General features: G+C 35.0%; 4 protein-coding genes and 1 long non-coding RNA gene across 6 annotated transcripts; 3 read left to right on the plus strand and 2 right to left on the minus strand.

Moving 5' to 3' along the window:
• Positions 1-21,169: 21,169 nt before the first annotated feature.
• LOC113286595 lies at positions 21,170-22,059 on the plus strand. Its single transcript, XR_003329368.1, has 3 exons — positions 21,170-21,192; positions 21,478-21,664; positions 21,832-22,059. It is a non-coding gene; the product is annotated as an uncharacterized LOC113286595 (long non-coding RNA).
• An 18,954-nt stretch (positions 22,060-41,013) lies between these two features.
• Positions 41,014-41,518, plus strand: LOC113290479 (photosynthetic NDH subunit of lumenal location 4, chloroplastic-like). The gene is made up of 2 exons (XM_026540079.1): positions 41,014-41,376; positions 41,429-41,518. The coding sequence occupies exons 1-2, from the start codon at positions 41,014-41,016 to the stop codon at positions 41,516-41,518; spliced, it is 453 nt and encodes a 150-aa protein (XP_026395864.1).
• A 6,114-nt stretch (positions 41,519-47,632) lies between these two features.
• On the plus strand, positions 47,633-49,908 carry LOC113286920 (photosynthetic NDH subunit of lumenal location 4, chloroplastic-like). Of its 2 annotated transcripts, none has more exons than XM_026535565.1 (6): positions 47,633-48,060; positions 48,402-48,494; positions 48,688-48,748; positions 48,863-48,931; positions 49,061-49,146; positions 49,569-49,908. In XM_026535565.1, the coding sequence occupies exons 1-5, from the start codon at positions 47,698-47,700 to the stop codon at positions 49,126-49,128; spliced, it is 654 nt and encodes a 217-aa protein (XP_026391350.1). In that variant the 5' UTR covers positions 47,633-47,697; the 3' UTR covers positions 49,129-49,146; positions 49,569-49,908. The 2 variants fall into 2 exon arrangements, 1 of the variants encoding a protein (XP_026391350.1); XR_003329575.1 differs by having other exon boundaries at positions 47,634-48,060; positions 49,061-49,202.
• Positions 49,909-50,865: 957 nt separating this feature from the next.
• Positions 50,866-51,824, minus strand: LOC113285432 (heavy metal-associated isoprenylated plant protein 23-like). Its single transcript, XM_026534315.1, has 2 exons — positions 51,539-51,824; positions 50,866-51,434 (listed from the first exon to the last, which is right to left on the minus strand). Exons 1-2 carry the CDS (start codon positions 51,687-51,689, stop codon positions 51,136-51,138), a joined length of 450 nt encoding a protein of 149 aa, XP_026390100.1. The 5' UTR covers positions 51,690-51,824; the 3' UTR covers positions 50,866-51,135.
• A 3,256-nt stretch (positions 51,825-55,080) lies between these two features.
• LOC113286921 (MICOS complex subunit MIC60-like) lies at positions 55,081-59,864 on the minus strand. Its single transcript, XM_026535566.1, has 12 exons — positions 59,705-59,864; positions 59,461-59,521; positions 58,689-59,369; positions 57,841-57,978; positions 57,565-57,717; positions 57,378-57,455; positions 56,985-57,077; positions 56,743-56,862; positions 56,548-56,625; positions 56,220-56,399; positions 55,699-55,800; positions 55,081-55,574 (listed from the first exon to the last, which is right to left on the minus strand). Exons 1-12 carry the CDS (start codon positions 59,713-59,715, stop codon positions 55,341-55,343), a joined length of 1,929 nt encoding a protein of 642 aa, XP_026391351.1. The 5' UTR covers positions 59,716-59,864; the 3' UTR covers positions 55,081-55,340.
• Between the last annotated feature and the right edge of the window lie 12,225 nt (positions 59,865-72,089).

Genomic DNA, 72,089 nt, shown 5'->3' on the forward strand with positions numbered 1-72,089 from the left:
TAAGAAGATTTGAAGACAAAGAAGAGATTGAAGATTTTTAACTTGGGTTTATAATCTTTGGTGTGCACAATACTTGTTTCGGTATAAGAGGATCCAACTATAATCGGTTTATCCTTGTGGTAGATTGGATTGATTAGTTGTGTAGATTGGCATCAATACAATTCTTTGTGATTAAAAGTACCGATTAGAAAATATTAACGATTACCTTTGGTAATTGAACATAAGATAGATTTAAGAACCTGGCGAAGGAGTTTATGTTAAGATAAACAGAAGAGCCTTTGTGCGACTCATATCACTTGGTTGAATAGAGTTGATACCAAACAGATTTGTTATTCCTTTACTGTTTGGAATACGAACCAAAGGAATTGTTCCAAGTACGTGATTTATTTATAAGTTGGAGGCGTGGGAATACAGACGGAACTAGGTGAACTATAGGTTTAGTTGCTTGGTCTCAACTATACGAAGTTGGTGTAATTTTGTGTAGCGGATTAATCCTGAGAGTATTCAATTATGGACAAGGTCTCAGGGTTTTTCTGCATTTGCGGTTTCCTCATTAACAAAATCTTGCTGTATTACTTACTTTATATTTCCGCATTATAATTGTTTTATTATAATTAAAGTAAATTACAAAAACGTCAATTCCTATTTACTTGATAAGCAATCCTATTGTGTTTGGTTAAGTCCGAACCTTTGTATCAAATAAACATACTTCGTTGTTGTATTGTCTCGATCTCGTATCCATAGACAATCACACGAAGTGTGAACCGATTAGTTGTATTTTTTCGAATCAGTCCATAGACAATCACTTTCGGAGAAATGACTTATAGGTAGGAAAAGTTTTAGCTTGAGGTATATTTGGGTACCCTCGCCTTTTCAATTACTACTTTCCAGGGTAGCTGTGTATGAGATGAGAAAATCATCTGCATATATTAAATGTAGGATAGGAGGTGCCTTCTTTGATGTTATAATACATAACATGATATATTCCACAAATATTGATGGAAAACCTAGTTTTGTAAAAGTTTTTTTGATGAATCCCTATCAAGGCTATCATAAGATTTTTGGATGTCAAGTTTGAGAGCTATTTGGGGGTTTTTAGTGGTAGACGATGTTTTGATGTGATGAAATATCTCACAGGAAATTGTGATGTTATCATGTATGGATATCTTAGGGACGAAGACACTTTGATATGGACTTATTAAGAATGGGAGAAGAGGGCGTAATCGGTTGACTGGGATTTTGAGATGATTTTGTAGCTAACATTGCAGAGGCTTATAGGTCTTAATTGGGATGGTTTTGTTGGGTTGTCTACTTTCGGAATTAGCGTAATTTTTGTATGATTCATGAGAGGATGGATGTTTAAATTCTCGAAAAAACTTTGAACCATCGCAACTAATTGAAGATGAGTGGTGTCTTAGAAAACTCTAAAAAACTTATTGGTGTATCTATCTGGACCAGGAGCACTTTCAGAGTTGATGGAGAACAGTGCTTGCTTGATTTCCTTCACTGTTACGTCCGCCAAGAGCTGGTCACATTGTGATGGTGTCAAGCACGGAGTTATTTCATCAAAGAGTTATTCGTCTTCTGTTGTGTTTTGGGTTGTATATTGAGTAGTGAAATGATCAAGGATGATTTGGATCACTGACCCAGTTGTTTTGATGATCCTGTAGTTGCTTTATGTTGTTGCGGCTTCGGTGGATGGTTGCCTTGGTATGGAATAAGGTTGTATAATTGTATCCTAATTGGAGCCATTGAATTCTGGACCTTTGCTGCCAGTATGTTGCATGAAATTGAAGTAATTTTAAGTGATAATTGTGCACCTTCTTCTCACAATTTATCCAAAAATTTAGTTCTTTTCCGTCGTGAATAGAACATTGATGTTGAGCCCTATTAATTTGAGTTGTTGATTTGCGAATTAACTTTGGAAGATGTACAAAAGTGACCTTGTTCCAGTCTATCATTGTTTGTCCCGTTGTGACTAACCTGAGCTGAAGTTCCAGTGCAGAATCTGAGTCACTTTATTGTGTCCATGCGGATTCAATAATTTGCTTGAGTTGTGGATGTGTCAGCCATAGATGTTCAAAATTGTAATTTTTTTGCCCTTGCCAGTCAATTTCTTTGGTGTGCAGCAGGATGTGGGAATGGTCCGATGCAATCCTTGGAAGGTGTGTGACTCCGGTATTGTTAGAGCATTGCTCGATAGAACTCGCATGCGGTGCTATCTCAAGCATGTTTGTCAATGTTAGTTATCAAAACTATAAGTCTTGATTTCTAGCCTATTTATAGATGTCTCGGACTAGGACATAGATTGTGTAGTTGAGATTAGACTTCACGACGTTCATCATTTGAAAGCGAAGAACTACTAAGGGAAGCTTGTGGAACTTCATCGACAAAAGTTATGTGGAGACTGAAAACTCATCTATCACTTGGAAAGTCTATTTATCTCCTATATTGAGACATAAGTCGTATTACAATATAGTTTTCTATATACACATTTGAGATTTCGAACTGAGGTTATCTCGCTTACATATGTCTCGAAATATATGTTGGCAAGCTTTCGATTTGACCAAGTTCATCTTATATAAAGAGAAAATTTCCGAGTAACATCTTACATGGTTTGTGTGATACAATCATTTGATGTAGGCTTGGAATGTTTCGATAATGATTATTTCAATGTCTTGAAAATTGCTTTGATGGTAATAGTGTGTGAAAACGACTATTGTCATTATAGAAGAATGTTTCAATGATTGAAATAAAGAGTTGATGATGTAACCATCTTTGGATATAAGCATATATAGTGTGTTCGCACATTAGTGTGTAAATCCATAAACCGGAAGCCAAGAGTATGCATATGTGTGTATAAGAAATTGGTGAAGGAGACAGGTTAAGTATGCGTACCCGTACGCATACTGGCTGAAGTTCTCGAACCGAGAATTTCTGCTGAGTTTGGTTTTTAACAAACTCTTAACTAGTCACCTTAAGTATGCGTACCCGTACACATACTGGCGGAAGTTTTCGAACCGAAAATTTCTGCTGAGTTTGGAAACTTTACAAACTCAAAAAACCGGTTACTTAAGTACGCATAGACGCACGCATACTTAAGCTGGTTACTTTGTTAAATCGGTCAGTTCATGGACTTAAACATTTAAATCATAAGGAATGAAATCTTTGCAAACCGTGGCTATAAGGTCCATAATTGATTCAAATGAATCAAACCGATTTGGTTTCAATTGTGTTTTCTAAGCAATTGAACAACTCTTTAACTAGTTTCATTTGAGTTATTTGAACTAGTTATGGTTAAGACGAATAAGGTTGATATGAGAGTAATCATATGGCTAACCTCGGTTAACTATTTTTGAACCAACCTGGTGTACACGTTTTGGTACGGTTACATAAACCTAAATGAGGGTACATTTCATTTGTGTGTAACAAGCTAAGTTTGATCTAACGGTTGAAAGATATTATCTTGGTTGAATCAGGTTTTTCATCTAATGGTGATTATTGAATACTTTGTTACCAAGGTAACTTGGATTGCAAACCCTGATTCGAAAACTATATAAAGGAGAACTCTAGAAACTGGGAAAACTAATCCCCACACCTCCTGTATGTACTAGTTGCATAACTAGAGTCGATTCTCCTTTAACCTTAGGTTTCTTCTCGAGACCCTGTAGGTTAACGACTTGAAGACTTCATTGGGATTGTGAAGCTAGACACAACTATTATCTTTGTAGTTGCGTGATCTGATCTTGTTCTTTCTATCGTGTTGAGTGCAATTGAAATAATTGGCTCGAGATTTTATAGCTTCTATAGGCAAGATAGAAAAGTAATCACATATAAACTTCGTCTCATCGTTTGTGATTCCACAATAACTTGTTTCTCTAGTCGATTAAGTTTATTGTGAGGTGATTTATAATACTAGGCTGTTTTTCGGAAATATAAGTCCCGGTTTATCAATTGGTTCCTGTTTACCTTGGTTTATCAAAAGACGGAACAAAAACTCTTGGGTATTTCTGTGGGAGACAGATTTATTCAATCCTATAGACTTTTCTGTATGAGACAGATTTATCTATCAAGTATTCAACTTTGGGTCGTAGTAATTCTTAGTTGTGGGTGAGATCAGCTAAGGGAATCAAGTGTGTAGTATCCTGCTGGGATCAGAGACGTAAGGAGCGTAACTGTACCTTGAATCAGTGTGATATTGATTAGGGTTCAACTACAGTCTAGTCCGAAGTTAATTGGTAGTAGGCTAGTGTCTGTAGCGGCTTAATACAGTGTGGTGTTCAATCTGGACTAGGTCCCGAGGTTTCCTCTTTAATAAAATTCTGGTGTCTATCTTATTTCTTTTCTGCATTATATTTTTTATATAATTGAAATATCACAAGTTGTGCGTTAAGATCGATCAATTAGAATATCCAACCTTGGGTTGTTGATTTACATTGATTGACACTTTAACATTGGTCTTTGGTACCGTTCAGATACTTCCTCTTATATTCAATCGGGCTCGCAGATTTCTACTTGCTGAATACGGATTGAATTAAGAGTTAGAGATATTAAACTCTTTGATACACTTTATTCTATATTGAGTCTGACTGTCTAGTTGATTCTCTAGAAAGTATTGGAGTAAGTCCTCTCAGATTTCCAAACGAATTGTTGTGTGGTTGTTAGACCCCCCACATTTTCAATTGGTATCAGAGCAGGCAAACACATTAAAGACCTCATAAGTCTGTGTTTTTAGAGATCTTATATGGACAAAGGTGCCATCTCTTTAAACATACCACCAGTCTTCGATGGCTCTAATTACTTGTGGTGGAAAATTGCTATGCGTGCCTTTCTTCAAGCGCGTGATTTTCAATCATGGTTTTATGTAGTTAATGGCTATGATGCTCCCGTTGTGGAAGTAGGGAATGCAACCGTTCCAAAGAACATTAGTGAATACAATGCTGCCGAGATACTTTCTGTTAAGCAAAACTCCGATGGTTTGAATGTCATTACCTCAGATCTTGAGCACCATGTGACTACGTGCACTCCATATTCGAAGGAAATACCAGTGAGAAGGAAGCTAGGCTTCAAAACCTTAATTCTGATTGGGAAAACCTTCGTATGGAAGATGAAGATTCATTTGATGAGTTTAATCACAAAGTGTCTGAAATTGTTAATGCATCTTTTGCATTGGGTAAGACTAATCCTGAAAAGGACATTGTGATGAAAATTCTCAAATCGCTGCCATCTAGATATGATTCTAAGAAGCATGCCATCGTTGAGGGAAATAACCTTAATACACTTTCCAAAAGACTTTTGTTGGAAAGCTTAAATTTTTCGATCTTGAACTTAAACAAAGAGATAAACATCATTTGTTAAGAAATCATGTTGTTTCAACTGATAGATAGATTGATAAAAAAGAGATGATAATTGCTTTAACTCTACTTTGTCACTGTTTATACAACAACTTAAGAAAACTCTTGGACGGAGTAAAAGAAAGTCTCAGAAGAGAGTCAAGTCAATCTATAAGAAGGATAAGAAATTTCAGAAAAACTTTGTTTGCGAAACTAGTTGAAAGTGTTATAAAAGTATCCACGATACTTCTATAGATCCTGATACGGAGTTGAGTACGTTAACTCAAGCATGGATAGCTACTCTTGACTGTTGTCATGAGAACGAAATCTATGAATGTTCGCTTAACCTCTTTTCTGATAATCACACTTGTCCTCCTAATAGTCCTGATTATTCCATGATGAACAATCTTACTTCTCCAGAAGTGTTTCAACTGGAAAATGAAGCTTTGATTAAAAAGATTGAAGATATGGAATTTCAATCGTTTAATTTAAGACTGGAGGTTGTCAATTACAATTGTGATTGAAATAATACTTTTCGAACCTCTTCGGACGAGTCCTTTAAACAGTAGCATTAAACTCCTCCTGACTCTATATCATACTCAAGTCACCCTGACAAAAAGGATGATAGGGATAATCACAAGATCTTACCAAATACTTTGGCCACTCTGTGTGAACATCAGGATCTTCTTAAAGATATTAGCACTGAATATGAAGAGCAGTTCTCCTCTGCTAAACGATGTGTGCAGAAGAAGAAAAAGAAATCTCCTATGAAACCCTTCTTTTCAAAAGAGATTTCCAAATTGCTCCACAGGTTGCGAAAAACAACAATCAAGGTATTCAAAATTGTGTGTACAGAAGAAAAGAATGATATGCATAACTCTTCTTTCTTAAAGAAAATACAGAAAAAAAAAATAAAAAATACTTCATCCCCTCGTTAGAAATCTCCCAGTCCGGTAGTGGATTGGAACAATTACATTCTGTAATTTTGTGTTGATGACTTTTTGTCTATCCCTCATAGACAAGAAGCATAATCTTCAAGAGGGTTGTGATGAAATATTTATATTATCTTTCTGGGGATTGTTCTGTTTCTGTCTGTTTTAAGCTTAGAACCGCGTATGTTCACGAGTGGCTTTTTCTTTTATGACCTTTTATGAGGATAACCATTTTCTGTTAGGGTTTTGGTCAAAGGTCTTTTTGGAAATTTATCCTCTATCTTCTTTCCTTTTTAATTTAAAGACTTCCTCCATTGCATGAACATTTCTTTTATCTCTTCTATCAGGTTCTCTTCAAGTCTTTCAAGCAAAGAAAGTGATGTTTGGACCGTTCTCTTTCCCTATAAAAAGATTCGTTTTGATTCTTCCGATAATAAAATGTACTCTGACAAACATGGTTCCTCTTTTGATGGTAACCCTTCTGTCTCTCATTTTGATAAGCTCTCTTTAACAATGAATCTCGTCTTGGAACAAGTTCGTGCCCTGAAAAGTGAACTTGAAGCTTCTTCCAAGAGACTTGAAGAAAAGATGGATAATTTTGAATCTAGGATTGATCTGATCGAAGATGAGCTAGATGAATATAGGCAATATAAGAAGAGTATTCAAAGTAAGTGAAATGCTTCATAGGAGTTGTTTTTTTATGTCGAGTAAATATTCTTTGTTATGTTTTTGGAAGAATAACTAGGGTTTGGAATAGCCATTATTGTGAGTACACATAGTTATGTCCAACGATTTTTCATCTTCATTTTTTTAGATTTATTTATTTAAATTCTAAGTTTTTTGGAAGATGATTTTTTGCAATTATTAATCTTTATGATTTTATATATTGCAAATTGTTATGGGATATGTTGTTTACGCCCGTGAACCCGTGACTGTCCCGTACTTGTTCAAAAGTTATCTCTATTATATCGGTATGAATGTATTGATAGAAGATAGAATGAACTTTTGGCATTACAAAAGTTAAAGCCTTTTATGTCATATTTTGATGGAAGAAAGGATAAAACTTTTGTTTAGAAGGATGAAGCCTATTGTATGTCATTGTGCAAATAGTGATGGAAAATAGGATGAATCCTTGTCTATTCCTCAGTATTTGGTCGATCTCCGATCCACATTTTTGTGCATATACTATGTTGTTCCATAAGGTTTCTTATGTTGAGCACAACCGACTGAGTTGATCATTTTCTTATGATTAACTTAGTTGTTTCTCCGTAAGGTTCCCTATGTCGAGCATAACCAACTAAATTAATCATTCTCTTTTGGTTATTTTAGTTGTTGCTCCGTAAGTTCTCTTATGTCGAGCATGACCAATTAAATTGATCACTTTGTGGTTAATTTGGTTGTGTATTTCAATTAAATTAATCATGGAATTTCTTGTGATTAATTTGGTTGTATTTTTCGATTGAACTAACCATGGGTTCTCTTGTGGTTATTTCAATTGAATAATTTTGGATTCAAATTCATGTTTTTCATGTGATTTGTTTGTCCAAACGAAATCCTTATTTGCTTTTGAAAGTAAGGTAGTCTTTGTTGTTCCTTGGGGGATGACATTTTATGGGGGAGAGTTCATTTTGAACTTGTGCTTAATTGCAAAATCTTTGTGGGGAGTGCGGCTGTGGAATTTTTAGGGGTTATCTTGTATCTTTATTAACTCCTTGATGAATGCATTTAGCTTCAGCTTTATGATTGCACCTAAATTTGTTGGTATGTTAATACACCTTTTGGTCATGAAGTATCTCCATGGAAATTTCATTAGGATCCACTAATTTTCGTACATTTGTCAATTTTTTTGACAAAAAGGGGGAGAATTAATGCGTAGTTCACACTACAAATACATATGGTTTACGGATCATTATGTAAGAGGGACTGGTTTTCATGTTGAGATATGTATTGACTAAGGAGGAGTGGTACATATCACCATAGTATTGTTTTCAAAGTTGTGATACAATTGAACTTGATGTTGTGTAATAATACTATGACACTGTATAACAATGATTGAGAGCATTTTGTTTTCTCATTGTTATAGCTACGGATCTTCAACAACTGTGATGCTGAACTTACAACCTTTAAGATCATGGAGTACTTGGAAGTGGCGAAGATTTCGAGTCGCGTTGAAGATGCCAAGGAGATCAAGCATGTGGATGAGAAGCTACATTTTTTTATCTTTTTTGTAATCCATATGTATTGATAGTTTTGTCAATAAAATTGACAAAGGGGGAGATTTTTAGAGCATTGCTCGGTCGAACTGGCATGCGTTGCTATCTCAAGCATGTTTTTCAATGTTAGTGATCAAAACTATAAGTCTTGATTTCTAGCCTATTTATAGATGTCTCAGACTAGGACATAGATAGTGTAGTTGAGCTTAGATATCTCGACGTTCATCTCTTGAAGACGAAGAACTACTAAGGGGAGCTTGTGGAACTTCTTCGACAAAAGGTATGTGGAGGCTTGAAATCATCTATCACTTGGAAAGTATATTTCTACTATCTCATATATTGAGACATAAGTCATGTTACGATATAGTTTTCTCTATACACATTTGAGATTTCGAGCTGAGTATATCTCGCTTACTGATCGAATTTTATATAGTGGTAAGAAGGTTGTCGTGCTCTCGGACTTGTGAAGATTGATTTTAAGATTTTGAGATTATGGAAAGAACTGAGACTATGGATTCCACCATTGACCAATTTTTAAGTGATTCAGTTAACAACAATATTTATGCAATTCACACGTTCAATTTAATTCTAAGATATTGCCAATATTAGATTTCCAAAATATTAATTGTTAATTGCAAGTATGGAACATAAAGAGCTCTAAGCTAAGCATGCACCATCAAGAGAGAACATAACTAATTAATCAAAATCTTATAATCAATTATAGTTCAGTGCAAATAATCATAAAGAAATTGCAATAATAAATTAATAAGAAAATACCACTTTATTATTGGAACAACGCTTCCTCCATAATCCAGCATGTGATTCTAGTTCCTCATTAATACAAAGAAAACTAAATAGAAAAAATAAAAGAAAATTGTGAAACTGGCTACCGGCTCACCGGCTCTCCTCCCATCCCAAATGTGCTTTCTAGCTCTCTATTAATACACACAAATACACATCACTCAAATATATTCTTCCATAACTCCAAAATCTTCTTTTTTTTAATTAAAAATATCTTCAAGAATTTTTCTTTCTCTTTATTCTATATATGTCTTTACTAAACCCATATCTTCTTTGATTCGCAGAATAAAATCCAAGATAAAATCTTCTAAGGATATCTTTCTTGTTTAATACAAGATAACTTCCTTTTTCTTCAAAACTTCATGTTTGTAAGGCAAAAAGATATTCTTATCTTAAAGATAATAAATCCTTTACCGTTAAAACCAAATTTCCCGCCAATTTTTCTTTTCAAATCAAGGAAGAAGATAGAGCCCCCTTAACCAGTAATGGGGTGCGATTAGCAGTTGGCTCCCTGGGGTGCCCCTTATCAGTTAGGTGCCCCTTATCCAAAACTGAGATTCCGAATAACATGTGTCCTCTGGGTGCCTATACCAACTTTTTGAGCCGAATTTTCCAAAAATGTTTATTTCCCAAAAATACCTACAAACACATAAAACACCATAATAAGTACGAAATCGAGTACCAACAATACAGAACATTGAGGACAAATTAGACACAAAAATGTGTCTATCAAATACCCCCAAACTTATCATTTTCTAGTCCTTGAGCAAAACTAATCTAGAAAAATAAAATCATAACTCGCTAGGTGGCCCTAGCGACTGAGATATAGTATCGGGAGGGTTTACCAGTGGCGTACCCACAAAACCATTACTTCAGACCCTAGCTATCTACGCAGAACCTTGGAAGGCACTAAAGAATCTCCTTGGTTGGAATACAAACATTGACTATAGGAGGAAGTACCCTGATGTGAAATTCCAATTGTTGTACACAAGTTTGCACTCAGCATACTATAATTCATATATAAGTGACAGAGCTCTACCCAAATAGTTTCTAGACATCATAACCGGAGTCAACCAATCACATGGAAAGATTAAGAAGATGGATAAAGAGAAAAATAGATGGTTTAAAGTGAACGGTGTTTCCCATATCTGTCTGAAGGCCTCTTCCAAGATGAACCTATCCTAATGGATACAACTGGCAAATACAAGGGAACCAGTGGTCGATAAACCTAACTCTAGGTCAACACAACTGGCATATTCAAGGGCACCATTGGTCGACTTTATTGAATTTATTCCGGTTAGTCTGATGGTCTGGTCTCAATTTTTTTTTTATATATACCTCAATCACTCTATTTCACCTAGCAATGGTAACAACTTGAATCGTGTGCCCTACCAAATCACTTAAGAAATAAAAACAGAAGGGATTAGGATTTAACGAGATATGGCGAAACTACCATGTTTTTGTTAATTCTAACACCTGAGCTCTGTGCTTTTATGAATAGACTCTTTAGATGTTTCCATCTAATCAGATTGGTTCCTCAACTCCTACAACCAAGATGTTCCCATCCACTTAGATTGGTTAGTGCCAACCTTAATAAGCATAAATTTCTAGGCTCTGGAGTTTATTCATTGCAACTAAAAGTTTCTCCCATACCCCTAAACTTAAATCTAACATTGTCCTCAATGTTCTAGAGATAAAATTAAAAGCATGAAGAAGGAGAAACTGTTACCACTTGAACCAAAATAGTTAAGGAAAGATATTACCTTGTTGCAAGAGCATGGGTTACCTCCCAAGAAGTGCTAAATTTAAAGTCTTCAGCCAGACTAAGAAAGGATTAGTCACCTTATAGAATCATAAAGTAATAGCCGGAATAACTACGGATCACCAAAACCAAATAGAGCTATCACAAGTAAAAGGAATCTGCACCATGCCAAGAAAGTTAACAAATAAAGCACACCCTTGTCTAGTTTCCTGTTTAAGAAAACCACATCTAGCTGTGGTTCAGGTTCAGGTTCTATAACTGGGTCTAGATAACATATTTTCCTGGGTTGCATTTCCTCCAAAGTTAGATCCGAATGTTCGGGTTCTAGAGTCTGGAAAAACTCAAATAAAAACTTAGAAGCACATAATAATAATCTAAATAATTACGGATCCTTAAAGTCAAACAAATTTTACTTACACAACTGACCACAAAGAGAGTGGTGGTCTTCCATATATAAATATGTCGACCCTAATCTTCTAAAGTAATTAGGTTTAGTCTCGAAACTTAATATCTGACACATTTGAATTTCATAATTTCCCACAATTGGAAAAAAAGTTTTTGGTGGGAAAAAAAAGTCAATCGAGGTATCGTAGCCTGGGTTAACCACATCAACCAGAGGATGGGTTTCTAACAACTGAACTTCTTTCTAGACATCATTAGTTTCAGGTAAACGTGTATGAATATAATCTTGTAAAACGGTTGAGGCATATATGTTAAGTTCCAAGTGAGGGACCTTTGTAAGAGTTAAAGCACATGGAGAATAAATATCACCCCCAAACTTAGAGTTTTCAGTGTCTCTATAAAGACTAGTCACAAGTTCCCTAGTTTCAAGGTCATCAGATTCCTGAAAATGGTCTTCTAAGTCAGATACATCCTCACTCATCTCTACGATTTCATTTTGTTTTTCTAAGACTAATGTTTCTAAATCGCTAGACTCGAAAACAATATTCTCAGGATAAACCCGCTCCTCTAAACTATCATCACCTTCGTAATCAAAAGGAAATACTACATCATCTAAGGAAGTCTTATCTTTAGTCAAATCCTCGTCCTTTTGAATAGGTGAATAGTTATTAAAATTATTTGGATTTGAACTAGAAATAATATTATCATTATAAAGCTTAGTTAGAGTAACAAATTCCTGATCACTATGACTAAATATTTCAGATTCTTCATCAACACTATCCTCATCATAATCATAATAACATGAAAATGGTTGAACCTCATCTAAAGTATTGCTTCAAATTCTATCCTTGTCATCTTGATTATGTAAATAAAAATTTTCCTCACTTTCAAGGTTGATTTTTGAAGCAATGTATTGGAAATTTAGTGTAATTCGAGCAATTCTTTCTTCCGTCTCTAACTCAAGCCTACGTGTTGACTCGGCAAACTCACGCGTTGACTCAGTTAACTTACATGTTGACTCATCTAACTTCCTGAGGTTATCTTCTAAAGAAGGTTCACTCATTGTTACAGTTCTTTCGTCTATAACTAAGTCGTCTGTGTTCGCTGACTTATGTGTCGACTCATGTAACTTACGCGTTGACTCAAGTATCTTACGTGCCTCATCTAAAGAAGAGGAATTATATGAATTTTGCTCGTATGACCGGTATTCATGTGAATAGTAATTGGGCTCACCATGGTATGAGCCATAACCTTCAAAAGTTTGGTGTTCCCAACCACTATTCACACTATGGTCATAAAAAGAATAATGTTCATGTTGCTCAGTCGAATAATCATTGTATTGGCTATACCAGTTCGACATCGTAACTGCAAGGGAATTCTAAAAAAACACAAAGAAGGATGACTCGGCCACAACAAGCCTATTTTATCTAGCAAACAAAAAGCATGATGGCTCCCTTAGATTGTTTCTAGACCATCTTTTATTCTTTTGAAAAGGAATTCGTTACAATCTGAGCAAACCTCTCTGGAATCAATCCGAGTTAAAGTAAGTTGAATAGAGACAAGGGAAGCTCAGTAAAGCTCTGATACCCAAGGCCTCACCGGCGTTACAAGGCGGCATATTCAACTCACAGAAACCATCATGAACTTCAAAGTATGCTCAAAAGAGTAACCAATATTTTCCGAACGACTTTCCTAATAAGCTCGTTACCCTATCGGTCTCGTTCTAGTCCAAATTTTAAGGCTTAGGTTCGCGTAGGTTACGTGTTCCTAAGGCGGGCAAGAAGGAAACGGTGATGAAATTCGAGTCCTTATCTTGATTTGGCCAGGCCTTGCCCTTTACTAGAAAATTAAATCCGATTTCAGGTCCTCAACATATATGCATACGAAATCATCAAGTAAACCGGATGACAAGGATTCGCGGGTGTTTAGAATTCTTACCTCCTGTTCAAACGGGGGATGAACCGTTGAAGTCGACTCGGGCCACGACTCCTATGTCATGTACGAACCCGAGGGGCCGAGGCGATATCGTAATCGTCGTCCTTCTATGCAAACAGTTTATTTAAAACTACCCTTCCGTAGGGTTTTAAAAATAAAGTCTAATGTTGAATGTCCAAAAGAAAAGAAGGAAAAAAATGTCCAAAAATAAAATATTACAAAATAAAAACCTTAATTACAGTTTCTAAAAAAAATAAAAATAAAATTATTTACAAAATCTTCTTCTTCACTCCTTTTGGATTTCTCTTTTCTTTCCTTTTTGGGCTTTTCCTTTCTTTTCAACACTTTCTCTTTTCCTTTAGCTTAGCTCCAAATCTGAAAGCAAACAAAAATGCCAAAACGCGTAAAAAGAACAAATAAAATAAAACCTGAAAACAAACCTATAAACAAATCCGCGTCGGCGGCGCCAAAAATTGATCGAATTTTATATAGTGGTAAGAAGGTTGTCGTTCTCTCGGACTTGTGAAGATTGATTTAAGATTTAAGATTATGGAAAGAACTGAGACTATGGATTCCACCGTTGACCAATCTTTAAGCGATTCAGTTAACAACAATATTTATGCAACACATGTTCAATTTGATTCTAAGATATTGCCAATATTAGATTCCAAAATATTAATTGTTAATTGCAAGTATGGAACATCAAGAGCTCTAAGCTAAGCATGCACCATCAAGAGAGAACACAACTAATTAATCAAAATCTTATAATCAAAATCTTTATTATTGCAATAATCATAAAGAAATTGCAATAATAAATTAATAAGAAAATACCACTTTATTATTGGAACAACGCTTCCTCCATAACCCAGCATGTGATTCTAGTTCCTCATTATTATAAAGAAAACTAAATAGAAGAAATAAAAGAAAATTGTGAAATTGGCTACCGGCTCTCCTCCCCTCCCAAATGTGCTCTCTAGCTCTCTATGTATACACACAAACACACATAACTCAAGTATATTCTTCCGTAACTCCAAAATCTTCTGTTTATTCTATATATGTCTTTACTAAACCCATATCTTCTTTAATTCGCAGAATAAATCCAAGATAATATCTTCTAAGGATATCTTTCTTGTTTAATACAAGATAACTTCCTTTTTCTTCAAAACTTTATGTTTGTAAGGCAAGAAGATATTCTTATCTTAAAGATAATAAATTCTTTACCGTTGAAATCAAATTTCCCGCCAATTTTTCTTTTCAAATCAAGGAAGAAGATGGAACCCCCTTAACCAGTAATGGGGTGCGATTAGCAGTTGGCTCCATGGGGTGCCCCTTATCTGTTAGGTGCCCCTTATCCAAAACTGAGATTCCGAATAACATGTGTCCTCCGGGTTGCTATACCAACTTTTCGAGCAGAATTTTCCAAAAATGTTTATTTCCCAAAAATACCTACAAACACATAAAATACCATAATAAGTACGAAATCGAGTACCAACAATATAGAACATTGAGGACAAATTAGACACAAAAATGTGTCTATCACTTACATATTTCTCGAAATATGTGTTGGTAAGCTTTCGCTTCGACCAAGTTCATCTTATATCATGAGAAAATTACCGAGTAACATCTTACATGGTTTGTGTGGTACAATCATTTGATGTTGGCTTGGAATGTTTCGATAATGATTATTCAATATCTTGAAAATTGCTTTGATGCTAATAGTGTGTGAAAACGACTATTGTCATTATAGAAGAATGTTTTAATGATTGAAATAAAGAGTTAATTATGCAACCATCTTTGGATATAAGCATATATAGTGTGTTCGCATATTGGTGTATAAATCCATAAACCGGAAGCCAAGAATATGCATATTTGTGTATACAAAATTGGTGAAGGAGACAGGTTAAGTATGCGTACCCGTACGCATACTGGAGGAAGTTCTCGAACCGAGAATTTCTGCTGAGTTTGGTTTTTGAAAAAATCTTAACTAGTCACCTTAAGTATGCGTACCCGTACGCATACTAACAATAGCCAAAAAGTTGCCAACACATACTTCGAACCGAAAATTTCTGCTGAGTTTGGAAACTTTACAAACTCAAAAAACCGGTTGCTTAAGTACGCATACCCGTACGCATACTTAAACTGGTTACTTTGTTAAATCGTTCAGTTCATGGACTTAAACATTTAAATCATAAGGAATGCAATCTTTGCAAACCGTGTCTATAATGTCCATGATTGATTCAAGTGAATCAAACCGATTTGGGTTCAATTGTGTTTTCTAAATAATTGAACAACTCTTTAACTAGTTTCATTTGAGTCATTTGAACTAGTTATGGTTAGAATGAATAAGGTTGATATGAGAGTAATCATATGGCTAACCTCGGTTAACTATTTGTGAACCAACCTGGTGTACACGTTTAGGTAAGATTACATAAACCTAAATGAGGGTACATTTCATTTGTGTATAACAAGCTAAGTTCGATCAAACGGTTGAAAGATATTAGCTTGGTTGAATCAGGTCTTTTGTCTAACGGTGATTATTGAATACTTTGTTACCAAGGTAACTTGGATTACAAACCCTGATTTGAAAACTATATAAAGGAGAACTCTAGCAACTGGGAAAACTAATCCCCACACCTCCTGTATGTTACTAGTTGCATAACTAGAGTCGATTCTCCTTTAACCTTAGGTTTCTTCTCGAGACCCTGTAGGTTAATGACTTGAAGACTTCATTGGGATTTTGAAGCCAGACCCAACTATTATCTTTGTAGTTGCGTGATCTGATCTTGCTGTTTCTTCGTGTTGAGTGAAATTGAAATAATTGGCTCGAGATTTTATATCTCCGACAGGCAGGATAGAAAAGTAATCACAAACAAACTTCGTCTCATCGTTTTTGATTCCACAATAACTTGTTTCACTAGTCGATTAAGTTTATTGTGAGGTGATTGATAATACTAGGATGTTCTTCGGGAATATAAGTCGGGTTTATCAATTGGTTCCTGTTCACCTTGATTTATCAAAAGACGTAACAAAAACTCTTGGGTATTTCTGTGGAAGAAAGATTTATTCAATCCTATAGACTTTTCTGTGTGAGACAGATTTGTCTATCAAGTCTTCGACTTTAGGTCGTAGAAACTCTTACTTGTGGGTGAGATTAGCTAAGGAAATCAAGTGCTTAGTATCCTGCTAGGATCAGTGACGTAAGGAGCGCAACTGTACCTTGAATTAGTGTGAGTTCAACTACAGTCCAGTCCGAAATTAATTGGTAGTAGGCTAGTGTATGTAGCGGCTTAATACAATGTGGTGTTCAATCTGGACTAGGTCCCGGGGTTTTTTTGCATTTGCGGTTTCCTCGTTAACAAAATTCTGGTGTCTGTGTTATTTCTTTTCCGCATTTTTTTTTGTTATATAATCGAAATATCATAGGTTGTGCGTTAAGATCAATCAATTAGAATATCCAACCTTGGGTTGTTGATTTATATTGATTGACACTTGAACATTGGTCTTTGGTACCGTTCAAGTACTTCCTCTTATATTCAATCGGGATAGCAGATTTCTATTTACTGATTACGAATTGAATTCAGAGTTAGAGATATTAAACTTTTTGATATACTTTATTCTAGATTGAGTCTGACTGTCTAGTTGATTCTCTAGAAAGTATTGGAGTAAGTCCTCTCAGATTTCCAAACGAATTGTTGGGTGTGGTTGTTAGACCCCCACATTTTCAGGTATGAGGGTTTGTTATTCGCCAATGTTGGGTTGCAATTTCTTTGTCTAGTCTTTCCACGATATTGTTTTGGACCTGTTGGTTGTTTTTCCAAGTGAATGGATCTCCTCGAAATCCTAGGTCGATGAAACCCATTTGATCTATCATTAGTAGGAACGGTTGAGTCTGACTATATGTGACTTGTCTGCCTCATTTTTTCTCCTATTGGTCCATTATTTCATTAAAATCCCCTATCAGAAGCTAGGAAGATGAGTTGTTGGTATTTGGGAAGATTGTTGGGAAATCTTGCCAAAAGTATGTTCTTGAATCTGGTTGAGGAGGACCATAGATGCATGTGCACAACCATGGTTGTGCCGGAGATGGGGAGTAATAAGGACGTGAATGTAACTTTGGGAATGGATAAGGACCCGAATATTTAGGTTGTTCCACATAAGACATGGTCCACCTCACGGTATGCATACCCAGTATGCGACTGTGTTGTGATAATTCAGGTACGGACTCTTGTTTGCGTACCTAGTATGCGAATGGATTTACCTGAGAAGGTCCGGAACTCTTGTTTGGGTACCTAGTATGCAAACGGGTTTACCTGAGTTGGGTCTGGAACGGTTGTTTGTGAACCAGGTTTGCGAACGGCTTGACTAGGCCAAGGTCCAGAGCTGTTGTTGGCGTACCCATTTTGCGAACATAGTGGTTAAGTTATAAAGCCGGCAATGTATGATTCTCATACCTTATGAACTAAAATTTTTATGATTTAAGGAATACAAATTAACTTTGCAAACCTTGGCTTAATGTTCATGAATTGATTCTTCTATAAGTACTTTGTACAATCACGAATCAAAACGATTTCATTTCAATTTGTTCATAAATATTTCTATGAGATAGAGAACAATTGAACAAATCTATTGAAGCACAATTAGATTCATTTAATTATCTATCATGATTGATTGATCATCATATTTGATCTAGAAGTGTTAAATGAATATGGATAACTTCCGTTAACTGTTATTAAGCCAACCCAATATACATGTTTAGGTGCGGGTACCCATATCTAAATATAAGTATATTTCATTTGTGTGTAACAAGCTAAGACCATCTAACGGTGGAGATTAATTGCTTAATTTCTCAGCAGACTTATCTTGAATCTTAAATCAGGAGTTCATCTAACGGTGAATATCAATTGCTTTATTACTAAGATATCTTAGCTTTGATTGTAAGAAACCTGATTTGAAAGACTATATAAGGGAGAACTCTAGTATCTGGGAAACCTGATCCCGACACTGTTGTGTGTCCTAGTTGCAAATTAGAGTTGATTCTCCTTTAACCTAGGTTTTCCAAAACCATTATTAGGTTAATAACTTGAAGACTTCATTTGGTATTCGTGAATCCAGATCCAACTATTTTATCTGTAGTTGCGTATTCTGATTTTACTTGTCCTATCGTATTGAGTTTTATCTTCTCTAATAATTACTCGAGATTTATCTCCGATAGGTAAGATATAAAAAGTAATCAAAACAGTTCTTCGTCTCAGACTCTTGTGATTCCGCAAGAACTTCTTCTATTAATTAAGTAGGTTATTGTAAGGTGACTAATATTTCTAAGATGCTCTTCGGGAGTATAAGACGGGATTATTAGTTGGTTCCTGTTCACCTTGATCATTGTATCAAAAGAAAGAACAAAAAGAATAAAGGATAGACATATTTATGGGAGACAGATTTGTTTATAACTTTTGGTCGTAGAAACTCTTAGTCGTGGGTGAGATCAACTAAGGGAATCAAGTGCACAGAATGCAGCGTGGTTCTAGAGGCGTAAGGAACGCGGCTGTACCTTAATCGGTGTGAGACTTGGTTATGGCTCAACTACATTCCAGTCCGAAGTTAACTTGTAGTAGGCTAGAGTCTATAGCGGCATAATACAGTGTGGTATTCAAATATGGACTAGGTTCTGAGGTTTTTCTGCATTTCCGATTTCCTCGTCAACAAAATTTCTGGTGTCTGTGTTATTTCTTTTCCGCATTATTTGCTTATATAATTGAAATATCACAGGATGTGGGCAGTTCAATCAGTTGATAAACCCAACCTTGATTGTTGGATAAAACTTGATTGACACTTGGATATTGGTCTTTGGTACCGTCCAAGTTATTCTCATATCAATCAGTCTCACGGATTTCTATCTAGTTGATTTACTATTGTATTGAGAAAGAGATAAAACTCTTTGATATCTTTCCTGATTGAGTCTCACTTTTAAGTTGGTGCTCTCAGGATTATATTGGAGTTTAGTCCATACAGATTTCCAAACTCATGGTTATTCATGTTGTTGTTTTTCTGTTTTTCCAAAAATTTACTTATTGCTTTTTACCAGCATCGAAATAATTTTTTTAAATCCCCTAATCCTGATACCAATAAACCATTTGAAATATAACGATTTATTTTCAAATTCATAATATTAATTACTGATTGTACCATATATATCGTAATAAAAGAAAAGATCGCAAGTATTGTTTAGAAGAGTGCGTTTCAGATTAAGAAATATGAGTCTGTTTAAGAAAAGAGTGGGACTCACTGACACACGCCGAAAAATAATAACCAAACGGTTTAGTCTGAACATCAAGTTGTCCAACATTATTTTTGGAATTTTGTTTTCGTCGACTTCGATGATAACTATAACTCATGGCTTGTACTTTTGTTTCTTTTTTCCATCCTATTTATTATGAGACTACGCGTACAATGCTATTTTGTCGTATGGTTTACTTAAATACCATTTGAGTATCTAAGGGTGAAGATTCTTTAATTTCATATATTCTTATGAAGTTTTATGGAATAATTAATTAAAATTTTTTTAACCCCTATAGAATTTGATAACCACCGGTAACAAGGCTAGTCTTTGACCTTTTGTTAACATCCATTTTTCAAGTGTTATTTTTAGTATAATTATCATGAGAGGTGTTGTTTTAATCTCATAAGTATTTTGCTAATTTGTCTCAAATGGAATCCAACTTACAAGTTAACCGAATAACTGAGATTTTAGTAACGCACTGATATATATAAATACAATGTGTTGAGAATTGAGAGAAACCATTTATAATCTCAACTGCGGGAGCAATACATTAGTTGTATACCCATACTTATCACTAGTTACTGGTATTTTTTCTTTCATTCCTCACTAATAAAGTTATTTCTAAAATTAGTAAATTACAATAAACGAGGCATTGAATATTTGTAATCATTCTATTCTGACTAACAAAAAAAGTTTGTTTAAGGTTTCATTTTCAAAGGTGGTTTTCTAGATTCTAACGAATCCAGTCAAACTATCTTCGTTTTTGTATTTAATTATCTTTAGGAAAGTAAGTAATTAGACTATTTAAATTGTACTAAAAAAGACTAGGGGTTCTAGGAGGTTAGGAACACGCTGCACATAAACGTAATAAAATATAGAAATAGAAAAATGGTAAAAACACACCATTTTTTAAACTAGCAACGTGGTGCATTTTCAACATTTTTTTTATGTTTTTTAAATTAATTACTTGGTAAATATTTTGTATAAGCATAAACCTAATTTTTTAAATTTTAAACCTAGTTCATTTTCTGAGAAAATTAGGTAGTTTGGTCTGCATATATCTCGTATTATTATAATTTTAACACCAAATTATTTTGAGTTTCCACTCCATACATGGGTAAATTAAGTTACATGGCTATTCGTTTTAAAAGCGCATCATTTAAATTCTTTTTATTATATTGGTTTTCAAATATTTCGATAAGATCTAGTTAGCTTTGTCATTAAATGACCCATTATGTTTTTCCTTCTATAAACAGAGTTGCTTCTCTATAAATACTTAGCAAGTATACCCTAAATCTCCAAGGAAAATCAGAAAAAGAGAAAGAAAAAAAAAAGAACTGTTGCAGGAAGAAAATTATATTCTAGTTGTGTTCGCCATCATCTTAAAGAAATAATGTCTAGTTATGAGTCAAATACAAATATAGTAACGAAGAATCAGTGTCCTCCTAGAGGAACAAAGTCCAGTTATCCAACAAACTCGGTCATTCAGAATCGCTCATGCATCTTCGGTCAAGGAAGAAACGAAAAGACAATTCTGGTATATTATTTTTCTTCATTTTTCTATTTCTAGTTTTCGACAAACAAAGATGAGTTTTCCACTGAGAAAACATCCTATGAACTAATATATTAGGTTATTTTGATATTAGTTCATGTGATAGGTCTAACTACAAACTTAGATTTTTAGCATAGACATTTATGACCTTTATATAAAAATCAGCATTATTCTCAATATCAGTTCCAATTTTTTGGCAGTTCAAAAGATACTAATAATAACCCAATATATTGCACATTATATTTTGTCATTGTACAATTTTTTTAACAGAAGAATGTCGAGCGCAAACAAGTTTTACCATATGGGGAAAAACTTTGTGGACAAAGATAAATGAAGCAACAACATGGCAACAAAAGTTGCTCCTAATGCCACATTATGATGATGTCGATTGGTCGATGTCTGCTCCGCTTCATCCAAAAAAGGACACTCCCCTTTCACCTGGATTACCATTTCCTAGGTATTTTTTCTTTCTCTGTTGGTACATTTTACTTTTTTGAATGACTACCTTGATCAGCATTTAATCATTATCCTTAATTTGTATTTGTGGTGCACATGATCATATTAATATTTGATAACTTCGCATATGGGCTTCATCCAATCTGGCTTTATTTTTATTTTGAATAGGATACCTTCGATAAAAGAAAACAATGGAGTTATGGATCCGAACTTGTTGGAAATGTTGAAGTCTTTTTAAGTGGCGTATAACACTACTACCGAGGAGCAAAGAAATGTTCCCACCTAAGAATGACTTGAATTTGCTTAAAGACATGAGATTTTCGATACAAATAATATTATAATAGGTGGAAAACTTCCAAATTTTATTTTTTTGGTTCTATAATTCAATTGATGGTCATGCTTTTTTTTCCCGTCGTCTTCAGACTTTCTTTTTTCTGCAGGTAAAAAGAAAACACAAATAAAATTAACACCCAAATAATTTACGAAAAATTCCTTCTTACAAATACTTGGTAATAAAAATTAACTCATATTTAAAATAAGCTTTTGAAAATGTAAAAAAGTGTATAAAATAGGACTTACATGAAGGCATTTTTAATTTTAACAACCTTAAATGTGGGTCGACATGTAAGCCTAAACTCTCGTATTTGGGGTCATAAACCCCAATTTTTATAAAGTCATTACTGTACATTTCAAAAAAAAAAAGCTTAATCAAGTACTAAATTAATATTGTATTGTTAAAAATGAACCTAAACGAATCATGATAAATCATACAAGGTGTTCTCCTTGGATTCCGGAATGCCATGACCATCGCTCGTTAACGACTTGCCTCTCGGTTCCTTAATTATAATAAAATTTTGACAAAAAAAATAATAATCAAATTTATTTGTTCTACAGAATTTCAACAAAAAAGAAAATGCTTAATTGGATTAAGGTATAAATATTTACCTTAGAGTAAGCATTAGCGTTGCTGGGATAAATCAATTTTGGAATGTGAGTATACTCAGGTGTATTATTTTTAGGAATCTCCTGTTTTCCATTCTTAATTAGTTAGGTGACTCCAAAAAATGCTAAAAAAAATGGAGATATTTTGTGTGATATTTAAATAAATTTTGTAAGAGACTTTTTATTTTTTTTCATATCGCACCTGGTTAATTCCAAGCGAGTTTTGGACTTCTTTGGTAGACTGGCGACTAGTCAATGGTATGGTTGTGGCTTGAAAACGTAATCGTCTATACTTATCTTTTCTTAACCATGGATCTTGTAGACGCAAATTATCTACTTCCTCTCTATATACATATATTGAAAAAGACAAAGAAATATCAAGATTAATATTAATACTCGTTTCGTCTAACATATTTAGGCGAAGAATTATGTGTTTGGTCGTCCACTTAAATAGGTCAAATAAACTTTATTTCCAAGATTAAAAAAAAATCAATACATATCCATATTGATGATATATATATAAGTATGTGTTAGTGTTAATTTTACTATTCATCAGTTGAATTTGCATACCTCATATGTTGGGGGCAAGCCCTTTAGATATTTTATCTTCGGCATAAATGTATATTTTCTATTATCACTTATCTTTTTCAAAGGTTGATACATGTATTCAAAATTAAATCATATGCATATTTTTAAGTAGAATTTAGTTAAAATTAAGCAAACAAAAAATAAAATAAAATATCATTCACCTTGGACGATTAACAGATTGTTGTTTTGGTTGGGGTTGGTTGTAATGGTCATAATAATTTAGACGAATAGATTGCTCGGAGTTATCAGATTGATTAAAACTTCGCGCATAAAATGATACTTGATCACTTGGATTATCTCGTGGATAAGCTAATTTATCTACGTCAATTACATTTGACGCTGACGTTCTATTTTTATTTCAATTAGATCAATAACTCCTGGCTCATTCGTCAATTTAATAATTTCTGGATGCTGAAACTAGTTAATCAAAACCAAGTGACATTATGATTCATTAACCAGATTTGAATTAAAATGGATATATAAACATCAATTAATATAAGCATGAGGTTGATTAAAAACATACAGTTGAACGAGTTTCGAGGCATAGAGTTTTCGTTGTCAGATGCTGAGAAATCGACGACAGTAACAACAATGATGATGAAGATGAGCCATGGTAGTAATTTTGATCGACTCCAATAATTCTTTCAACTTCTTCTATCTCGGATGCCATATTTTTAATTTCGTCATCCGTCATATTTATAAAAATTTCGTCATCATTACTAATGAGTAACAAAAAAAAAAGTATAACTCACGAATAAAGAAAAATTACTATAACTGTATAATGCTACATATAAAATAGAAACATGTCTATCTCTTTAACTAAATCAAAAATACTAAACGTTTTTCATCTTTTTCAATGAAGGGAGTATGTTTTACCTATATGAACCTAATGGTTCTAAATCAGAACTTCGTTCCCCTTGATCCTGATGGTTAACAGAGGCTTCTTGGTCTCTTTCCATATGAGCAAATGAGATTAACTCTTGCTCGTCATTAGGTTTGGGCTGAGGCTAATTGTCAAGGTAAAAACAATTCGACATCGTTATTCATAGTTACTTGAGTGTAACTACAATCGTATGACATAAATGTCACCTAAGTATTACAAAGCTCAATTCTTCAATATTTTTATACAAAGATCATTCTCTTATATGCACGTACCATTGGGATTTCTGGAAAGTCATGATTGATATTTGGACTTGGCAACGTTATCTGACCTTACTCACTTGATAATTTCGACGTTGGTAACGGTATGGTTATCAATCCTTGTTCAGACATTGAACAGTCCAAATGCTCGTAGCTTTCGGTATTTAAAATGCAAACGACATTATCGAACTCAAAACTGGTTAATTTATCCATCATATATAAATGATTAGTATAAATTTAACTAAATCTTTGAACTTCATGACCATATATTTCTTAAAGGATTTTAACTCACATATTCATTGGGAAATTATAATCACTTCCAGACTCCGGCGATTTACAGTCAAAATTGAATATATATGTATCATCATCATCTGTATTAATGAATAAATTTTCTTTTTCCTAAAAACTCATAAACATTTTAAATTTCATCAGATATTATGGTATATAATTGCTTAGCATGTCAAATTCAACAACCTTATAAATAAAGGAATATAAATTATGATCTCATCTAACTTAGAGCTAATTTTATTTACCTCCATATTTAATTCTGTCAGAGATCCAAGTAACACCTTATGCAAAACCTAATAGAAAAACAATAAACAACAAACAATATGACAATTAGATTTTACAGTTCTTTTAGAATGTTTTCTTATAGTTAATCCAAACAATAATAATGATAATAAAAGATTCTTAAGATCACCTAATTAAAATGAAAACCCAACATACTATTCAACCCACTCGGTTGACCAAAGTCACCCTTGAGTAAGTCACATCGTACAATCCGAGATATCTAGTAAATAAATATTGTTCCATTGGTTGCTTTAATTAATAATAATTGTAACTCCTTTTTAGGCAATAATAACTTTTATTATTAAATCAGTCTTTCATAAAAAAAATACATTTAATAAAATCTCTTGGTGTTATTCCTTAAAAAGAATAAAGGAAACAAATGTAAGTTTATCCAATAGAGTAGTTTGGGAAAGAATAGTATTTCATATATGTCTTAATCAAACACACACAGATCCTATCACACATGGCCATTTGATGTTATGTTGTTTTTTATTCTTAAAGCTCGACTAAGAATATTTCTAGTTTAATGACGTTAGCGAGTTTACAGCAGGAAAATTTGCACTATATAAGCAAAGATAGATTATTATTTGAGAGAATTACCGCATAATTTTTTTTTGTCGTTTACCGTATGATTACTTATCAGTTGTTGCCGAGGTTTGGGGATCATTTTTATCTTTTCAAATCACACCTCACTTTATAAACCGAAAACTCTATCCAATTAATTTTAGGTTTGAGTCATTGTTTAAGTTCTCACATATTTATCTCGTTTGTGTGACAAGTTACCTTAAACCTTTAACATGTAAATAAATATATACATTTACTTGGTCGGAAGAATCAAAATTCAATATTAACTATTATGGTCAACTTAAATATCTAATTCCTTCACTCGAAAAAGATCTCTCGATTCACTAACACATTTCTTTCTACGTACACAAATATATCAAATAGTATAAACAAGTTTTCTATTAGCGAAGCATACTAAAGTTTTCTTCAAATCATCACATTTTAATTTCTCACTATATTATTCAAATTATATCGGAAATTTTTCATCAATCAAATAAAAAAAACATACACAAAATCTATGAAAGAAATCATTTGTTAGTACAATAAACAAAGCATATCACCAAACAAAATACTCCAACTTACTTGAATTCTGTGATTTTCCAAGCCCAAGCAATTTATAAAATCAAAAGAGTAAAGTAATACTAGTTTACTATTAACAGTAAACGAATATTTTGTGTTTGTAAGAATTTCAAAGCCCTTAAATATAGAAGAGTATAGAAACGTTTTACTCATAGAAGATATCGCCATTTCTCATTTGTTCCTCGGATAATCCGACAAATATCACCTTAAGTAAGCCTGAGCGCCAGGGATGTAATTAGCCCAGTTAAGCCAATAGGAAAATTCTATAAATTACATCTTTGCCCTCATGTGAATACTGTTGGAAAAATTCAGTTTTGAGAACCAAAAACAGAAGATAGGAAGAGCAGCAAATCCAAAAAAAAGGACAGAGAAGAAAAAATGGTGATCTCAACATTAACAAACTCAGTATCTAAACCTAATTTTGTACTTAATCAAGGTATTAAACCAAAATCCATTTCTTCAATAAACTTAAAACCTACTATATTTGTTGGGTTGTTGGTGTTGGAAAATTCGGGTTATAATAATGATATCAATCACTAATTCACAATTCCTAGGTTTTGGTTTCTTCTAAGCACATAAGATTTTGTTTAGACAAATTCTCATACTCCCCCCGTCCCCAATATATTGGCTGAGAAGTGAGTTTCTCTTAGAATAAGATTTTTTTTGATTTCCTACATTTCCATCCTCTTTCCTGTTTCACCCTTTGTACAATTTCCAACATTAGAGACATTAACTTAATTACAATGATAACTACCTATAATAAATAAGGGTAATATGTGGAAAAACCCATCTTGGAATTGAAAGTCCACCTATCTAATGGGACTACAAATTTTTACAACTCCGCCTATATATTGGGGACGGAGGGAGTACATTATTATCTGCAATTAGTAATCACATACCTTAGCAACAACGGTGTCCCTATTGAAGAATTCCAAGCATAGGGATGATGCTGTTTGAAGAATGATGTGTTGTGAATCCCAATTTATTCAGTTTCCGTGACCAAAGGAGATACAATTCAGGTTGTGTTGTTTGAGGGAAAACCATAGAACAACTGCAAACGGGGTAAGTTTTGTCATGAAATAAATTTTGGATCACTAAACGAATGCGGTTCACGACTCACGAGACACATTTTGGATCATGGATATCGGATCACAGTTCAGATCAAGCAACAAGTTTCAAGTCACGAGGTATGATTTAGATCTCAAACAGGAAATTGTCACATTATAAATTTCAAAAATTCTAAACCATGTTTAGGATAAAGTGACCGGATTACACAAAAAGTGTCCCTCCCCCAAAAGTGGGACCCAATGTACGCATGCCAACCCTAGGTGTAGGTGTAGTTCCAAACCACGGTCCTTATAGAACTGCTTTACAAATCAAAAATGATAGATACACTTCCAAGTGTATGTACCGTGTGAGTGGAGGGGTGGGCCAAGAAATTCTGCACATGATGACAGGTTTTGGCTTATTATATTTCTGACTCGTAACTTGTGAGGATAGTATATGCCCTTAATTTTTTCTCCCACCATCACAATACACACAAAGATTGATTTATGTCTTCAAGGAGTGGGGTACACTAGTTAAATTACCAACACTCAAACGGGTGCCTATATTCTTTTAGAATCAAAACGAAACTCTGCAAATCGGGCGACTAAATGAGTTAACTCATTTCTAAAATCGGTTTTCAAATCTGGAATTTTGATTTCTTCTGATACAATCTGCATCATGTTTTTTAGTTTTTCTCCCTAATCTTTAATCTCAATTTGATTTCTTTCAATTTTTGTTAAATCCTTCCATTAATGGTTGTGTAACCCGTATAATGGATTGTATCTCTGTGGTATAGATTAAATCCAGATATAATTCTTTTCTCCTTTGCTCTTTTAATCTGCAATATGGTTTTCTAATTTGTTCTTTGATCTAATGGGAAACTATCAAGTCTGTGATGGTCTATATCAGTAGTAGCAGTCCAGGATTGAACCTAGACAAGAATCCGAGAGGAACCCAAAATTTCGTACATCCAAGCAAGGAAAATTACAGTAAGTTTCATCATCTCCATGGATTTCAAATTCAAAATTTTCCCTCGTCAGAATCACGCAAGAACAACCGTAATTTAAGGGATAATTATTATATTTCCATATTCAGAAATTATCATACAGCTCATAATATTTTCTTCCATCCATCTACTGAGGGTCAATTACTGGATATGCGGTATACGGTTAACATAAAAAGGAAAGACAGTACAAACCCTAGAATTCTCAGTTGGAATATATATTCAGAGAAGAAATTCTAAATAATCACTCAATTCTCTTTACATCCTTGCTTATTAGTTGGAGAAGAAAAAGCTATCAATACTATGGCCCAATCTTCTGAGAATCGAATTAATCAGCTACAAGGAAGTTAAGGAAAGCAGCAATTGAACTTCCAGAAAGAAGAAGAATAGTAGGATCTCAACAAACTGTTAGTGCAACGGCTGAGGAATGGTCTTTTGGTATTTTGGGGAAACTTCTGTGGAAACATAAGATATACATGAGAATTATTAGAGAAGAAATCAATTCTCTTTGGAGAAGATATCGAAACAAACAGATCCGAGTCATGGGTCACAATCTTATGTTGGTAAGATTAAACTCTGAAGAAGACAGAGATGAAGTAATTCAAAATGGGCCTTGGATAGTGGGAGAAGCTCTCTTTGCTGTGCAAAAGTATACCACTGGTGTTCCCATAAGTGATTACAAATTCACTAATCAGTTTTTCACTTTACAGTTCAAGTACCTAAAATTGGAACATCTAAATAGTGTGGTTGTTGATGAAGCTATAGGGTTTCTGGGAAGAAAAATCTCAACAACCCCTTGAAAATGCAGACCAAGATATGGAAACACTGTCAAAGCAAGACTAGAAATAAAATTGAATGAACCACTTCATCGTGGAGGCTGGTGGAACACAATATCAGGAGAAAAAGTATGGATTCGATATCATTGGGAGTTGCAGCCTAAGAAGATATGTGACAAATTTTTTGTCTTAGTTCATGATGAAGCTAAATGTCTAGAATGGTCCTATCTTCTTTATCTAGATGGTTTGACAGAGGCTGAATATGAAGCGCATCTAAAAGTATCTGCTATTGAAGGTGACACGGAACAAGATATGGATGATGTTGTAATAGATGGAATGGGTACTGATGAGCTGAATTGAGAGGAATGTGATGTTGGGAGACAATCTAAGAGAATGAGAAACTCAGTTATTAATGGGGAACCTTCTATGAATCCTCATAATATACCACCTATAGTCCCTGCTACTACTGCTACTACTAATATGGATCAGCATGGCCACTCAATTATGGAAACATATGATTCAGTGACACACAATGTTGAAGCTACAAAAGAAAGTCAAGGAGATACTATGCAGGTATTTCTTAAAACTTTTCCTTAGAAAATGATTTTTCAATTTTCTTATATTGTCAGTTTTAAATATATATTTTACTATAGGTATATTTTGTTTTCCACCATGAAAATCCTTGCTTGGAATGTTCAAGGCCTAGCAAAAAAAATCACTAAAGACCAACTTCTAGTTTTAATACAAGCCCAGTCGCCTGATTTCTTGTTTCTCTCCGAGACTAAAATTGATCAAGAAAAAATGATTCAGCTAGCTAAATCTTTGAACTATTGTAACTATATCTCCATAGATAGAATAGGACTTGCTGGAGGATTATTTTTAATGTGGAAGAATGGTATTAAATGTGAAGTACAAGAAGTGTCTCATAATATGATACATGTTGTTGCTAATCTTCATGTAGCCAAACCTGATGTGTTCATTACTTTAATGTATGGATCCACATATTTTGATAAAAAAAAAGAAGGAACAATGGGAGATTCTGAAAAAAATTAAGGAGAACTTAGTGCAACCCTGGCTTATTATATGTGCAAAATGAATTAAATGAATGTTGTCTTATGGATCTTGGGTATGTAGATAGAAACTATACTGGGTCTAGTAATAATCTTAGAACAGGGGTTAAAAAATCTATAAATGATATGGCTTTAGGATATCATATTTGGTGCAATAATTTCCTTAATGCTAAACTCTACCATCTTGTTCAGGCTGGTTCAGATCATTGTCCCATTATGTTACAAACTGATTATGCTAGGAGCAATCTGTGGAGACCTTTCAAGTTCTATATCATGTGGCTTAAGCATAATACTTTTAAGTATCAACTAGAAACTGCTTGGAATTCTACTTTTAGTGGTTCTCCTGCTTTTCAACTATCTAGTAAACATCAGGAAACAAGAAAAAGTCTTTCTCAGTGGAATCGAATAGAATTTGGTGATATCGATAGAAATATCAGTAAACTGCAGGAACATCTTTTAGCTGTTCAAAACCAACCATTTTCTAATTCCCAACATGACAATCTCTTAGAAATAAATAAGAATCTTGAGTTGTGGTTTCGCATTAAAACTGGTTTTTATAATCAAAAATCTGGTGATAAATACATTTTGGAAGCTGATAATAATTCGAGATCTTTTCATACTCTTTCTAATAGGAGGATGGTCAGGAAAAACATTGATTGTATCTTTGATGCTATTGATAATTGTTTTGATAGTAGAGAGGATATTTCTAGACTTTTGGTTACTCATTTCAGTTCAGTTAGTTGTTCTACTAGTATGCAAATTCCTGAGCATCTGTTTGATATTGTTCCTACTATTATTAATGATAATGAATCTGCTGATAGTTTTTCTAGAATTCCAATAGAGAAAGAGATTTTTGATACTGTTAAAAGTATGCCTGCTTGGAGTTCTCCAGGGACTGATGGTTTTCAAGCAGGATTCTATCAGTCTAATTGGAGCATTGTAGGCAAAGTTGTTGTACAAGTTGTGCAAAGTTTTTCCTCAACAGGTCACATGCCTAGAGAATTCAACAAGAATTATCTCTCTTTGATTCCCAAAGGTGACACAGCTAAATATGCAGTGGACTTTAGGCCAATTGGACTGTGTAATACAGTCTACAAGGTTATTTCTAAAATCATTTCCTCTAGAATTAAGCCTCACCTTAAGCATATTATTTCACCCTTTCAAGCTGCTTTTGTGCCAGGTAGAATTATACATGATAATATCATTATAGCCCATGATATGATTCATACAATGAAACAAAAGAAAGGTTATAGTGGTACCATGGCTTTAAAACTTGATATTTCTAAGGCTTTTGATAGGCTTGAATGGCCATTTCTTCTAGGAATGCTTAGGAAAATTGGTTTCCCTGAAAAGTTTTGTAAGATAATTGAGCAATGTATTAGCACTACTAGGATTTCCATTCTTCTTAATCGCTCTCCTACTGAGGAATTGTGTCCAGGTAGAGGCCTAAGACAAGGGGATCCTTTATCCCCTTATCTTTTCATTATATCCATGGATTATCTCTCTAGATTGCTTATGAATGCTACTACTAATCATGTAATCTCAGGGGTAAAAGTTGCTAGAAATGCTCCAAGTATAACTCATCTTCTATTTGCAGATGACATCTTAATCTTCACTAAGGCAGATATGCATACTGTGATAGGTATTATGGATATTCTTGCTACTTTTGGTATGTACTCTGGACAAATGCTCAATTTTGATAAGTCTAGTATCTATTTTAGTAAGAACATTAGCCCTGATAACAAAAATATTCTAGATAATGCCCTTAGAATGACTGAGATGAAGGATTCAGATAAGTATTTATGTGTCACTTTGTTAATGGGAAGGGATAAAACCAAAGCTTTCAAGCCTATTCTTCAGTCTTTCGTCTCTAGGCTTAAAAACTGGAAAGGTAAAACCATGAATTACTCTGCCAGAACAACTATGGTGAAACATGTGCTTAACACTCTCCCCTCTCACCAGATGGGTTTCTTTAGAATTCCAAAAACTATGATATCTCAAATGGATACTTTACAAAGACATTTCTGGTGGGGGAAAGAAAAAGGTCTTTTCTTTATAGGTTGGAACAAGCTTATGATACCTAAATCTTTAGGAGGTCTGGGCTTTAGGAATTTAGAACATTTTAATACTGCTCCCCTAGATAAAGTAGATTGGAGAGCTTGTAATGATGAAGATTCTCTATGTTTCAAAATTCTTAAAGCCAAGTATGCAAAAAATGATAGCTTTCTTTATTTAGATAAACTTCAGGATGACTGCTCTTGGTTATGGAGAAGTTTCTATTCTGGATTAGAGGTCATTAAACAACACACAATTTGGGCTGTTAGATGTGGTACCAAGATTAGCATATGGCTAGATTGTTGGGTTATAGGTCTTAATATCCCACCTGTTCCTATTGTAGGGGCATCTAGTTATAATAATTTTAACTTTGTTTGTGATCTTTTTTTGCCAGGCACAAGAGATTGGAATATAAATACCATAAAGACTCTGTTTTCCCAAGATGTTGTTGATCTTATTCTAAATATGCATATTCAAAATTCAGGAGAAGACTTTATTATTTGGAGGCCTGATAGAAAAGGGAAATTTTCTGTCAAGAGTGCATATAATACTATATGCACTGAGGATGTAAATAGCATTGTTTCTTTGGACACTATTCCTAGGGAGGTTTGGACTAATCTTTGGCACTGTAAGACCCCCCATGGAGTTCAGCTTTTTATATGGAAATGCATTAAAGACATTGTTCCTGTCAGAGTCAAAATTGCAGTTTACAAACCAGAAATTCTACATGAGTGTTCTTTTTGCAATAGTGGCATCTAAACTATGAATCATTTATTTTTTTACTGTCCTTTTGCCAAAACTGTGTGGCTAACAATGAATATCAACATAGATGCTATTGCAGGTACTTATGTTTCTGTCGAAGACTGGATAATCACTTGGGTTAGTAGACCTGGTAGTACAGATTCTGTTTTATGCTTGAGTAATCCAAGTTATGTTTTTAGATTAATGTGTACCATGTGGTACATCTGGAAGGATGGGTGTTCTCTTGTTTTTCAAGGTCTCAAGCTTAATGTTCAGAGTACATGATACAGAATTACTAATCTTATAAAGCAATGTACTTATTGTTTGGTTCCTAAACCTAGTATCAGTAATAACTTGCAGGCTCAAGCTTGGATTCCACCTGATAAAGATTTTGTTAAAATTAATTTGGATGGTTCTTATATGCCTGATACTAAAAAAGGAAGTGTTGGATTAATAATTCGTGATTTTGCAGGGAAATGCTTAGGAGCTAAAGGAGTCAAATATGAAGGGGAAGTGGAAGAGGAATATGGGGCGGAACATTTTGAATGTAAAGCGTTGGAAATGGCAATTGACTGGCTGGAGGAACTGCAGATTGATAAAGCTATAATTGAGATGGATTGTGGGAATGTGATTAAGTCTGTAATGGACCAACAATCACAGGTGCATTGGTTCAACTCAAGCATAGTTGAAAGAGTCAAATATAAGACTCATAGTAGTAGTAAAACTTGGTTTTTTAAATCTATTCATAGGCTTGGTAATAATGTAGATCATTTTCTAGCTCGTAAAGAAAGGGATGAGGAGGCAGACTTTTGCTATATGTCAAACTTTCAAGATTTCATTACTCAACTGTTTAAAAACGATTTCTGCTGTTATGCAGTTGAATAAATTAATTTTTTAGTAAAAAAAAACACTAGTTAAATTCATAGTCCAAAATGATGTCGCCCATTGGAGGCGAGATTTGGGAGGGGCCCAGCACAATCGCTTCCAATTGTAGGTTTCAGGGTATATTATGCTTGCATCCCACTTTGCTGCTCATTTTTGCAAAAATTACATTAATCTTTGCTAAATGACTTGTCACTAGACTCCCAACCAACTTCTTGCAACAAATGACTTGATAACTTATCAAAAAGGAACGGATATCACCTCTTTACTACAGAAAAAGATTCTTTAGAAAAGACTGCATTTTAGAAAATTCAGTCTATTTGGGTTAAAATGTAAACTGGATCAATTATTTGATGTTGAAATCGATAAGGTTGCACAGAAAGGTCTACAAATTCAATGCACATATGTTTTAATTTATCTTTCCATCTTAGTTTGTGTTTCATCGTGTTCTTTTATTTTTACCTGGTAAGTTTTTTCTTTTCTTCGTTTTTACTCGACTAACAAACCAGAGTCACCAATTTCTTCTGGTGATTTATCTATGGACACTGGCATAACGATTATAACCACTATCATGGTATGTCGTGTAATGGGTAGGAAAATTGGTATGTCAGAACGGCAGTTTTTTTCTTTCTAAAGCTTCGTTCTTACCGCTAACCTTTTCTTTTAACTGTGGAATTTGGCAACGGGATTGGCATTGCAATGTACAATTATTATATCCTATTATAAAACCTATTCCCATGCACATGTCAAACATCAAAATTTGCCATTTTTGCGCCCACTACGGTAATATCAAAATGGAAAATGTATGTGCAATGTGTCAAATATACCAAATAGGCAAACACGGTAGAGTTTCCAGCCAGCGATAGGCTGTCCATCGTTATATGGTGTTAACATCGCTCGCTGGTTAGTCTTTAGCTCTAGTCATATTGTCGCTCGTTGACTAGATCATCACTCAGCAATTTCTCATCCAACGGCTACAATTTCTCCCTCTATAAATACCCAATTTCAAATTCATTTCAACTCACACCAAAATTTTTAAATCTCTCTAAAATTTATTTACCTCTCAATATTCTTCTGATCTAAAACAAGATTAACTAATCACATATTCTCTAACTTCTTAATTTCTTAATTTTTTGTAATACGGATTCAGAATCTCAAAGTCAAGGTAAAGGTAAAAAGATCAAAGTTCGGGGTGCAAAATTCAACATCACAAAAGATGAATGTATTTTTCGTAATTATGCTTATTTTACCCAAGATTGTATCGATGGTGCACAACAACATGGTAACACCATGTGGGATAACATATATATGAGATATCAAGATAAAATCATGAACATCAATGATCGTGATGCAACCGGGTTAGCGCAACGTTTTTTTGTAACTAATAAGGAAGTCACCTCTTATGTTGCATTGATAATGCAAGCCAAGAGAGGCCGGGAGAGTGGTCTTGTGGATGATGATTTTGAAAGACAGGTTCGTAGAGTGGACGGTCGGTAGTCGATTCCAGATTATTCTCCTTAATGGCAACATAAAAATGGCAAAAAAAATTGCACTCGAAAGTTGTTATCATATTTTGAAGGTGTTGACAGTTGAACAAATATAATCAAGACGTTTTAGCAGCTCATCAACAAGTACATGGTCACTATACAATTCTACTCCCTCAACACCAAATTATTCACCATTTTCACCATGCTCGTCAAATTATTCACTAGATACCCCAAGAAACCCAAATGTCAACTTAATTCTCAATAATGATAATGGTAAGAGAAAATTACTAGGGAGAAACAATGCAAGACTGGCTAGAAAACTAGCTCAATAAGGAGGAAGCTCCAATGGATTTAACATGTAAGAGTTTATAAAATATTAGAATCCCGTCGAGAAGCAAAGAGCGGTTGACAAGAAATTTCAAAACACGGAGACTAAAAAAAGTCGCATTTCTCAAGAAAAATTTGTGAATGACTATGACAAGCATCACATTCTTCAAGCTGACACTTCAATTATGAACCACCCACCCCCACCCCGACCACCACCCACCCCACCCCACCCCCACCCACCCACCCCAAAAAACAGGTGTGTTGAAAATAGAATTTGACAGGCTTCTGGCATAGATTGAACAACAAGCTGGATTTAATAACAACCAAAATGGTGATGATGATGAGTTCGGTGATGAGTTTGATGTAGTAGTATCTCTATATAATTGATGTATTAATTTTAGTTTTAATTTGAAATACTAAAATCATGTTACTTTACTCTTTCAACTGGGAAAATCAATCCCCGACACTTTATGTCCTAGTTGATTCTAGAGTCATCCTCTATTGACCTAGGTTTCCTCCGTGGAACATTATTAGGTCTACGACCAAAAGACTTCTTGTTCGGGATTCGTGAAGCCAGGTCTGACTATCTTTACCTTGATAGTTCGTGAATCCTAATCTTGCTCTTCTATTATCGAGGTTCTCGTAATCTCTTTCAGGCAAGATAGATAGAAATCATAAAGTTTTCTTCGTCTCATACTTTGTGATTCCTCAAGATATATATCTAAAGACTAATCTAATTAGTTGATATTTCGAAGATTGTTTTTGACAGGTGGTTAAAAATCTAGGTTTCTTTTTGGGAGTCGTAAGTTCCGGATTTGTGAGGTTTGCTAACTTTGTCTATTGCAAACAGATTTCCACACCTTAATCTTTGATTAAATCGGAAATCAAATAGACTTATCTGTTAGAGACCTATTGGTACCAAGTGCGTAGAACCTTAGGATATAAAGGACGTCAACTAAGGGTATCAAGTGCGTAGAACTTTGCGATATTCAAGAGAAATAATGAGCGCGAATGTAACTGAATCACTTGGAGGGTGGATTCAGTCTCAATTACATTCCAGTATGAAGTCTGATAGTGTTTGTATCGGCTTAATACAATGTGGTGTTCAATCTGGACAAGGTCCCGGGGTTTTTCTGCTATTGTGGTTTCCTCGTTAACAAAATTTCTGGTGTCTTGTGTTTTTTATTTTCCGCATTATATTGTTTATCTTTATAAAGGGATTTACACATGTTCGTACGTATTCAATCTACGTAGATACGTCCGCCTAATTGTAATCGATTAGGAGACTAGTTTCATGCAGAATTCATATCTTAAAAGATAGATAACAAGTTTAACCACTTGGCCGAATTCTGATTGAATTATTTGGATACGACTAGATTGATCTTGGGTATTTATTTTTGAGATCTTCCAAGTACTCTGCTTAATAATCAGGTTCACAGACTTTGTGTCTATATACATACTGATTGAGTAGAGGTTGAGATATAAACTCTACATACATATTGGAATGACGAGGATACCCAAGTAACCACAATCTTATTGTTTCAACTTACAAGGCCGATACCTTGAGAGATTGTCTTGGAAAAAGTCGAGACAATACAACTTCAAGATATTCACTTGATAATAGTCACGGTTCGAAACCAATATAATATGGGATAAAGAGCAAGTGATTAAGATTAATGCACAATTATAATTGCGGAATGTAAAAGTAAATCACACGATAATATTTTATTAACTAGGAAACTGCAAATGCAAAAAACCCCTGGGACCTACTCCAGTTTTGAATACTCTCAGAATTAAGCTGATATACAAAGAACAAAGCCAACTTCATATAGTTGAGACCAAGTAACCTACGCCTAGTTACTTAGTTCCCTCAGTATCTATGTTCCTACAACTGTCTGGATAACTTCCATGATTCCCAAGACAGAAATCACTATCATGAATTGATTTACTGATGTAAAGTCTTAAGCACTCAACTTCTTTCGATCGTCTTCCAAACAGTAAAAGAACAAAGTTGTTTGGTAACAACTCCAATAATCTTTAAGAAAAAATTGATTTACTGATGTAAAGTCTTAAGCACTCAACTTCTTTCGATCGTCTTCCAAACAGTAAAAGAACAAAGTTGTTTGGTAACAACTTCATTTTTGTGACAAAGGATCTTCCATTTAAACTAGTAAACTCCTTTGTCGGGTAAGATCTATCCAAATCCGAAACAATGAGATCTATATTCATAACTATCATATTCGGATATTAAAGAATACCACCAAATGATAGTTGCCGACCTAAACGAATATATGATTAAACCTATCAAAGATAAATTAAATCTAAGTCGGGTTCCAGTCGATCAAGATGTGTGAACAAATATCACGAGATGCGAAAACCAATCAAAAAAATCTTATTTGTCTTCTTGTCTTCAAATCTTCAATTTCCTTCTATTATACCTGCACACCAAAAACATGATTCCACATACGATCAATCACACAAAACGGAGTCTGTTAACAATGGATGATCACAAGTTGTCTTCAGATCTAAAAATAGTTTTGAAGATACCGCCAATACTTTGATCTACTTTGAGTGACCTTATGTAAGAAGAGAAGGCTTAAAAATAATAAAACTAGGTGCATTCAAAGTTTCAACAACCGTTAGTGAATCAAATCAATAATCAAAAAACTAAAATAACAACGCAAGTATCTAGTTTTCCACCAACGGTACTCGTAGAGCTTATTGATCTCACAGAAGTCTTTAAACGAGCGTACGTAAGAAATTTGACCTAACTAGGGTACTTTCCTCTCTGTATAGTCGGCTCGAACAGAAACAACATGAATGAAGTTTTCCCGACTCTTACGATAGTTTGCAAGAAATGAAAACTCAATTATTTATAGACCAAGGTTGTTTGGACAAAAATAAAATCCAAAAAGCAAAAGATTCTCAAGATATGCAGTAAATACTTTTATCGTGTTCTTTTATTTTCAGCTAGTAAGTTTTTTCTTTTCTTCTTTTTTACCAGACTAACAAACCAGAGTTACCAATTGCTTCTGGTGATTTATCTATGACCACTGGCATAGCGATTATAACCACTCTCATGCTATGTTGTGTAATGTGTAGGAAAATCAGTATGTCAGAACGGTATTTTTTTCTTACTAAAGCTTCGTTCTTACCATTAACCACTTTTTTAACTGCGGAGTACAGTAATGGGATTGGTGTTGTAGTCTCCAATTATTATATCCTCTTATTCTCCCTATTCCTATGCACATATCAAACACCAAAATTTTTCACTTTTGCACCCATTACGGGTATATCAAAGTGACAAACGTATGTGTCAATGTGTCAAATATACCACATAGGCATACACGATGGAGTTTTCAACGAGCGATAGGATTTTAATCTTTATGTAGTCTTAACATCGCTCGCTGGTCAATACAGCGCCAGCGCTAATCACTCTGTCACTCGTTGACTAGATCATCGCTCAACAGTTTCTCATCCAACGGCTATAGGAAAATGTTTGAGGAAAAAAACAGAAACAACTCAGTTGGTCAAGTAATGAAGTGTATCTTCAAGAGACTCCGGAAATTACCACTCTTTCCAAAAATAAATTAATTCCTTTGGAAATGTGTCAAACACATTTTTCCACCCAGAGACAAACTGGTACATATTATTCAAGATGGAGATTTCAGTTGTCCTCATTGTTATCAGGATAAGGAATCTCCTGCTCATTGCATCTTGCAGATCTTTCTAAGGAAGTATGGTTTGCTAATGGGAATACATACTCAATACAATAGTGATCTGGTGGATTGGTTTTGTGGTTGGATAGAAAAACTCTTAGTACATCATATTCAAGAAGAGGAAGTGTGTAATACTCTTAATTGGTGCATTCAGTCGGCTAAATGTAACAAAGTGTTCAAAGGGGTACTCAACTCCAGATAATATCATTCTGAAAAGCTGGAAAAAATTTAAATAGCTTGGCAATAAACCTTCAACTCTAGCAAAGCAACCTTCTCTGCAGTCAAGAGTTAATCTGCATTGGCAACCCCCATTAAGGGGTTCTCTTAAAATTAATTCTGGCGGTTCTTTTCTTAACAGTAACAAAACATGTGGCATAGTTATAATCCTTCATGATTTTGCAGGTACACACAAAGGATCTAAATGCATCTACTTAGCAGATGCTTGGAATCCTCAGCAAGCTAAATGCAGAGCTTTATGGGAGGCAAAGCAGTGGGAAATAGAGCAAAATTAGGAGAAAGTAGAGTTTGAAATGGATTCAAAGTTGGTTGTAGAGTAGTGAATAAAGATTGCTTCAGCATAGACTGGAGAATTCATAATTTGATTCTTGATATTAAGAATATTTTTAAATCATTTAACTCTAGGCAATATAGTTATGCACCAAAAGACAAGATAAAGCAGCAAATATTATATCAAAATTAGTTATAATAGATAGACTAAGCAGTGTTTGGTTATTAGCTCCTCCAGACGATATTCTTGTTCAAATGCAAGAGGATGCAAACTTTTGTACTCATAGAAATCTAGTCTAATAGAATCTCCCAGTTTCAAAAAATGCTTGACTAAAATTATTTCGAGTTTAATGACATTATCTAGTGTGCAACAGGGAAAACTAAACTACATATGAAATGACACATTCTTATTTGAGATTATTACCAAACTTTATTTTTCAGTTCCAGAATCACGATTTTTTTGTCGTTTACCATATGAATGCTTTATGACTTACTGGTGAGAGGTTAGGCTATTATTTTTAACCTTTTCGAATCACTGCGTATACAGAAACCGAAAACTCTGAATAATTAAGCTCGGGTTTGAGTATGTACTTTATTATGGTTCTCACATGTTAATCTCATTTACGTGGAAAGTTGCATTAAATCTTTAACACGGAAGTAATGTCATAAACCTGGGTTGTGAGAAAGGGGTAGTTCAGGAAGTTTATTATTATTATAAGGGTAAACTGGGTACTTTTGTTATGATTAGCGTTTCTGCTATTTAGGCCGAGTGAATGTTATAATACAGGCAATTAAGTAATGAAATGAATTAATATTCTTCTTTCCCAATTATCGTCTGCTCTCTCTTTCCCTCCTCTAATTCGTCTAATTCTTCTTCTAACCCTCTAATTTCTCTCCCTCTGTTTCAATTATCTCCATCATTAGAGATCTATCCTGTTTATGAGCACCAATTTTGCTTGGTCGGCGAAATTATATTTCAATATTACTAGTCATAGTCATGTACTTAGATATGTAGCTCCTTCACTCAAAAAAAAATCTCTCGATTTACCAACGCATTTATTTCTGCATACACATATCAAATTGTATAAAAAAGTTCACCATCAATGAATCATGCTACAATTTTCTTCAAATCATCACATTTTAATCTCTCCAAATATTCTTCAAATATGTTATAAATAAATACTTATTGGGAAAGTTTCATCAAACAACATATAAAAAATCCGTGAGAAAATAAATTGTTAGTATAATAGAAAGAATATCACCAAAAAAAAATACTCATACTTAGGAAAATACTGTAAATTACGTTTTTTCCCTCAAGTTAATAGCAAATCAGAAAAAGGACAGAGAAGAAAAATGGTGATCTCAACATTAACAAACTCAGTATCTAAACCTAATTTTGTACTTAATCAAGGTCTAAAACCAAAACCCATTTCTTCAATAAATTTAAAACCCACTATTTCCTGTTCTTATGATTCTAATGGAGGTTTGTCACAAGCGATTGTTGTTTCAAAAATTGAGATTTGGAGTTTGGGTTTGGAGATTTTAACATCAGTTATGGTGATTGGTGCTCCTTTGGAAGCAAATGCTACTAGAATTGAGTATTATGCTACTGTTGGTGAACCACCATGTGAATTGAGGTATGTTAAATCAGGGTTGGGTTATTGGTATGTTTCTCCTGGGTTTAGTGATAATGCTCCACTTGGTGAACTTATTAATGTAAGTTCTTTGATGAATTTCTTGGTTTGAACTTATTTCTTTATGTATTTAGCTTACTGGGTTAAGTTTTATTTTATGGATTGCTTATTACAATAACTTTATGAATCTTGATGGTGCAAGTAGTCTAAAAATGTTTGATTAACATTAGACATGAAATATTTGGGGATAATGAAACATTAGATTGTATTAGAGCATATCATTTCGCCGAGATGCATCATTATCGATTTCTCCAAAATCACATTATGTTTCTTGCTAATATGGCCTTTGGATTTTTTTACGGACATGGATCTGAGCTTGTTAAAAATCATTAAGTCTTTTGAAGTGGCGTACAAAACAACTACGCGGAGCATAGAAATGTGCCCACCTAAGAATGACTTGGCTTTGCTTAAAGACATGAGAATTATGATTCAAGTAATATTATTATAGGTGTAAAACATCCGGATTTTATTTTTTTTGTTCTATAACTCAATTTGGTGGTCATGCTTTTTTTCCCTCGTCGTCTCCATCCTTTCTTTTTTCTCCAGATAAAAAGAAGAAAAAAAATCAGTACCCAAATAATTTACAGGTAACTCCTTATTATAAATACTTGGTAATACAAATTAACATATTTTAAAATAGACTTTTGAAAAAGTAAAGAAAATATAGAATCAGACTTACTTGAAGGCTTTTTTAAGTTTAACAGCCTCAAATGTGGGTTGACATGTAAACCTAAACTCTTGTATTTAGGGTCATAAACCTCGATCTTTATAGAGTTATTCCCGTGCATTTAAGAAACAAAAGCTTAATCGAGTACTAAAAATAGTATATTGCTAAAATGAAGCTAAAATAATCATACTAAATCACATTGTATTCTCCTTCGAGTTCGGAATGCCATGACCATTGCTCGTTAACGACTTTCCTCTCGGTTCCTTAATTAAAATCAAGTTTTGCCAAAAATAAAATTTACTTTTTCTATATAATTTCAACAGGAAAAGAAATGCTTAATTGATATTAAGGTACAGAGAGTTACCTTAGAGTAAGCATTTGCATTGTTAGGATAAATAGGTTTTGGAATGTGAGTATGCTCGGGTGTATTATTTTTAAGAATTTCCTGTTTTTCATTTACTTAATTAGTTGGTTAACTCCAAAAAAGACTAGAAAAGAATGAAAAATTTTCATGACATTTAATTAAATTTATAATAATAATAATAGTCTTTTTTTTCATATTGGTTTCAAAAGAATTAAGGTCAGCACCTGGTTCAACCGAAGCCAGTCTTTGACTTCTTGGGTCGACTGGCTACTAGTCAATGGTATGGTTGTGGGTTGAAAACGCAATCTCCTGTACTTATCTTTTCTTAACCACGGATCTTGTAAACGCAAATTATTTGCTTTCGCGCTATGCACATATATTGGAAAAGAGAAAAAAGAAGCAAGATAAATACAAATACTCTTCACGTCTAACATACGTAGGTGAAGAACTTCGAATTTGGTTGTCCATTTAGAAAGGTCAAATTAACTCTTTAAAGATAAAAAATTTGTCCATACATATCCGCATTGATGATATATGATTATACGTTTGTGTTAATTTTACTAGTCATATAGGTTGAATCTGCATACCTCATATGTTAGGGAAATCCCTATAGATCTTTTATTCTCGGCACAAATGTATATTTTTTGTTTTCGCTTATCTTTGTCAAAGGTTGAAACCTATATTTGAAATTAAATCAAAAGAATATCTTTAAGTAACATTCATTTAAAATTAAGAACATGCTAAATAACACAAAATATTATTCACCTTGGACGATTAGCGGATTGTTGTTGTGGTTGGTTTTGGTTGTGATTGTCATAATAATTTGGATGAATAGACTGCTCAGAGTTATCAGGTTGGTTGAAACATCGCTCATGAATTGATACTTGATCATTTGGATTATCCCGTGGATAAGCTTTTTTATCCACGCCAATTACATTTGATGCTGATGTTCTATTTTTATTTGCAGTTAGATCAATAACTTTTGGCGCATTTGTTAATTCGATAACTTCTGGCTGCTGAAAGTAGTTAATCAAAACTAATTGACATTATGATTCATTAATCAGACTTAAACTAAAACGGTTAGATAAACTTCAATTAGTATAAACACGGTTGATCAAAGAACATACAGTTGAAGAAGTTTCAAGGCATAGAGTTTTCGTCGCCGGATACTGAGAAATCAGTGGCACTAGCGACCGTGATGATGAAGAGGAACCATGGTAGTTATTTCGATTGAATCCAGTGATCCTTTCAACTTCTTCTAGTTCGAATGTTATATTTTTAATTTCATCATCCGCCATATTTATAAAAAATTCGTCATCATTACTGATGATAAGCAAAATAATATAATCAATTAGCCCATGCTCACAAATAAAGAAAAATACTATTATTTAAATGATAAACAATATAATTGTATAACGCTACACATAAAAGAGAAACACGCTTATCTTTTTTATTAAACAGAAAATACTAAACATGTCGTCTTTTTTAATAAAGCGGATATATTTTACCTATATGGACCCAATGGTTCTAAATCAGGAATTTGTTCCCCTTGACCCTGATGGTTAACGGAGGGTGCTTGATCTCTTTCCATATGACGAAATGATAACTCTTGGTCGTCACTAAGGTTGAGTTGGGGCTAATTTTCAAGGTAAAAATAATTCAACATTGTTAGTCATAGTTCCTTGAGTGCAAACACAAACGTATATGACATATAACTGTTACCTAATTATCACAAAGCTCAGTCTATTATATGCACGTACCATGGAAACTAATGGAAATTCAGGGTCGATAGTTGGACTCATCAACGTTATCTGCCCCCGCTCACTTGTTGATTCTGATGTTGGTAATGATGTGTTTATCAATCTTTGTTTGGACATTGAATAATCCAAATGCTCGTAACTTTCGGTATTTAAAATGCAATCGACATTATCGAACTCAAAGCTGGTAAATTTATCTGTAAGAATTAAACAATTAGTATAAATTTAAATAAATTTTTGAACTTCATGACCATATATTTGCCAAAGGTGTTTAACTCACTTGTTGGTTGAACAATTATAATCACTTGCAGACTCCAGCAATTTAAAATCGAAATTGGAGATGTTTGTATCATCATATGCATTAATAAGAAAATCTTTTCTTCCCTGAAAAATCATAATAAATACTTTATATTTCATTAGATATTATGGTATATAATTTCTTAACATGTTATATCGAATTAATGAATATAGAAATATAAATTGTATTTGATCGTAATCTAAATTTTAGCTAATTTTATTTACCTCCATAATATAGTGTTACTTAATTCTATCAGATATCCAAGTAACTCCAAAAGCAGAACCTAATAGAAAAACAATAAGCAACAAACAATTGGATAAATTAGATTTTATAGTGCTTTTAGAAAGTTTTTTTTTTATTAAGTCAAATAATAATAATAATATACAAATCCTTGAGATCCACCTAATTAAAACGAAAGCCTAATATATTAGTTAGCTTATTTGGTTGATCAAAATCACCCCTAATATAATTATAATTACATTGGTTGCTTTAATAATTAATAAATATCATAACCCCTTTTTAGGTAATAATAATTTATTATTATTAAATAAGACTTTCATGAAAATAATTAATAAAAGCTATTAGAATGTTCCTAATCCTAAAAAAATTGTGAATTTATCGAATAGAGTAGTTTATGAAACAAAATACTTACATATAAGTTTTAAAAAATCACGCATGACTATTTGAATTTATGTTGTTAATTCTTAAAGCTCGAGTAAAATTATTTCGATTTTAATGACATTAACTAGTGTACAACAAGAAATACCAGACTATATAAGCAAAGATAGATTGGTATTCGAAAGAATTACCGAACTTTATTTTTTCAATTTCAGAATAACGGGTTCCTTTTCGTTTACCATATAATTGCTTTATCAGTTATTGTCGAGGTTAGGGGATTATTTTTAGCCTTTTCGAATCACACCTCATTTATGAAAACCGAAAACTCAACCCGATTAATCTTAGATTTGAGTTGTTGTTTCAGTTCTCACACGTTTATCCGGTTTATGTGGCAAGTTACGTTAAACCTTTAACACGAAAACAAACATATACATTTACTTGGTCGTCAGAATCAAATTTCCCGTGATGGTCTACTTAAGATATCTAATTCCTTCAATCAAAAAGAAAGATCTCTCAATTTTGCTAACACATTTCTTCGTAATTATATAAAAAAAGTATCATCAATCAAATAAAAACAACATATAAAACCTATGAAAAATTCATTTGCTAGTAAAATAATGAGTTAAAAAAAAAGCATATTACCCAATAAAATACTCAAACTTACTTGGATTTTATGACTTTCCTGGCCCAAGCAATTTATAAAACCAAATGAGCAACATAACAGTAGTTTACAATAAGCATATTAACAGTAAACAAAAATGCGAATATTCAACGGTGATGTAAGAAAATCTTGAACCCTGATTTTGGGCATACCAAAATCTTTCTAGGCATACAAAACAATAGTCCCATCTTGGGTGACCTTATAAGGGGTACCCTATGGGTAGTTCAATTACCTATATACCCTTAATACAAAAATCTAAAATCAATTTTCTAAAAAATCAAAATCAGTTTCCCTTACCATCTCTTCTTCCTCCTCCTCCTCTAGCCGAACTCTTCCCCCTCCTGCGAAAAAAAAATTCATCATCGTGATTAATTGTCGATTCGTAAAAATTTGATCGTCGATTAAACTCAACCACATAATGACTCTTACAAAGAAAAGCAGGGACTAGGCAAACCAAATCGTCTTCTAATCCATCAATTGAAGAAGAAGAACCAATTGAAGATGAAGGTGTAGAAACTGAAAATCAACCACCAATTGAACCAGAAATTGAACCAACTGCATCTCCAACTCCGGAAATGAGGATAAAAAAGCAAGTTTTACAAACCCAATCTCCTATTTGCTGTTTTTCATCGACTAAATGACGGTTACAGTGTTGGGTTCGGCTCAAAATTGAGTTGCGTTTTTAGCCGAACTGTTCTTCACAAAAGCTTCCTGTAAGTGTATATGAACAGTTCAGCATGAAATTTCATGAAATTTCAAGCCGAACCTAGTCACAGATAGAGATGCATAGGGGTTCGGCGTATTCGATAATCATAATATGTGCCGAACCTAGCACATTAATGAGGCTCGACTATTACGATATTCTCAATATGTTCCGAACCAATAACAATATTTTAACCCAAAAAATAACAAATTGATGTTCGGCTCATACGATTTTCGAAATATAAGCCGAACCGGTAATTATTTTTTTTCCGAGCTATTCAGGATGTTGTTCGGCTTACTATGAAACTTTCATATAAGCCGAACTAGTGTCTAGCAAACAGTTCGGCACATGCAGTAAACAGATTCAGTAAGCCGAACCGTTCATCAATTGGTAGATTCGGCTCATAGATGTGAGCCGAACCTCAACCTGTTTCGCCGAACCATGATTCAAAAAACCTAACTTTTGATAATTGAGAGCTATAGAAGTGAGATTAAGTATAGGATATAAGTGTACCTGTGTATTAGAAGCATTGGGTTCCTCATCAATGTCTTCATCATCAGGATTTGGCTCATAAAAATCATCATCTTGAGTTTGTGTTTGAGTTTGAGCTTGAGTTTGAGTGGGTGTAAAATCATTCTCATAATCTAAGAAATCAGCCATTTTTGGATTATTGTTGTAGTTGATATGTATTTTCCTAGGTTTTTTAGATGAATGATGATCCTCCTCATCCTCCATTGAATCAAGAATTAGAATTTTCTCACTTTCTCCTCAAATTTTTCATCTAAACAACTCTTATAATTCTGAAAATTATTTTAATCACTAAACAAAATATTTAATCACTAATCAAGATTATTAACACTAATACGTAAAGGGCAGATTTTCCATTAAAAAATTTTGGGTTAAGGGGTTATCTGATTTTGCTATTTCACAATCTTTTTTGTCTTCATTCAGTATGCCTTGGAAGATTTTGGTATGCCCAAAATTATAGTTCAAAATCTTTTCAGTATTGTGTGCTTGGAAGAATATTCAAAAGCCCTTAAATAAAAAACGTTACACATAGAAGTTATCGGCATTTCTCATTTGTTCCTCGGACAATCCGAGAAACATCTCCCTAAACACGCCTGAGCCCGGAGATGTACTTAGCCCAGTTAAGCCCATAGGAAAATTCGGTAAACTACATTTTTGCCCCCATGTTAATGCCGTTAGAAATTCAGTTTTGAGAACCACAAACAGAAGATAGGAAGAGAAAATCCAGAGAAAGGACAGAGAAGAAAAATGGTGATCTCAACATTAACAAACTCAGTATCTAAACCTAATTTTATACTTAATCAAGGTCTAAAACCAAAGCCCATTTCTTCATTAACCTTAAAACCCACCATTTACTGTTCTTCTGATTCTAATGGAGGTTTGTCACAAGCGATTACTGTTGCAAAAAGAGAGGTTTTTACTTTGGGTTTGGGGATTTTGACATCAGCTATGGTGATTGGTGCTCCTTTAGAAGCAAATGCTACTAGAATTGAGTATTATGCTACTGTTGGTGAACCTCCTTGTGAACTCAATTACGCTAAATCAGGGTTGGGTTATTGTGATGTTTCTCCTGGGTTTGGTGATAATGCTCCACTTGGTGAACTTATTAATGTAAATGTTGATGAATTTTTTGGTTTGAAATTATTTGTTCATGGATTAAGTTTAATGGGTCTAGTTTTAATTTATGAATTGCTTATTACAATCACTTTAGACATGAAATTTTTGGGGCTAATGAAAATTGGATTGTACTAGAGCACATCATTTTGCCGAGATGCATCGTTGCTGATTTCGCCAAAATCGCATTATGTTTCTTGCTAATTGAATAAGGCCTTTGGATTCTTTTACAGATGTGGAAAATCCGAAAATGTTATGAACGTGTGGAAGCCATTGAGTTTGCAAATGAATAGCCTTTGAAATTTGTTCATGTTTTGTGCTTCATTTTGAATTTGCAGATTCACTACACTGCAAGGTTTGCAGATGGAACAGTGTTTGATAGCAGCTATAAACGTGGAAGATATCTCACAATGCGCATTGGTGTTGGCAAGGTATTTGCTGATTGGGCTCAATATTAAGTGTTTCATTGCCAGCTTAAAGCCAACATGCTTAGATGTAGAATGGTGGTTACTAGCAGATATGTTTGGTTGAGATAAAGTGGAAAAAAATGTTACAAGAAATGTATGGTGAACTGATTTATAACTTAGTGATAGTGAAACGAGTACTCTATAATCATGTTTGCAGGTGATTAAGGGGCTGGACCAAGGGATTGGAGGAGGTGAAGGTGTGGCTCCGATGGCTGTTGGTATGCTTGCAAACAACAAGAGCTGTTAATTTTGTGAACTTTTTGATCTTTTCTTGATATGTTTCTGTAATTGTAGGATAAATAAATCTAAAGCTATCCTTCACTTGCCTGCAGGAGGGAGGCGTAAACTTCAGATTCCTCCAGCATTAGCATATGGACCTGAACCTGCAGGATGCTTCGGAGGTGAAACTTTTTTATATCTATTGCATTGTTCTAATGGTTATCTGTTACCAAAATCACCTAAATAGAAATCGATGAATACTTGGAGGATTTACAAATTGTTAACACCTCCCAATTATCTTCTTTACACAGGTGAATGCAACATACCTGCGAATGCGACTCTTACCTACGACATTAACTTTGTAGGAGTTTACAAGTGAAAATTTAAAACTGCAGAGGTACCAATTTATAGAATAGCAAGTAGAATGACAAGAATTGGCAATGGCCCATCCCAGTGAGCTTCTTCCCCTGCTTACTCTGCTTATCCTTTATGAGTTCTTCCATATGTTATGATGCCTGAGGTTTAAGGGTCAACTCTGGTGCAATCTATATGGCACCTGTAATTGGGCAGTTGAGTTATCCTAACAACCCAACACCAAACAGTCAACTGGTCACAAATCCCTCAAGCACTCATGCTAGATACATATGTTTGTTCTCTCCTTGATTAGAACCATGTTATGCCCAAATGACTTCCACATATTCGTTTCTTTCTTGTCTAGTAGTTCCACTGTCAACTCGATTCGATGCTTTTCTATAAGTTGGTATTATCTATTTCACTCAAATAGTTTTGGTATTGGGCTGTCTGTTATTTGAATTTCAGAGTCTTAAAAGCATAATGGAGTCCAGTGCTTTATGGATCGCAGTTTATTAAGCAGAGGAGGATTACGGTTGCTGTCAAACTCAACCACGGATAAACGATTCTTGGAGATCATCATGTTATATCACTAGTGAGCCATCTCACATTCTGTAAGTGTAGATATGGTACAACATAAAGTTGATACCTTGTTAATAATAATTTACTGTTATCCATTTATATGTGAAGTTCCTTCTGTTTAGCAGCTAATTGAAGCTTCTTTCCTCTAAATTATCTGTATCTCATTACCATACGAATTTTATTTCACACATTGTCCATTTAATCTGGTCTCCTTTTGCTTTTGAAGCTTCCAATGTCCCATTTCCGTGACTTGGCTATTCTTTATCTTGCCCGCAATACATTGTCCCACCCTTATAGTGTTCCATTGTCAGTCATGAACAAATTTTAATCTCGAAACAGTGAAAAACATTAACACAGAAAGTCATAAGAAATCACAAAATATTAGATTTGGTCGAAGCATATGCTTAAACATATTTTTTTGCTCCACTCCTTTTATGCGTCTAATGAAATTATTCACTTCTTTAAGGTGTGCATAAATCGAATTTGATCAATTAAGAAACTATTAATCCACTTTTAGTCACCTTTTAGCCATGTGATTTCCGTCTTTACTTTGTAGTTTGTAGGATTTGCTTCTACTTTGATGCTTTCTTTGTTTAAGAATTATCTTTTCGTCTCTTCAGCTGTTTATGTGTTTACTTTCATATACATATCTAAGGATTCTAGGTGTAACTCACCGTCGAAATCTCATACGTCAGATAATTCGATAGAAAGTTATCAGCGTCAATAGCAACCGTTAAACTCCGAACCCTCATTTACTTTCATGTAGTTTTCTTCAAATTATTGAGCTTGAATTATTGGCTCTCATGGAGTCATCTTCATGTGATCAGATGTAGACATGTTAAAGGCACCTAGATATGTATGCATGACTATTGCAGAATCTCTAGTTTTCAAACAAAAAAACAAAAGCTACTCCAAGTCCCAACATTGAGAAAAATGGAAAGATTTAGATGATAATGAGAGGTGCCCAATGAAAACCATACACAAGCTGGTCTTCTTTTCCTCTTCTTGTATCAGCTAATATAGCTTGGCATCTGAATTTGAATAGTGTGTCACTCAGATTTCAGTGTGTATTTTATTGAAATGTCTGACTGGGGGCATGCATAAATGTTCAAGCAAAAGGTCACCAAGTCAGATAAAACTTGTTTGACTTGACCAATGTTACACAGAGTGATTGATTTGAGACTACTCAAGAAAATAACTTCATTCATTCTGTCTTGTCATGTCCATCACAACAACATACCTGCAAAGTCTCTGATTACCACAACCCCATTTTAATCATCATTATTTACTTGTACTACATCAGAGAAACTGACTGGAGTTTTACATATGAATTAGAGGTAATAATAGCCCATAAACTGATTGGACTTTTACATAATTAGTTAAGCTAGCCTGAACCCTGAACCTAGACTGCTAAATCAAGAAAATCCCACAAACTTTTCTTGTCTGAAGCAGTTTACATGATGGAGCAAGAATTGGGGTTATCATCACTAAACATGGCAATATAGTGATCATCTTGGTAATTCATTGTGGTTGTGGCAGTAGTGTTGTCAACTTTTCTAACATAACCAGGTGGTGCTTTTTTGTCATAAACTTGAGCAGTGTAAGGATTCATAACCAAGTTGTAAGGAATATAAGGCCATACTTCAGATTTGTTTCCTGTGGATTGAGCTCTCTTTAATACCTTGTTTGCTTCTACATATCCACTTACTGTCACCTTTTGTTCTTTCCTGTTAATCTCCACTGACTTTACTCCTGTTTAAAACAAACAAGCCATAATATCGTCGTTAGCATCGTAATTCCTACAGACCGGTGGAAAAATAAAAACAACACATAATTATCTTAGGGAAGGATTTTACCTCTCATTGAAGAAAGAGCATTCTTAACTTTAAGTTCACATCCTTCACAATCCATTCTAACTTTGAGTTCAACTGTCTGCATTTGTCTCCTTTTCTTGTGTCCATTGCCTAGTAAACCAGATAAATAATCTAAAGTATATCCAACACCCATTATGTGTGTTTCTTCTGAGAAAATTTGCAAATGAAGATTGAAGTTAAATTTTTCTTTGAAAGAATGACACTCAAGAAAGAGCTGAAGAAGTGCAAAAGGAGTGAAATGCTGGCAATGGGAAGATTTCTTGGGTTGGTCCTTGGGCTGGTTACATATATTTATAGGGTGGAAAAGCATGGATAGGTGTGAGAGAAAGAAACAGTAAAATACATCTGATATTACTTTGGCTATTGCTGGGGAGTTTTTTTTTTTTTTAACCAATAACTGATTACGAGTATCCGTGTTAGAAAATATCTGATGCTAACGTTATTTGAACTTAAATGTGTTCAAGTTCTTAAATATTATTCTGAAATTTTATTAAGTTTTTGTTTAGACGAGTTTGATTTCATTTGTGGGTAAATAATACTACTTCACAACACTGTCCACCTACTTGAGAGTCATCTCATCTGCAAGGATGTCATTGTTGTTAAGCTAGTTGGGTATCGGCAGCCACAGTGAAAAATCCTTGACAGTTGAGGAATATTGAATTGAATTTTTCTTTTTCTTTTGGATGGGAAAACAAAAGGTTGACACTTCCTGAAACCTAAAGGGGTTTGTATTAGTACAGTAATAAAACCTTTGTACTTAGTTTATGTTCCTGAATCTCTTTTCTCATAAAAACTTTGGAAAAAACCAAAAGAGAAACATCAAAAGTGATGCCACTACCACCACTTCCCAAAAGAATCAAAGAAAGCAAAATTAGGTTAAATCTCTTGGTAAATGAGACAAAATACATTCATCTGATTAATCACAGCTTTCTCAATTCTTAAGTACATTATTGGGCCATACTAGTATTTTACACCGAAAAGTTTAGTACTTTTAGGGCTAGAATGCTAATAGGGGATCTCAATTTGCTTTGGGGTGTACCATTTCAAAGGTGAAGAATGTTTTATCTAGACAATTTGGTAAACCCCAAAGTAAACTAATACCCCTCCTAGCAATCTTGTAAAATCAAGCTCATAACATGCCAGCAAAAACAAGCACAATAATGTTGAGTCACCATTAAAATTGTACTATATCTTAATTAGGATATAAACCAACCACCATTTAGGTAGACTGATTTGATTTCTTTAAAATGTAATGGGATTAACACTTTATGCATCAACCATTTCTTTGCAATTGATCCAAATCCAAGCATGGGGAAGCAGCTAATGTGGCTTTCAGTGAGAGAAGTGACAGATCTTTTTTCCCTGACTTTGATGTGGTTCTTCAATAATTGAAGGTTACTTGTGTCCAATTTTTAAGCTATGTGTGTGTTTATGGCTGTTGGAGTCTATGACACTACATATGGTAGATAGGTAGTGTCTTGGCAGAATGGATGTGATGCTTCAAAATTCAAATAGATGTTTTTTTTTTTGGAATTCCAAGTACAAAGAAGTGGACCATGAAAACAGTGGTGAAGTTACTTCTGGTGCAGGAACTGCCATTAACGAAATGAAAGAAAGAGGATGCTGCTGACTATAGATTCTATGTCTTTTTTCTCTTTCAAGTTAGTGGATTCCATAATTTTGGTTCCCCAATCTCATTGTTTTGTTGCAAATTGAAATGCACTCACTCGTGTAAGAATGGTATTTGACATTATCCAATCCAATGGCAACTGCTTCGAAAGAATTATTCTTAAATGTATTTTATTGAGGTCAGATATAGGATTTGTTTGACTTGGAGCAAGCACAAGGATTGAAAGATTTTAGTAGGAAAATCATTACCAGGAGCGGAATGTAACCATAGTGGTTGCATTTTCCAGCATAGTAGTGCTTGCTCTAGGGAGCAAAGATTAGACGAGAAACAAAGACTTCTAACCCGATAACGGGTTTGATGGCGTGAATTGATCCGATTCTTAGTCGTCTTTGATCTTTCCTGGAGGCTAGAAATGCCAGCTTATATGTTCTTAATCGTCTAGGTATCTTACCCAACATAGGATGCACTTCAAATTTTAAAGTGGTTGTTTAGGAATTGGATCCTTTCTTACACCATGTTTGGTTACTCCTGACTCATCTGAGTCGTCTGGATCTGAATCATCTGGATCTGAGTGAAATCACCTGACTCATCTGGATCTGAGTCAATATGTTTGTTTTGAGTCAGATCTGACTCATTTGACTCGGAAATAAGTGAGTCAGTGGTTTGGTCCCATGAGTCAGGGGTATTTTGTTACCTGACTCAAATGAGTCCGAGTCAAGGGTTATGTCTGAGTCAGAAGTCGAGTCAGATCTGACTCAAAAAGGAAAACAAACGGTCTGGCTGCTGACTCGGTCCGAGTCAGGGGTTGACTCAGATTCAGGCGCCGAGTCAGCTGCAAACAAACAAGTTCTCAGGCAGAATTTGACCTTTGATAGATTTTCCATTCTCGACTGCACTCTAGATTCAATCCTATTGCCTCCTACCTTACGCTTCCTCGAATTACAAAGCCGAGGGGAAATGGCAAAATGGAATTTTCATTTTTCCTACTTTTGCGACAGGTGCATCAAAAAAGGTTGTGGTTTCAAGAAGTTACAATTTATTGTACATAGAAAATGGAACAACTACAACAATTACAGAAGCTAACCAAGCTGCCTGGTCCAATCAAAAGGTTCCAACTCTTTGGCAAACAGTCCTACAGCTTGCTCTTGAGATTCTGAATCCAATCATTCTTCTGACGACGTCTGTACATGTCCTCCTCAGGTAATTGCCTCTGATGACATTTATACCGAAGTTGCTCTTAAACTGCCTTTCATCGTCTATTACATGGACAAAAAACCCTTATCCAGACCAAACTCAACATGGAAATAAGGGAAGTCCTTTGGGATTGAACCACGTAGTCCTTTCGCGCTTGTGTCAATCAGCTTTTTTTGCATTGTGTTGGCTCCACTCATCTTCTGCTTCATCTATCGCCTTTTTGAAATATAAAGGAGCTTGCTTTGCTATTTCTCGGGGTAAAGGAATACACTCGACCAAGCAATGCCGCTGTTGCTTTGCAATGTCCATCACAGTTTCAAGGAACACCACATCTTTATCTTGCTTTGCAAACATCATGATAAGGCATTTCTTGAAGTTGCGAATTTCATCCCACACATTGCTGTCAATATTTCTAGGGGCTGCTTCATGCTGCGTAGGTAAAATGCAGCAATGGCCATGCACTACCGGCTGCTATTGTGGTAACATCAAATAAGTGAAATTTTCTAATGCAACAACAAATAAGATGTTTTGGCCTTGTTGGGTTTTCAAAGCAAAACTGGCAGCCTTCTTGCTGAGTCATTATCCGACTTGCAACACCGTAGTTATTGTTTTGTTCTCTTCTGGAATTGCCATTTTTAATAGTAAATAAAATTATATAGTAATAAAAATTAAAAACTACTAATATTCTGATATTCAACACTATAGATCAAGACGCAGGAACTCCAATGAGATTATTAATGTTTTTGTACACACCCAACCAGGCAGCCAAAAGGAATTTCTTTTCTTTATTCGGGGACAATATCACTGACAATGACAAAAAGCCATTGCATTGCACAATGGGACTGTAACAAAAAATAAAAATTCCACCCGGAACTGGCAAGCAAAATTATGTATCCCACATATCATGGGATAATAACTACAAAAGCTGCATATAGAAAAAACAGAACCCTAAACTACTCTTTATGTAAGACTGATGGCTGTAGCATATGATTGAAGTACGGAAAGAGCTTGCTCTGCGATGGCCCTGTTCCTTGCCTGTATCACCCAATTGCCAACAATTTCCTCTGCTTTGCTACCACTGACACCTTTTTCTAGGCTTTCTGCTGCTTCAGCCAGTTTTCCTTCGGCCAGAAGCCTCTCAACCCTGCTGATGACAGACTCGATCCCGTCCCCGGATGGATCATCTTCCTTAACCTGTAAACAGGATACACCCTCAGATAATCAGAAGGAAGTTAATAGTTTCTATATTTGAGGTTTGGGTAATGAAAAGTGAACTGTGATATTGTGCAGAAAGTGCTGCTATTTACTGCATTATTACCTTCAAAGAAGACGCGACATGTGCGATTGTATGTGTCAAGATGCCTCCTCCACCAGGTGGGATAAGACTATAATGCCGGAGCGTGTCTTTCAATGTAGTAAACTGCATGACGAAACAAACATTAGACATGTACAGTTCATTTTTGTTATTTTTCAAAATATGGTATCTCGCAAAAAAACTTGTTACTGTAATTTCTTGTGGTTGCTAAACTACACAGATTAAAAATTAGAACTAGAAAAACAGATACTCTACAAAGATGAAGTGCAATACTGCCACTAGTTTTCCATTGTTAAATCCCTCTGTAAGAATTCCTTCCTACTTCAGAAAAGCAGAACTATGTCCACATAGACTAAGTGTAAAGTAAAAAATATGACAAAGAGAAGGAAGCAGGGCAGTGAAGAATTTGCTCAACAGAACCCATAAAGGCAAAGGGAGGGGTAATATAGTGATTGACATCTGTTAAAAGAGAGTAAAATAGTATTTATATGTGACGAAAAGAAGTTCAAAGCTTCAGCACTTGCCTTCTGGTTCAATTGAAATTGCGTGTCTGTACCATGCTTTAACGTTTCTTCTGGAAGAGTTGACAAGACCAATTCCAAGAGGGAGTCTTTGTCAATGCCGTCAAGATATGTACGTAGTACATTTACCTCTCTCTGAATAGGTAATCCATTAGATAGTGCATCTTCTAATGCAAGTGTTCCCTGTACAACCCCAAACAAACAACTCAGATGCAGAAGTCTGTAATTTGAGAACAGATAAATAAACAGAAGATACAACTTAGGTTGTTACAGGAAGGAGCATGGACTCAACATTTATTCATTATCAAAGAAGGAAATAAAAAAGAGTTACCAGAGCCAGCTTGTATACAGAGTGACTCTGCCGGGACTCTTCAGATCGCGCCAAGAAAGCCATGCACAAGGCATTAATCTATAACAAAAGAACCATACACCCTAAATCGATTAACTATTAACCAAAAGGTAGCTGCAGGAGTCCAGTAAAGCACAGAATGAGAATTGCGTGCATGTAACTCAACAGATAACTCACATTAAGATTAGCCTCTGCCATCTTTTCGATCTGTGATGCTTTCTCATTAGCAATAGCAGCAGCAAGTTTTGCTTTTGCCAAGTCTTGGATCTTATTCAACTGTGCCTCTGCTTCATTTTCCTGGCACCACCACATGTTTAGCAAATGGTGTAACGAGTGCACATAAGATGTAACAATATATTTATTTTTTTAATCTTTCTGTAAGTAAATAATAGAATTTAACCGCAGGGGTAGGAATAAACCTTTCTTTCCAGTTCCCGCTTGAGATCCTCTTCTGCTTTTTCTTGAAGCAACTTTGTGTTAGCTGCAAACTTGACCCTTTCTTTGTTTAACTCCTGAGAACAGATCAGCATTAGTCTCTCAACACAATCATACACTTAATGCATACAGAACTAGGTCACGCACTGGTAATAGAACATGTGTACTTCCAGCAAAATATACCTAACCAGAAGGACCATAACATAAAATTCCAGATAAAAAGAAAGGAACCCATCAGCTATATCTCGAACTAAATGTTTTCTGAAAAACCTTAATTGCTGCTCAAAGCAGAGACAACAGGACATTCATGAAAAACTGAATGTAAATTTGATAAAGTAGCATTGTTTATCAATGTCCATGGTGAAGACTACTACAACCTTCTCCAACATTGCAGCTTCTTCTGCATACATGAGTTGCCTGGCTCTGGCATCCTTCAACTCTTTCTCATACTTCTCCTATAGTGCCGCATGAAAAAGAAATATAGGCAGTTAATAGTCAAATTGAGATGCAAAATCAGCAAGTCAAATAAATTGTAATGCCTTAGACTTTAAACAGCATATCCACCTTCAAAATTCTCTTTTCCTCAGAAAATACATGAGCATCTAACTCAAACTGCTTTCTTTCAGCTGCGTGAAGGGCATCCAAGAAATCAAGAACCAACTTTCCATCCTTGGATATGTACGCATCCTTCAACTCATCACTCGTGCTTAGTAACACCTTCAGTTTGTAAAACAGACAACAGAGATACGGACATTATACAACTTGTTAAACTCTTTGGTTACAAGTTTACACAACATAATTACAGTTAAAGAGACCGTGGTAAAAGCTAATTGTTTATACCTCTTTTGCTTCAGAAAAAGGCACGGATACATCAGTAACCTTCTCATGGGAAGAAGTTGTTGGGCTACCCTCATCTTTCTGGAGAGAATATTCAGCAAGAAGTGCATTGGATGATTCAGAAGCATTAACTACAGGAGCCTGAAAGAAAACAATAAAACAAAATCCTGAATTTAAAGTCAAGTAAAATGAATTTGCAGAACAATATGAAAAAGTTAAGCATTCCTAGTATATTGATAAGCTGATATAGTAAATATAAAATCATGGTGGAACCTATTCAGCTAACCGTTTCGATTTCAGAACTAGCGATAGGAGAAAGAAGATAATTCTTTGAGCATAACTGACAACTATGTTGCACTGGGATGAGAATCACCGACATTGCATTTTTACTGCCATAGCCATCATAAGATTCATAACAATTGAAACAAGCAACGCATTCTGAATTACGTACCTGTCTTAATCTAGTTATTAACTTTCTTTTAAAAAGAGTCTCTCTGAGCATTGCTATTACACGAAATATCACATGAGAACTTAGTGTTTTGCCATTTCTAGAGTCCATGTATTTTTGCGGCCTAGCAACATTCAAGTTTTTTAGCATAGGTTGGTTGGAGAGTTATCTTTTACATGATTGAATAGTTTTGTTCTTGCCTGGAATATTTAGTGTTTTCATAAGCATCTGACATTTCTATATGGCAGGCAGTGAACATTTGATATAAAATTATTCTGGTTGGTGGCAAATTCAGATGTGCATGCATTAACGTTGTCAAAGGAACATAACAGCTACTAACTAAAATGTTAGATGCATCACCAAGCGTCAAGATAGATAAAAAAAGGAAACAAAGTACTCTTACCTCTGTTGTCTCCTCCAAGGTAAGATTATCGGGTGAGGTTGGTATTGACTCAGCCTCTTGAGCTACAATATTTGTCTCAGTTTCTTGAGAAACAGCTGTGGATGCTACGAAGTCTCCAATTTCCCTTTTGTTGAGGTCGTCGTTTAATGATACTTCAGAAGAAGTGGTAGTAGTAGTCTCGCCAAGAATCGGATCTTCTTGAGGTGCCACACTCTCTTGGTCAATTACCTTATCTTCTTGAGCAGACACATTCGATTCCCCTTGAACATCAGGAACGCCCAAAGCAACACCCTCGTCATTTTTCTCAACATTAACCAAATCAGACCCCAACTTACTCGTCTCCACTTGCTTTTCTAACTCTCCTGCTTCCTTCAAACCGACATCCTTCTTAGCGTCAATGTTATATAACTCATTCGAAGATTTCTCCTCTTTAACAAAAGGATAACCTAAATGTCCACCTTGATAGGCTGCAACTGCACCCCCAACTGCAACACTTCCAAAAAAAATCTTCAACCAGGTACCAGTTTTAGGTGCTTCTTTTGGTGGTGTTGGTGGTGGTGGTGGTGGTGGTGGGGTTTTTCCTACTGAAGCAGCTGGTGAGGGTGAACCAGCTGGTTTTTGAAGTGTTGTAGTAGTAGGTTTAAACGAAAATCCTTTTCTCGACAAAAGAAAATATGGCAACTACAATTCAACAATCAAAACAGAAAAAAAAGAATCAGAAAATAAGCAATCAAATGAAGAATTCAGTTAATGTAGAGATTATTCTTCATACCTGAGTTGTTTTGCTTTGTCTGTAGACTCTTTGAACGGATTTGCCGGACTCCAGCATTCCCCTATGTCAAATTACCAAATCAAAATTAGTACGCCATTCATAGATGCAATTCTTATACTGAAACTAGTTAATGAAAACCGTAATTTAGCAAATGAATGGCAAAGAAATTATACTGGTTTAGATTTATTTTAGAAAAAACCCTAGAATTAAAAAATTGAAAATGATTGTGAAATTTGTGTTGTACCTTCGCAACATCGTGATGAATTTGTGTATCAGAATGTAGAAAACCTAATTCTTATGCTCAGTTTCAGAGGAGATGATGGAATTCTCCTTCTGCTGCTGCTTCCATTGAAGAGACGAAAGAGAGAGGGAGGGAAGAAGTGTTGTAGGCTTGTTGAAGGGGTCGCAGTCGGAATTATGGGTGTAATTTTAGGGCCGTGCCTCTGTTATGCCTGACATGGGTCGGCTGATCTACACATGACTCACTATCGGATGGGTGCGGCGAGGGGCAGTAAACGGGGTTTCTTTCGTGGAACCAACTCTTTTGAAAACGTGGCTTGATCAGTAATGTGAATGTCATGGATTATTACAGTTTGCATAATAATCACGAGTTTTTTTGATAAGGTTTTCTATAGTGGGACAAAAAAAAATAGAAAAAAAGGATTGATTGGTTTCTTGAATCTGACCCAGACAATAGCTAGTTGAATCAAACTTTAAAAAAAGGATTGATTGGTTTTCTAAAATTTGCTTGGCACTTAATATTATGTAACCATAATGAGTCTTGGGCTTTAAATATATTATGTGATAAAGGAATTATAGCTTAAACTGATATCTGCTAGATGATTCCTGGTTCGGGTGTTGTAATATCTTCTGTAACTCAAAATACATAGTGTAGTCCAAAAGTATGATATTGTGGCTTAAAATTGCCTCATAGCACCGAATTTACACTGACACCAAAAAAATTGAAATCTGATTTAGAATTTATTTTATGACATGAAATTTGCACTATAACAAAAAATCTCATATAGCTAAAACTTGCTCATGAGTTGAAGTTTTATGGACAATCTATATGGGTCTTGTGGCCAATATTAGTCGTGAGATCTAAATCGTGTCGTCGTCCAAATGTCATGTGGCATAGAATCATCGTGTATCAAAATATGTCTTTGTGACCCATGATTTGGCATATTTTACAAAAAAAAAAAAAAGTATTGCAATACGAAAATCTGAACAAACTTTTGGTCTGTAATCTAAGGTAATATTATAAAATATGTTATTATAACTGTATTGATTTTATGACATGTAAAGCTAAGGATAAAATAGACATCATGAGTCATATTAGACAGACTCAAGTCAATCATATTTTAAAGCTTGAACAGTCCAACTTAAATTTAGAGCTCGATTAGTTCAATTCTGCTCTACTAGAGCATAGCTTACACTGGCCATGCCTTTTCCTCAACCTCATACAAACACACGTGTCAAGTTTTTGGTAATTTCTTCTCCCTCTTTTCATTCATCACGCCGTAACTTATATAAGACCAGACTTGTTTTACAAGACACAAACTCTAGACATCGATTACGTGAGTCTCAAGTTTGCTACTCACTTAGACGGACCATCTACATGGACTGACCACTTTGGTCTCAGAATCCAGACCGATTACGTAGGTCTCAAGACGCAGTCTTGAGCCCAAACACTACGTATCTCCTAATACCCCCCTCAAGACGGAGCATGCAGGTCACAAATGCCCATCTTGAACAAAAGACCTTGAAATTGTGCTTTCCCTAAGGATTTGGTGAAGATATCTGCCAATTGCACCGCCGTAGGAGTGTAAGAAGGTGATATAATCTTCTTTATTATAGCATCCCTAACAACATGACAGTCCACCTGTATATGTTTGGTTCGTTCATGAAAAACTGGATTCTGAGCAATGTATAATGTTGACTGACTATCACAAAGGAGCTTCATTCCATGCGTATGACGAACCCCCAAATCACCAAGTAATTGTTTCAACCACTTCAACTCACATGTAGCTGCCGCCATGGACCTGTATTCTGCTTCAGCGGAACTCCGAGAAACAGTTTGTTGCTTCTTTGTCTTCCAAGACACCGGTGAATTCCCAAGGAGAACAAACCATCCTGTCAATGAATGTCTAGTCAAAGGGAAACTTGCCCAATCTGAGTCACACCACCCATGTAAACTTAGAGTACTATCAGAACGCAACAAAATACCTTGCCCATGATTCTTCTTCAAATATCTAACCACACGAAGTGCTGCGTCCCAATGCTCTATTCTCGGTTGTTGCATAAACTATGACAGCGTATGCACTGAGTAAGTAAGATCGGGTCTGGTCACTGACAAATAAATCAGTCTACCAATCAGTCTTCTATACTTCTCCACATCATTGAACAAATCTCCCTTCACCAAAGCAAGTCGATGATTAGTTTCCATTGGAAACTCTGCAGGTTTCGCTCCCAATAAACCTGTTTCCATGATAATATCCAATGCATATTTCCGCTGGCATATATAAAAACCTTGTTTACTACGAGCTATCTCCAAGCCTAGAAAATATTTCAATTTTCCCAAATCTTTCATCTTGAAACATTGTCCCAAGTATGATTTAAATTTATTAATCTCCACTAGATTATTCCCTGCAACAATCAAATCATCTACATACACCAAAACATTAAGCTGCATTTCTCCCTTGGTCATGGTAAAAAGAGAGTAGTCTGAGTATGCCTGCCGAAAACCGTGTTTCTTCAAGGCTGTTGATAGTTTGGCAAACCAACAACGAGGAGCCTGCTTTAAACCATATAATGATTTCTTCATTTTACACACCATATTAGGATTACCTTTGGCAAATCCAGGTGGTATCTTCATATACACCTCTTCTTCCAAGTCTCCATGAAGAAATGCATTATGCACACCCATCTGATGTACTTCCCAATGTTTAACTGCTGCAACGGCTAGAAAAGTACGTACCGATGTCATTTTTGCTATTGGTGCAAATGTCTCTTTGTAATCCAATCCTTCAACTTGATGATTTCCAAAGATAACCAATCTTGCTTTTAGCCATACCAACTTCCCATTTTCATCATACTTTTCTGTGTAGATCCATTTACTCCCTAGGGCTTTCTTGCCCGACGGCAATTCTTGCAATTCCCATGTACCTTGTTCTTCCAATACTCGAATTTCTGCTTCCATTGCTTTCCGCCACCCTGGATGCTTCATAGCTTCTTTGAAGTTGCGCGGTTCAGACCCAGTTGTGATAGCTGCAAGATATTTCCTATGCACAACAGAGAATTTATCACAACTAACATAATATGTCAAAGGATAAGGCGTACCTGAGGATGATGATTGTGTGGAATGAGGATGAGGTAGACTATTTTCTCGTATGGTGTGCGTCACAAATACTTTTAGTCTACTAGAAGGAATCTTCTGACGCTTTCCTTTACCCATCTCACCTTCAACTTTTACATCATTGCTAGGAGCAACGTTTTCTTCATGTTGTTTCGGACTATCGTTGTGTACTAAGTCACCTGCACCTTCGGTCTCAGTTGAGTCACCAGTGCCTTCGGTCTCAGATGAATCACCAGCACCGTAGGTCTCAGTTGAAGCAACAGGAAGATCCATCGCATCGCTGTGAGGTGCTAATACTTCTTCTTCCTTGTCTTCATCATCCCTCCAACACGCAGTAGGACTGGACTGATCCGTCTCATCAGAAGTACCAGTCAGATCGGTCTCAGATGAAGTATCAGACCTCGACAGAATCTCCTCAGTTGAACCTGGATTCGACTGAGCCGTCTTATTTGATACACCATGCATATCAGTCTTATACAGAAACTGATGTTCATAAAACTTTACATCTCTTGACACCCGAAATTTTCTCGTGTCTAAATCATATACTTGCCATGCCTTTTTACCAAACGGATATCCAAGAAAGACACACCTTTTTCCTCTACTCGCGAACTTATCACCTTTACTGCTTTGATCATGTACATAGCACAAGTATCCAAACACCTTCAACTGATGATATGGAGGCTGTTTTCCAAACAAAATTTCATATGGAGTTTTATTATTTAGAATAGGTGTAGGCGTACGATTAATTAAATATGCAGCCGTCAACGCACATTCCCCCCAAAACCTTATTGGGAAATTGGCTTGAAATCTCAAAGCTCTTGCCACATTCATTATATGTTGATGTTTTCTCTCAACTCTTCCATTATGTTATGGTGTACCGACACAGGATGTCTCAAACACCATCCCATTAGTTCGAAAGTATCCACGCAATGCATTAAACTCAGTTCCATTATCACTTCTAACAATTTTGATTTCTTTACTAAACTGACGTTTCACAAGATCAATGAAGTTAAGAAATGTCTGTTCAACGTCAGTTTTGTTTCGAAGTAAATAAATCCACACACCTCTTGAAAAATCATCTACTATTGTCAAAAAATATTGTGCTCCACACGATGACTGAGTCTTATATGGACCCCATAAATCTATATGAACCAACTCAAAAATACAACTGGATTTACTGAGACTGCTAGCAAAACTACTCCTATGATGTTTTGCTCGTGGACAAACATCACAAGCATCATTATTCTTCTTTATTAACCTACTCACTCCTTGTAACTTTTGCAAAACTTTCTCTGAAGGGTGTCCCATACGTCGATGCCACAGCTTATATGTATCTTCACTCACAGCCATAACTTCAACTTGAGGCACACCACAGAAAATATATAGTCCACCTTGTCTCTCAGCCACTCCAATCATCCTCCTCGTCAACCGGTCCTGTATAAGACATAAACTGTTAGTACATTGGATAATACATCTCATCTCATCAATAAGCTGTGTAACTGAAATTAAGTTACAAGTTATTTGAGGCACATAAAGCACATTCTCTAGTCTCAAACCCCCCAGGAAGAATAACGGTTCCTATTTTCTCAGAAAGTGCATACTTCCCATCTGGAAGTCCAATAGTGCATGCCTTAATATCTTTCATCTCTATCATGTCATCTCTTTTATATGTGACATGGTTTGTAGCTCCCGTGTCTACAATCCAAACAGTTTTATTCTTCTTACCTTGGAGCTGAGGCGTGGACTTTCTTGAGTTTAAAAACTCAAGCACCTGTTGAAGCTATGTTGTTGTTACTCCGGTCAAACCTGACCCTTCTGATGAGTACGCTCCACCTGACTGCCTTGCATCTGATATATTAAGGTTGTGCGCACGAACCTGATTGCCAGTTCCCTGTCCTCTACCACCTCTGCCACTGGTAAAGTTAGTGCCACCACGCCCCCTACCACTGGATATACCTCCTCGACCAAATCCTCTTCCGCCTCTAGGTCTGTCTCCCACCATTCCGGGTATCCAATACGCTGAAAACACCCGTCCTCTAAGTGTCCGTCTCTGCCACAGTGCTTGCAATACTTGTTAGGATCATATGTATTGTTGAGCTGACGTTGATCAGATTGTACCCTGAATGTCATCACATTGTCATGTACATCTGTTGACATAGCTACTTCTCCTATACGCAGACGCTCTGAATTCACCATTTTCTGGTATGCTACATCTGTTGATGGCAAAGGGTCTCTAGCCAACAGTTGTTCACGCAAGGAACTATACACGGAGTCTAATCCAATTAAAAAATAATGCAGAAAATCTTCTTCTCTCAACATACTGACCTGTGTTGCGATATTACAAGTGCAATTACCACACTTGCACTGAGGTACCTTCATGTATGTGACCATCTCATCCCATATCTTGTTCAATCTCCCAAAGTACTCAGCTACACCTTCTGCTTTCTTTTGTTTGCACTCACTCAACGAAGCCTTCAGCTGACAGATTCTGGTTCCGCTTACAACACAGAATCTTCTCTTCAACCGTGTCCACAACAAGTTTGCATTATCATAGTCTTCCAAACTCGATCTAATTGATGATTCTAACTTGTTGCTAATCCATGAAACAAGCATTGACTGGACAACAATCCACTCTTCCAACTGGTCACGATCTTCAGGTTTTGTGATTGTTCCATCAACAAAACCAAACTTCCTTTTAGCTATTAATGATCTTCTTATGGCTCTAGCCCATTCATCGTAGTTAGTTCCCTTCAAGACAATCGGCTTGATGATGATTCCCGGACCATCACTCGACCCTAGATGGTAAACTGGATTCTTCTTCTGCATATCACATTCTATGTTTTTCCCTTTGGTTGATGATTCTACTTCATCACCCATCGTTTTATTTTAGGATTCTCAACTGGATCTTGTTGCCATGTCAAGTTTTTGGTAATTTCTTCTCCCTCTTTTCATTCATCACGCCGTAACTTATATAAGACCAGACTTGTTTTACAAGACACAAACCCTAGACACCGATTACGTGAGTCTCAAGTTTTCTACTCACTTAGAAGGACCATCTACATGGACTTACCACTTTGGTCTCAGAATCCAGACCGATTACGTAGGTCTCAAGACACAGTCTTGAGCCCAAACACTACGTATCTCCTAATAACACGAGATACTCAGAGGCACTGAAAAGCTTCATTCTCAGTCACATGGTCATATCCACGACTGACTTCCATAACATGAGTTATGCAAGTTCATTCAAAATATGAAACTAAGCCATGATCATTCCAAGAACTTGCGTGCTTGTTTAAAATGACCCATAAAAGGGGAATTTGGCCTCTGCAATTTTATACCCGGCTTTAACATGTTGATACTTAACCTTAGATCGACACAGACTAGTCCCAACGCACAAATAAAGAATATTCCATTTTATAGTGTATTGCTATCCTGATAACTCATCATGCACGAACGTTGTCTAAGTCACCCACATGAGAGGTAATTGTATGGTTTTGATCTGGTGGTTTACGACACGTGTAGGGGATACCAAATTATGTTTATCATCGCAAAGAGAACAGTCGGTAGAGGAAGTTACGAGAATCTAGGGATAAACTCGACTTATCATTGGTTATTCAACTGATCCCATATAAGATGTTTATCGCATCCCTCATCCTTATCCCACAAATTTGAGATTAGAGGGTTCATTTATAAATAATTCATCAAACGATCTCGCTAAACACATCTCTCAAAGCATTATTTCTGCACCCAAGAATTACTCTTATCTCTCTCTTTCGTTCTGCTTCCCACCCTAAGACCAACCCCTGAATCCTTCAGCCATGTGGCCGATACAGTCTTCGAACAACCATAAGCTTGGACTAAGCGAGGATTGTACATGCTCAAACTTACACAACTCACATAGTCTTTAACTCAAAGCCCTAAAACTCACTTTTACCCCCGTACTTATTTTTAGATACCTGCAGTATCCCAAATACTGCCTTGTGGCCAAAAGCTTATTATACATGTGCAATACTTGCACGTCGATCTGCGTATACGTCACGTGGTACAAAGTCTACCACTGTATCCCAAATGTATTACCAGTGTGATTCAAATATACCCATGTGATCCAAAGTTTGATGATGTAGCACAAATTTGCTTCATAATCCAGAATCAAAATTGTAAATTAATTAATGTATCATTATTATACATCAAACCTAAATCATGTGGGTGGCCTAAAAATTGGTAATGACTAAACCTTTGTGTCACTGAAATAGCCTTTTCGACCCCGAATATCCCGGTATTTGGGAACCTAATGGATGGAGTTGATAATTATGCTATGATCAAATAAACATTTACACATTTCAGAAAATTTATTGAAATATCTATGATTCATTTGTAAGTTTATTATAAAATAAAAAAGTTTATATAGAAATATTTCGTTATTTTTTATTATTTTAGGTAAATATTGCTTCATGCAGTCATATTCACTAGCGGAAATCGGTTTTTCCTGGTGTGGGGAAAATATAAATTAGATTTATTCAAGATTTTCTTTTTCTGATTTTTTTAAGTTATATAAAACTTTGGTAAATTAGTAGAATTCATTTTTTTGAATAATAATTGTGAAAATAAAATAAAATGTTTTTTATCATATTTTATTACTAATATTTTTTTTGCGTCAAATCAAATATTGTTAAAATTAAAAAAATATATTGTTAAAAGTAAATAAATTTATTGTTAATTAATTAAAAACAGCGGAGGAATACATATTAATCACCCTACATTTAAAAAGAACGCGCAATTGGGGGATACTAAAACTAATTGGGGGATAGAGGAAAAAGACAAAAACGAGATTTAAATAGTAAAGCAAGGTCACCACTATCCATGTATTTTAACTAATTCATAATCTTCCCTTCACTAATCATGTTTAATGGTTAATTATAATTAGTTAAGTTAATAGGTTCATTTGATGATGATTAGTATAAATCATTAACGTTGAATTTGTTGATGCAACAACATTAAAATCAAGATATTTATGATCATGAAGCTTTAGGTGAAGAACCAACCCAGGAAAGTAAACAAGTTGAACATACAAGTACTCCAATTACCCATGTATAGGTATTAATATATTGAAATTTGATTTTTTTTCATTGAATCCGCCATGGTTACGCCTGAAAAACTCAGTGCCGGCATGGTAAAAGTATTATCGAGCATGACGGCATGGTCGATTTCCAAATGAACCATGCCGGTTTGAGGACACAAACATACAAAAAAAATTTGTCTGAAATAGCAAGTATCGACATGGTATTCATCCTGAATAACCATGCCGGAACTCAGTATCGACATGGTCTTCATCCTAAATAACCATGCCGGTACTGAGGAACCCAGTATCGGATGGTCTTCATCCTAAATAACCATGCCGACACTCAGTATCGGCATGGTCTTCATCCTAAATAACCATGCCGGCACTCAATACCGGCATGGTCTTCATCCCTACCGAATGTAAAAAAAATAAAATTCAAAGTGAGGAGCCGACAGAGAATGAGAATGGAATTTGAAAGGAAGTGAGAAATGTTTTGAATTTAAAAGGGAGTAGGGAATTTTTATGTTTGATTTAGCTTTTATTGTTTTAAAGGGTAGTTTCGTATTTTCGCCCCAAAAAACACCCCTTAACAAACACTATTGGTTGGGGGAAGTAATTTATATCCCCCAATTAGTTTTAATATCCCCCAATCACGCGTTCTTTAAAAACACCGCAAAGTTCTTTTTTTTCCCCAAAAGCTATTAAGTTCCTTCCTTCAGTCATATTTGATTATACCGAAGGAATCCTAGATTTAATCAAACTCTGATAAGTAAACCAAAAAACTAAACTCCTAGAGAACTATTACCTTTTTCCCAAAATATTTTAGCTGCAGAAAAAATTTTCTAGCAATTTATCAAACAACTTACCAGCAACATGTCTGTCTACATCTTTAACCAACAAAAACCTGGCTAAATTGGGGCCTATGCCACTTAATTGGGGCCTATAACTACATGAAAAAATAAGGTCATTGGGAGAAAATTCATAGAAACTCCTTATCCAATATTTATATTAATGCCCAATATACCCTTATTAAATTAGTGCTAATTCGGATTATTGAATAATGTTTAATCAAGTTAATCCTGAAATTAACTTTCATTAATCGATAATCAAAACTTGTAAAAAAAATTAATTTTTACTCGATCCGGAATCGGTTAATGTTAGTGCATTTGTAAACTGATTCTGGGTTGAGTTTTATGCTTAGGAAGATGTAAACCCAGAATCGGAGTTTGATCAACACCCACATAACCTGATTCCAAAAATCGGGGCTTTTGTAATGCACATGTAAACCGATTATTCCTTACTTTCAGAAACAAAATATTCAGTACATAGTTTAGGAAATTATCCCACTACATATATATATAGGACTCAGTATGGGAATTCTAGAATTTGACACATCAAATGCTCATCAATGAACCTCCGAGCACGTCGGTAAAATGTCGTATATTCTTTGTGGTGAATGAATTTTCTTTACCCATAGCCCGTTGAATGAATTCTCCATAGCCCGTTGAAACGTTCCAGCTGAAATTCAATGAATTCTTATATGTTAGTATGTGAACTAGTGTAGTTGACATGGGTATAAAAATGATAGCATTACTCAGTTTTTCTCTAAGAGGAGCTCGTGGATGATAGTGGTACACCATATTTCTAACTATTACGTACTCTTGCATTGCGCCTTTTATGTAGTTGAATCGAAAAGCCAAGTCTCTCCATTTTCGGTTATTGGGATTCGCGGTACGCCCGTAAAGAACTCTTTAACTCTCTTTCAAAACATTGAATAGATTTCATTCGGACGTTCGCGTAACGTATTAGCAAAGGATTTAACAAGACACAAATCTTCAAAGGGTTCCCATTTCATTTTCTAGGATAAGTGTGTGATGTGGGAGAGGCTCAAAGAGGTTGTCCTTATATAGATGAAGTCTCAGCGGCTATTTTTTTGAATTCAATCCAAACAGTTGGGATTTTGTAATGCACATGTAAACTGATTCTCAAAGTTACAGAACTTTTCTTCACCAAAATCGGAATACATATTTATACATATAAATCGATTCTAAAAGTTATAGAACTTTTCTTGTTAGCAATCGGATTACATATAGGTAGATGTAACCCGATTACGAAACTGAACATTTGGGAAACAGTCAGAATCCTCCATTTTTTCCACACACATTAAGTCATTCATAAACTAGAAACTGGATTAAGTCATTCATAGAATAAGAGTGTAACCAAACATAATTCGACAATAAGTTTAAGACAAGACATAAGTTTTGACTCCATAATTATCCATACTTAAAGTCATAAACATGAATATAACCATTCATTCATGAACATTCCCACCACGACCACGTCCACCGCCACTACCACGTCCTCGTTTACCAGGTTGGGCGCTGCTCGATGCACCTTCAGACATCTTTTTTTGGGGGGCTCTCTTCCTCTTATTCTTTGGCTCCTCCTCCTCCTCATCATCATCATCATCCTCCTCCTCCCCAAACTTTGCAGCAGCTTCTATATCTTCGAGATCGTTCAATTCATCAATCAGCTTTTCATTGTCCTTCACATTTTTCTCTTCCCTGATTTCTAGCTTTGCTTGGGTTATCAAGTGTCCGACTCGTCTTCTATATTTCCATTTCAAATAAAAAACATTCAATATAGAATGCTAAAACCGTTAACAAAATCATAATTGGGTAACAATACGCACCAAGTATTCGAGAGCCGTATCTTTGTCCTCTATCATGGGCCTCTCATCTACTCGTATCACTCGAGTATGCGAAACATTGAGGTACCACGACATGTAACCCGGAATTGCCTCGTCATCTGTTCGAGTTGGACCGACCAAAGGATATTTGTAAAACGCTCTGTTATTCCAATAATTACATGATGGGAAAGGCCGGTGAACAATGACAATATCACTGTCATGTTTTATGGTTTTTGTCTCATTGAAGTTGAATCCGATTCCAAACGTATATAAATAACAATCGGATTTTTGCAAGTGCTAATGTAAACCGATTCATATAAAGTCTGTTTCTGAACTAAACAATCGGTTTTTGTTGAGACATATGTAATCCGATTTCAACAAAATAAGATCCAGGAAGATTGTCTATAACAATCAGGCTATTTATACACTAACGTTCCTGTTAGAGCATTACTCGGTCGAACTCGCATGCGTTGCTATCTCAAGCATGGTTTTCAATGTTAGTAATCAAAACTATAAGTCTTGGTTTCTAGTTTACTATAGCTAAGTCTCGGACTAGGATAGAAAGTGTAGTTGAGATCAAGGACTTCATGGCGATTCATCATACAAGAAGAAGAACTACTCAAGGAACTGGTGGAACTTCTCGACAAAAAGGTATGTGAAGACTTGAACTTATTTGTCACCCAAAGGTCTATCTACTCTATCTCCTACTTCTTGAGACAAAAAGTTGTATGCTATATATAGACTTAGATTATGCACATTTAGTATTTCGAGCCGAGTATACCTCTCCTATCTATATCTCGAAATATGTGTTGGTAAGCGTTTCGCTTCGACCATGTTTATCTTTACCTAGTGACGAAAGTCATGATATGTTTCAATTACTTTGAAAATTTCTTTGACGAGAAATGGTGTAACAACTGTATAACGTCCTCTAAGAATGTTTCAATGGTTGGAATGAGAGTTTAGATTACATAACCAATGATGGACATAAGTATTGTTGTGGAAACACATATGTGCATAAGTCATATGCCTTGAACCAAAGTTTGTGAAATTTGTTGATCAAGAGAAACCAGAATAATTGATTGTTTCCAAGTCCGCGAACTCAGTCCGCGAACTTCCGAACTTCTCATCCCGAGAAATTCTGCTGGAGTTGAAAAACTTGTTACGTGAGTACCACTCCGCGAACCAGCGGAAAGTCTTTGCCGAGATTTTCTATTGGAGTTTGTAAAATCTGCCCGGTTGCTCAAGTCCGCGAACCTAGTGTGCAAACTTAAGAAGGTTATATATCTGAAGATGATTTCTGAACTTAAACTTATAAAGACTAAGGAATGCAAATTCCAAACCGTGGCTATAAATTTCATGAACCGATTCAGGTGAATCAAATCATCTTTGCTTCAATTGTGTCTTGTGTAGTACATAAGATTTCCTTGCAATTGAACAACTATCTAACTAGTTCATTTGAGTCACTTGAACTAGTTATGGTGAAGAAGAATATGGTTGGTATGAAATGCTCATATGGCTAAACTTTT

Source organism: Papaver somniferum, chromosome 6 (assembly GCF_003573695.1).
Source record: "Papaver somniferum cultivar HN1 chromosome 6, ASM357369v1, whole genome shotgun sequence".
Classification (NCBI taxonomy): Eukaryota; Viridiplantae; Streptophyta; class Magnoliopsida; order Ranunculales; family Papaveraceae; genus Papaver; species Papaver somniferum.

Coding starts and splice junctions, on each gene's coding strand:
- LOC113290479 (XM_026540079.1), top strand. CDS start 41,014: ATGGTGATCTCAACATTAACAAACTCAGTATCTAAACCTAATTTTGTA. Junction 41,377..41,428: donor CACTTGGTGAACTTATTAAT/GTAAGTTCTTTG, acceptor TTATGTATTTAG/CTTACTGGGTTAAGTTTTAT.
- LOC113285432 (XM_026534315.1), bottom strand. CDS start 51,689: ATGGGTGTTGGATATACTTTAGATTATTTATCTGGTTTACTAGGCAAT. Junction 51,435..51,538: donor TGCTCTTTCTTCAATGAGAG/GTAAAATCCTTC, acceptor TGTTTTAAACAG/GAGTAAAGTCAGTGGAGATT.
- LOC113286920 (XM_026535565.1), top strand. CDS start 47,698: ATGGTGATCTCAACATTAACAAACTCAGTATCTAAACCTAATTTTATA. Junction 48,495..48,687: donor TGCGCATTGGTGTTGGCAAG/GTATTTGCTGAT, acceptor TCATGTTTGCAG/GTGATTAAGGGGCTGGACCA. Junction 48,749..48,862: donor TGTGGCTCCGATGGCTGTTG/GTATGCTTGCAA, acceptor ACTTGCCTGCAG/GAGGGAGGCGTAAACTTCAG.
- LOC113286921 (XM_026535566.1), bottom strand. Junction 57,979..58,688: donor CCTTGGAGGAGACAACAGAG/GTAAGAGTACTT, acceptor GTTTTCTTTCAG/GCTCCTGTAGTTAATGCTTC. Junction 56,400..56,547: donor CTGTATACAAGCTGGCTCTG/GTAACTCTTTTT, acceptor GGGGTTGTACAG/GGAACACTTGCATTAGAAGA.